General features: G+C 39.7%; 3 protein-coding genes across 3 annotated transcripts; 1 reads left to right on the forward strand and 2 right to left on the reverse strand.

The window, feature by feature from the left end:
- Window positions 1–10,326: 10,326 nt before the first annotated feature.
- LOC138909832 (uncharacterized) lies at window positions 10,327–10,935 on the reverse strand. The gene has a single exon (XM_070201049.1). It carries the CDS (start codon window positions 10,933–10,935, stop codon window positions 10,327–10,329), a length of 609 nt encoding a protein of 202 aa, XP_070057150.1.
- Window positions 10,936–27,358: 16,423 nt separating this feature from the next.
- Window positions 27,359–27,826, reverse strand: LOC138909833 (uncharacterized). The gene has a single exon (XM_070201050.1). It carries the CDS (start codon window positions 27,824–27,826, stop codon window positions 27,359–27,361), a length of 468 nt encoding a protein of 155 aa, XP_070057151.1.
- Window positions 27,827–29,602: 1,776 nt separating this feature from the next.
- LOC104106511 (transcription factor SRM1) lies at window positions 29,603–42,436 on the forward strand. Its single transcript, XM_009615073.4, has 2 exons — window positions 29,603–30,648; window positions 41,590–42,436. The coding sequence occupies exons 1-2, from the start codon at window positions 30,275–30,277 to the stop codon at window positions 42,086–42,088; spliced, it is 873 nt and encodes a 290-aa protein (XP_009613368.1). The 5' UTR covers window positions 29,603–30,274; the 3' UTR covers window positions 42,089–42,436.
- The last annotated feature ends 29,653 nt before the right edge of the window (window positions 42,437–72,089 follow it).

Raw genomic sequence — 72,089 nt, forward strand, 5'->3', positions numbered from 1 at the left:
TCTTTGGGGCATGTATTATTTAAATCCTTATACTCTACACACATCCTAAATTTATTATTCTTTTTAGGCACTAGTACTATGTTAGCTAGCCACTCCAGGTACTTTACCTCTCGAATTGAATCGATATTGAGCAATCGAGTTACCTCTTCCTTAACAAACCTATTTCTGACCTCTGCTATCGGTCATTTCTTCTGCCTTACCGAAGGGAATTTTGGATCCAGACTCAGTTTGTTGACTGCCACATCCAACAGAATACCTATCATATCTGAATACGACCAAGAAAAGTAATCAACATTAGATTTAAGAAAATCTATGAGTTTTAACCTGAGTTCGGGACTCAAATCCATTCCTAAATGGAACTCCCTTTCCAAATATTCTTTAAACAAAGCCACTTATTCGAGTTCTTCTGCAGTGGATTTGTTCGCATCCGTCTCCTCCGGTACCTGGAAAGTTCTCGGTACCTGATATAATTCTGATGACTCCTCATATTTATCATCTTCGATCTGGATGTGTGGAGGCACCGATTCCTGTAAATGTTATTTGCTGGTTTCCTTACCTTTGCTACTGGAAACGGTTACTGCATTAATCTCCCTTGCAGCTGATTGATCTCCTCTGATCTACTTGACCCCTTCCGATGTTGGAAACTTTAACAGTTGATGGTAGGTCGATGGTACGACCTTCATTTCATGTATCCAAGGCTTTCCGAGGATCACGTTATAGCCCATGTCGCCATCTACCACTTCAAATAGGGTGGTCTTTGTTACTTTTCACGACCCAAAATCTAACTAGTCATGATGGAACCTAACCCAACCCGCTAGGTAGGCCAATTAGCAACAATCCGATTCAAATGAGAATAACTGAGAAAAACAAATGATGAAATAACTGAGCTTTTATACGAAATCCCAAGGATTAGTAGTACATCTCATGAGCTTCTAAGACGTAGAGTTTACAAAGCTGGTATGAAATAAATACATCATCTTTTCGAAATATACATAAACAAATTTATACATCTAAAGCTACCAAGAACAAGAGGAAGCTATAACCGGAATGCAAGTACATCTCCAATACCTGATCCCACCATACGCAGCAACATCAGCTCCGAAATCTGCACGCAAGGTGAAGAAGTATAGTATGAGTACAACTGACCCCATATACTCAATAAGTAACAAACCTAACCTTAGGTTGAAAGTAGTGACGAGATAGGACAAACGGTCAGAGTCCAACACCAATAGCCAAGAACAACTCGTAACAATATAATGAAAACAGTACAAGTAATAACTCAAGATATGATGCTTAGCTCGCTCACAGTTACGAAAAAATAGGAATGCTTTTCAGGTATAACAGTAAAACCCCAAATCTTTCATCGAGATCACCAAAATAGGAGTATATCAGAAAACTGTTATTTTTCACACAAATAAAAAATATTCAACAACAAATAAGATATTTCATTATCAGATAGCATGAGGAAAGTACATCTCTATGCCTACATGTCGTTGTGCATGAGAAGTCATGAATGTCACAATACCGTATAGCATGAGAAAATGCATCTCTATGCCTACATGCCAAGATGTATGTCAAATGTAATGCATCACAGTGATAAACTCATGTACTCACACTCTCAAAGTACTCAATCTCACTGTCTCACGCTCAATCACTCGGCACACTCAATCACTCGGTATACTCAATCACTCAGCACACTCAATCACTTGGCAATCGGTCACTCGGCACTCGGTACCAGCACTCACTGATGGTATGTCAGACTCCGGAGGGGTGGATCCTACCCAAGTGCTAATATAAAGCCAATCTGGCTGTTACACCCCATGTTTTTCGTACGTGGAAGTAAGCCATAAGTAAATTGATATAAGCTCGGAAATGAGATGTTACATTCCGCATTTTTGTATGTAAAAGTTTCGTCGTAAGCTAATCGACGTAAATTCGGGAATGAGATTATTTTGGGATTATAAGTATTACGCTATTTCAAAGAAGTGATAAGTAAATTCGTGAAGGTGAGGGGGTAAGCAAATCGAAGAAGATGAGTTTCGTCGAAGTTTGACATTTTGGGATAAAATACAGTCCAAGCTATAATACCCGATATTTATGGACTAGTACCATACAAGGTACCACATGACCATAGGTGTACAAAGTGTGTTCAAAGTAAATAGTATTCTAAGTAATTTGAGATTATTTTTAATTATGTGGATAATTGGACAATTATTTATTAATGAGAAATTAACCAATTAATTAAGGAAATAAGTGGGCAATTATTGGATAAGGATTTAGTCTTTAATGTGGCAGCCCACAAAGTCACAAAAATGTGACTCTTAAAGCTCACCTTTATGTGGAATATTAAGAATAATAGTGGCTTAGTCATACAAAGAGTGGGGCCACTCTCTTTAGTAAAGACTTCTAACATAAACCATTAAAATACATGTTATATTTGCAATTTGAGGAGATTGGCAATTCAAGCCACCAGTATGCTAAAGTTAGTCCTCCTAGGGGCGGCAATATAGATTACTTACATCCTAAAGGTGGGCCAAGAGATACTAGTGATTATGGTCATTCATATGAAAGGACTAGTTTGCTTGAACATGCAGTACTTGACAAAAGGCATGCTCGGGCACCTATTCTTTTGGAACCCCTTAGAGAGAATATTGTTGATGCCGAGTTTCCTCGAAGAGATGTCATTGATAGCAGTTCATGGGATCACCATTCATTCAATAAACAGTCAGTTTGAAAGAACTTTCTTGGTTGAAAGCAAACGGATGAAGCTTCAAATATGTATTTGCAATTCTAAGAGATTTGCAACGAAGATATACTGTGTAATCGTAACGGGATTTTGCGATTCTAAGAAAGCACGGTACAACCTTTCCCAAGAATATCATACAGATTTATTTCTACTCCAGGTATGTTAAGGCTATTCCTTCTTTCTTTTGGCATGATCTATACGACACAAACGAAACGAGCAAATACACAACTTTCATAAATGACTCTATTTATAGAAATACTAGGGGTGTCTATATTCTCGATTTCCCATGTGAATTATTATTATATCTTTTGTTCATGGGTCTCAGAAAAATATGTATTTGATAAAGTCTATCCGACAGGCATATTATTTTTATGACATTCCGAGAAATCTTATTAATGTATTTCATATGCATTTCATTCATTTATATATGTAAAGTGACCCATGACCAGATGGCGTTATATATGCGTATATTATATGTATATGGGATATGGGAAAAGGTTACGTCGTTATATACGCACCACCACTTGATCAGCTGGTATACGTTGATGATTTTGCCCACAATGGCCGAGCTGATATGATGGAATGCCCTCATATCATGTACATGTACCTATGCACGATATGACATTCATACGCATACGCATGACACTATGAGTATTTCATGATTTACAGAGTTATTCAGACTTACATGTCGAGTCTTTTACTCTATGTTTCTCTCATGTCTATTATTTACTGATTTTCATTCCTTACATACTTGGTACATTATTTGTACTGACGTTCCTTTTTTCTGGGGGCGCTATATTTCATGCCCGCAGGTCCCGATAGACAGGTTGAGAGTCCTCCAAGCAGGCTATCAGCTCAGCAAAATATGTTGGTGCGCTCTATTTGCTCCGGAGTTGCTTATTTGGTCAGTACGATTTAGACATGTACTGATTAGTATGTCGGGGCCCTATCTCGGCCTTATAACATTTATGTACTCTTAGAGGCTTGTAGACATATGCCATGTATATGAAAGATTGTATGGCCTTGTCGGCCTATGTTCAGTATACGAGTGATTATTTTGGCATTATAGGCCCGTACGTCATATGTATAAGTCAGTATATCAGGTTGGGTCGTGTTATGTCGAGTGTTCCCTCATGTTTTATTCTTGTTACCTCATATGACCCTTTTGGCCCATTTACCCATGTTGATGTGATGAGAAAGATACGTTGCGTAGGTACTCGGTTGAGTAAGTGTCACGCCCCAACCTCGGGGAGCGCGACCGGCGCTCAACCGAGTGAACTCGGTCGAGCAAGCCTATTAAACCTTTGCTACCCGACTCATTCATAATCCAAAAAGGGAACGCATCACCATTTGTAAAATAGGGGAGAGATCAGTTATATAAATATATAAACGTTGCTAGTTCATTTTTCATTATATACATTATGTCATAGTTAAGTTTCCAAAATACAACTCGATCCAACGACCACCCCAACATATATACATGACCCACATAAATGTCTACGGAGCCTCTAAGGGTACAAAAGAGCAACATGACAATGCCGGCAACAAGACCCAGGTTATACCTCAAAATATAAAAACTTATACAAAAGAAGGACTACATGACCCCAGGAAGAGATGGGGCTCACCAAGACTGTTGTGATGAGTGTGAAAGAGAACACCACTATCTGCGATCAGCACTATCTGCGATGGAACCACCTACATCCATTCAAAGATGTAGCGCCCCTGGCAAAAGGGACGTTAGTACTGTCGAATAGTACTAGTATGTAAGCCAAACACCAATCTAAGTAGAATGAACAGTGAAACAAAGAGAAGGCAGTCACAACAATCAATAAGTACTTCACAGAAATACAAAGAAACACCAAGTAAGGATCACATAATTTCCAATTCATTCTTTTCATCTTTAAGGTTAATAATCTTTAGTGCCAAAGCCACAACTCACAATGCCACTGTATTTTTACACGGAGTCCGGTCTCGGCCCGACCGGCTAAGCCATCTCAAGTGAGACATATCCATATCCACATTGTAAATCAATGATTCCAACACAAATGCCACCATATGTACAGCATGGCATCCGATCTCGGCCCGATCGGCTAAGCCATCTCACTTGAGACATAACCTCTTTCAATTGTTCACTCAATTCACAACTCTTTCCCATCTTTCGTTACATGGCACAAACAACCTCATTTATTAAGTAGTTCTTGGCACTTGGGAATATTTTACAATTCAAGTCTTTCCCTTTGTATTCATTCAAATAACATCATCATTCATGTTGATAAGTACCATCACATAAGGCATTTCACACATAAGGGAAGGAGCTTGGAAAATCATGATTTCGTTCTCAAATAGCATGATGACATGGTAACCATTTAAAACAATTAGGGAACATGAATCTTTCAATCCAACACACTAAGGCAAACAATTCTAGTATGATCAAGTTGGAACTTACACCAATTATTCGGGCACCAGGAGTTCGATTCTAAGAAGAAAAGAGTTAGCCATACATACCTCAATTGCGCTTCTTTAGACTCTACAATTATCTGGAACCCTTAGCAACCTCAATCTATTTTTGCAATATACAAATTGAACCCAAAATTAAGAAAATGTTCATAGTTCTAGTTCACTTTTTATTTTTCCCACACTCTTTATATCATGCATGCAAGATGAACCACTCTCATACCCATGAAGTATTACCCTAGTACCCCATTATAGCTATGTTTTAAATTAAGAGCTGGGGTGATGAAATCTTACCTTTTTGGATGAAGAATTTGGTGCTCTACTTGAGTATTTCCAAGCTTTAAGTGATGGTTGAAGATTAATTGATGAAAATTAGGCCCTCCCTCTAGAACCCTCTCTCTCTCACACTAGAAATATGAGAAATGAGCTTCAAAATGGACTAAAAGGGTGTTTTAATGGAATGGGGGTCGGGTTTTAAATTAAGAAAATGGGTGCCCCGACACAGGTCTGCGGTCGCATATGCGACCGCATAATGGTTATGCGGTCCGCAAAGTGACCGCAGAAATGGCCCTCAGGGGCCTGAACTTACGGCCCAGGTATGAGACCAGTATGTGGTCCGCATACTCGTTCTGCGGTCGCATAATGCACCGCAGAACTCCCTCCGCAAAAACCCAAGAGGGGTTATGCGATCGATATGCGGTTTGCATAGTGGTTATACAGTCGCATAATCGACCGCAAAGCTGACCTCAAATTGGCCAACATACTGCTTCACTCTGCGGCCATTATGCGGTCCGCAGAGTGATTATGCGGCCGCATAATAGGCCGCATAAATGCGTCTTTTGCGAAACATTTTCCTCTAAGTCCGTGGGGTACTGTTCAATCCAAAAAGTCTGAACCGCGGCTCACAAGCTCGCCGTGAAGAATTTCTACTATGCAGGAATCTATATTGGCACCACGAAACCCCGAGTTTTTGGTTTAAATTTTTACGGGTCCTTACATCCTCCCCCACTTAAGATCATTCGTCCTCGAATGAGGATCAAGGTTTGCTTAACACAGTTTCAGTTGTACCACGTAACATCAGCCCCAGATTTGCCTAACTTCCTAACTTTCTAAATATTTTGCCAGAGTTTCCTTTGTATCTAGGCCTATCCACCTGTCAGAGAGCCCCCGAAACACACCTTAGCAACATGTATAGAGTTAAATGACACAACAAAATGTAAAATAACACCAACCGAAGCCTCATGGGGGACATATAACTAGAAAGTAGTGTCTTTATATTAGCCGAACAAGTGATACAAAATTTGTGGGGGGGGGGGGGGGAGGGACAACTTTATAGAGCTATTACATAGCTATTCAAATAAATGAGGGTACTTTTTTTTCATTTCATTCTCGGCTTCCCAAGTAGCTTCTTCGACTTGCTGGTTTTGCCATAATACCTTTGTGGATGCAATTTCTTTGCTCCCTAACTTTCGGACCTGTCTATCAAGAATAGCAACCGGAATCTCTTCAGATGACCGTTCTTCACTAATATCGATGGTCTTAACCGGCACAATAGCGGACGGATCTCCAACTACCTTCTTCAACATGGACACACGGAATACCGGCTGCACTAATGACATTTCAGGTGGTAGATCAAGCTTGTACGCCACCTGACCTATCCTTTGAGTAATTCTATACGGCCCGACATACCTCAGACTTAATTTCCCTTTCTTTCCAAACCGCATGATCCCCTTCATGGGAGATACCTTTAAGAACACCCAATCATCTTCCTTGAACTCTAAGTCTCTGTGACGAACATCCGAATACGATTTTTAATGACTCTGAGCAGTTTTCAACTGCTCTTTTATGATCTTAACCTTTTCGATAGCCTGATGCACAAGGTCTGGTCCTATTAGTTCAGCTTCTCCAACCTCGAACCACCCAATCGGCGATCTACATCTTCTACCATATAAGGCCTCAAACGGCGCCATCTGAATACTGGCATGGAAGCTGTTGTTATAAGCAAATTCTATGAGCGGCAAATGATCATCCTAGCTACCCTTGAAGTCAAGCACACATGCACGCAACATGTCCTCAAGCGTCTGAATAGTCCGCTCAGCTTGCCCGTCAGTCTGTGGATGGAAAGCCGTGCTAAGATTTACCTACGTACCCAAACCTTGCTGAAATTTCTTCTAGAAATTAGCTGTGAACTGGGCCCCTCCATCAGAAATGATGGAAACTGGAGTGCCATGAAGCCTAACTATTTCCTTGATATACAATTGAGCATATTGTTCCGTAGTGTCAGAGGATCTAACTGGTAAGAAGTGTGCTGATTTCGTGAGTCGTTCCACGATCACCCAAATTGAGTCAAATTTACACGGAGTGCGTGGTAACCCTACCACAAAATCCATATTGATCATTTCCCATTCCCACATTGGAATTTCTATACTCTGTGCTAACCCACCGGGCCTTTGATGCTCGGCCTTTACCTGTTGACAGTTTGAACATTTTCCCACAAAGTCCGCCACACTCCTCTTCATGTTATTCCACCAGTAAACTTCCTTGAGGTCATGATACATTTTTGTAGAGCCTGGTTGCATGGAATATCTCGAAGTATGAGCTTCTACCATGATTCTTTCTCGAAGATCATCTACGTTTGGAACACATAGTCGTCCTTGGTACCGTAATGTACCGTTATCCATGTCAAGAGAAAAAGCCGTAGTCTTATGTTTATGAATCCCTTCCTTCAGCTGCACCAATACTGGATCATTGTATTGCTTCTCCTTGACCTCCGTCACAAGCGATGATTCCTCCCTATTCCGCATAATCACTCCCCCTTCATTAGAGTTCGCAAGACGAACTCCCAAACTGGCCAACTGGTGAACCTCCCGGGCCAAGGGCCTTTGACATGCCTCCAAGTGAGCCAAACTACCCATAGATTTTCGACTAAGAGCATCCGCCACCATATTAGCTTTCCTCGGATGATACAAAATGTCGATGTCATAATCTTTGAGAAATTCAAGCCACCTTCTCTACCTTAAGTTCAATTCCTTTTGCCTAAAAATATACTGAAGACTCTTGTGGTCCGTGAATATATCTACATGGACTTCATACAAATAATGACGCCAAATTTTTAATGCAAAAACCACCGCCGCAAGCTCTCAGTCATGAGTTGGATAGTTCTTTTCATGATTCTTAAGTTGCCTTGAAGCATATGCTATAACCTTACCATGTTGCATTAATACACACCCAACACCGATCCTTAAAGCATCACAATACACCACAAACCCCTTGGTACCCTCTGGCAGGGTTAATACCGGCGCCGAAGTCAATCTTGAATTCAATTCCTCGAAGCTCCTTTCACAAGCATCGGACCATTGGAACTTAACCGCTTTCTGCGTCAATTTAGTCAATGGAGAGGCAAGAGTGGAGAACCCCTCCACGAACCTCCTATAATACCCGGCCAAACCCAAGAAACTGCGAATCTCTGTTGGAGTAGTAGGTCTAGGCCAATCCTTCACCACTGCAATCTTTTGAGGTTCAACCTTAATTCCTTCTCCGGAGATGACATGACCCTGGAATGTAACAGATTCAAGCCAAAATTCACATTTCGAGAACTTTGCATACAATTGGTATTGATGAAGAGTTTGCAGAACTGCCCTGAGGTGATCGGTGTGATCCTCTCGACTTCGTGAATACACAAGGATGTCGTCAATGAATACTATCACAAAGGAGTCGAGGAACGGCTTGAAGACTCGATTCATAAGATCCATGAAAGCTACCAGGGCATTTGTTAGCCCGAAAGACATTACCAAAAATTCAAAGTGCCCATATCAGGTTCTAAAAGCTGTTTTCAGAATATCCTGCTCCCTTACCTTCAATTAATGGTACCCGGACTGCAAATCAATTTTGGAGAAGAACTTAGCACCTTGTAATTGATCAAACAAATCATCTATTCTAGGCAATGGGTATTTGTTTTTGATTGTGACTTTGTTGAGTTGCCGGTAATCAATACACATCCGCAGCGATCCATCTTTCTTTCTGACAAAGAGAATCGGTGCGCCCCAAGGTGACACACTCGATCGGATGAAACCTTTCTCTAGCAAATCCCTTAGTTGTTCCTTTAGCTCTTTTAATTCTGCCGGCGCTATTCTATAAGGTGGAATAGATATAGGTTGCGTGCCCGGCATCACATCAATCCCAAAATCAATGTCCCTATCTGGAGGAATTCCAGGGAGCTCATCCGGAAATACATCGAGAAATTCATTCACAATTGGTACAGATTCAAGGGTAGGCACCTCAGCAGTGGTGTCTGTAACTCGGACCAAATGATAAATACACCCCTTCCTGATCATCTTTGTGGCCTTAAGGTAAGAAATAAACCTACCTTTTGGCATAACATTATTCCCCTCCCACTCAACAGCTGGCTCGTTAGGAAACTCAAGCCTCATAATTCTGGCTCGGCAATCGAGTTTGGCAAAATATGAATAAAGCCAATTCATTCCCATTATTACATCAAAATCAATCATCCCTAGTTCAATAAGATCGGCCATGGTATCCCGACCATGCACCGTGACAACATAATCCCTAAAAACCTGCAGCCATAATAGACTCGCCAACCGAAGTAGATACAGAGAACGGCTCATGAAGCTGTTACGGTTCTATCCCGAAGCTCGTAGCAACATAAGGAGTAACATAGGACAAAGAATATCCGGGATCAATAAGGGCATACACATCATGAGATTGAACAGTCAATATACCTGTGACGACATCTGGGGAAGCCTCTGCATTCTATCGACCACTCATAGTATAGAATCGGCTGGGTCCTCCCGAACTCTGTGCACCACCCCTAGCTGCACCACGCCCTGTGGGTGCTGGAGAGCCTCGATCTGGAGGGGGTGTTGAAGATGTAGTAGCTGTAAGACTGGATGACTGAGCTGTGCCCCTACCTGCACCTTGACGGGATGCACAGCACTCCCGCTGAATATGACCTCTCATCCCGCATCCGTAACATACTGGCATGTCCAGGTAGCAGACTCCCGAATGTATCCTCCCACACTTAGGGCATGGGGCCCTCTGCTGCTGCTGGAATCTCCATCCTGATGGTGGGACCCCCTGCTACCCTGACCGGGCCTAAAGCGACTCCCCTACTGCTGACCGTGCCCTGATGGTGGGGCACTAGCTGAAGACTGAGCATAAGACTGGGGCGGCCATGATGATCCTCCCCAAAAAGCTGATCTCCCACCTCCGAATGAATCACCAAGGTTGCTCGCTGATCGGGCCCTACTACTACTTTCCCGTTCCATCCTGAGCTTTAACTTCCGAGCCTCCGTAGCTTGGGTAAATGCCACCATCTTCCCATAGTTCATGTTGGAATTTAGAGTAGTTGTGGCAGCCTCGTTAATAACCAAAGGGCTAAGGCCCTGCACAAATTGACGCACCCTAGTCTCCATAGTCAGCATCATGTGAGCAGCATACTTTAACAGGCGCACGAACTCCATATGATATTCCCACACACTCTTTCTACCCTGTTTAAGGGTCTCAAACTCCACAACACAGGCTGCCTTAGTCTCGGCACTTAAGAAATGGTCTATGAAGGCATCCGCAAACTCACTCCATCCCTCCGGAGGGCTCCCCTGCTCACGGGAATCCTCCCACATCTCAAACCAGGAATATGCCACCCTTTTCAGATGATAGGAGGCCAACTCTACTCCCTCTGTCTCCGTAGCACGCATAACTCGGAGAGTTTTATGCATCTAATCAATGAAATCCTGAGGATCTGCCCCGGGATCAGTACATGTAAACACTGGAGGGTCTAATTGAAGGAACCTGTTTACCCTGGAACCAGAAGAATCTCCTTGCAAGCTAAATGAGGTGGGTGCAACATTTGACCTCTGAGCCTGGGAAGCTACTAACTGAGTCAGCATCTGCATAACTCCTCTTAGATCCCCATCAGAAATACTGGGACCAGGAGCTGGGGCTGGAGGTGGAACAGGTATATCGGCGGGAGGTATTGTGGCACCCTCCGTGGGTGTAGGAACTGGGGTAGTATGTTCTGGAATAGACGAATCAAGCAGTGTGATAGAAGGGGGATTATCCTCACCCACATTATCAAGTAAGGGATCAACAACCACTCCTGGGGTGGTATTGGCTTCTTGGCCAATTCTCGCTCTCTTCTTAGGTGCCATTTACTAAAAGTTAGAACAATGCACGAGTTAGGGGAAAACAACCTCACGTTCCGCTCTATCGCACGATATAGAACAACAATGAAGGGTATCATTCTTAAATGTCCAAGTAGCCCCCTAATTATAGATATGGTCGACAACACACCGATAAGAAGGACTCGACTAGACACGGCTCCGAGATATCCTAGGACACTTTAAAACCTTAGGCTCTTATACCAAGTTTGTCACGCCCCAACCTCGGAGAGCGCGACCGGTGCTCAACCGAGTGAACTCGGTCGAGAAAGCCTATTAAACCTTTCCTACCCGACTCATTCATAATCCAAAAAGGGAACGCATCACCATTTGTAAAACAGGGGAGAGATCAGTTATATAAATATATAAACGTTGCTAGTTTATTTTTTATTATATACATTATGTCATAGTTAAGTTTCCAAAATACAACTCGATCCAACGACCACCCTAACATACATACATGACCCACATAAATGTCTACGGAGCCTCTAAGGGTACAAAAGATCAACATGACAATGCCGGCAATAAGGCCCCGGCTATACCTCAAAATATGAAAACTTATACAAAAGACGGACTACATGACCCCAGGAAGAGATGGGGCTCACCAAGACTGTTGTGATGAGTGTGAGGGAGAACACCACTATCTGCGATCAGCGCTATCTACGATGGAACCACCTATATCCATTCAAAGATGTAGCGCCCCCGGTAAAAGGGATGTTAGTACTGTCAAATAGTATTAGTATGTAAGGCAAACACCAATCTTAGTAGAATGAACAGTGAAACAAAGAGAAGGCAGTCACAACAATCAATAAGTACTTCACATAAATACAAATAAACACCAAGTAAGGTTCACATAATTTCCAATTCAATCTTTCCATCTTTTAGGATAATAATCTTTAGTGCCAAAGCCACAACTCACAATGCCACCTTGGTTTTACACGGAGTCCGGTCTCGGCCCGACCGGCTAAGCCATCTCAAGTAAGACATATCCATATCCACATTGTAAATCAATGATTCCAACACAAATGCCACCATGTGTACAACATGGCGTCCGATCTCGGCCCGATCGGCTAAGCCATCTCACTTGAGACATAACCTCTTTCAATTGTTCACTCAATTCACAACTCTTTCCCATCTTTTGTTACATGGCACAAACAGCCTCATTTATTAAGTAGTTCTTGGCACTTGGGAACATTTTACAATTCAAGTCTTTCCCTTTGTATTCGTTCAAATAACATCATCATTCATGTTGATAAGTACCATCACATAAGGCATTTCACACATAAGGGAAGAAGCTTGGAAAATCATGATTTCGTTCTCAAATAGAATGATGACATGGTAACCATCTAAAACAATTAGGGAACATAAATCTTTTAATCCAACACACTAAGGCAAACAATTCTAGTATGATCAAGTTGGAACTTACACCAATTATTCGGACACCAGGAGTTCGATTCTAAGAAGAAAAGAGTTAGCCATACATACCTCAATTGCGCTTCTTTAGACTTTTCAATTATCCGGAACCCTTAGCAACCTCAATCTATTTTTGCAATATACAAATTGAACCCAAAATTAAGAAAATGTTCATAGTTCTAGTTCACTTTTTATTTTTCCCACACTCTTTATATCATGCATGCAAGATGAACCACTCTCATACCCATGAAGTATTACCCTAGTACCCCATTATAGCTATGTTTTAAATTAAGAGCTGGGGTGATGAAATCTTACCTTTTTGGATGAAGAATTTGGTGCTCTACTTGAGTATTTCCAAGCTTTAAGTGATGGTTGAAGATTAATTGATGAAAATTAGGCCCTCCCTCTAGAACCCTCTCTCTCTCACACTAGAAATATGAGAAATGAGCTTCAAAATGGACTAAAAGCGTGTTTTAACGGAATGGGGGTCGGGTTTTAAATTAAGAAAATTTACGGGTCCTTACAGTAAGGCACCGGGTGCCCATCGTGGCCCATCGGTTTGGGTCATGACAAAAGTGGTCTCAGAGCAGTTATGTCCTAGGGAGTCTACAAGCCGTGTCTAGTAGAGTCTTGTTTATGGGTATGTTGTGCACCACACTTATAAGCAGGAGGCTACAGGGTATTTAGGACTGTCACTCTTTCTTCTTACTCTAGATCGGGTGGTAGAGCTCAGTTGTAAGAACTCAATTTCCTAAACTCTATCTTATTCAAAATATGACGATGCCTACTTCCAGAAAGATGGTAAGAGATATAGTTGTGGAAGAGTTGAGTTAGAGGAACTCGATTTTTTTATCGTGCTTATGATGGATAAATATGAGGTATTCAACAGAATATGTGTACCAAGACGTGTATGCTTCTTGATAAGAAGCCTTAAAAAAATATCTATCCACCGTATGGTGAAAAGCAATGAGAGATTCAGAAGATAGACACAAGCTTCAACAAGTAAAACAAGCAAGGTGAAGAAGGGTACGAGGCGCCCAGTTAATGAAAATTATCAGTATTTACAATTCAGGTCAAGAAATATAAGCATTCTGAGTTACCTTCAACAGTAACAGAGGTATGTACAATCGGCCACACCTATCTCAGTTATGCCCTATGGGAGCTAACATGTATGGTTTAAGAGACGGACGGGATATCAGGATCCGGCTGGGGTTAGAGTAACCCAAAATTGTGGATGGATTGTTAGCATTAACTGACATTTCTGAAGGATATTGCAAATGTGCTAATAGATCTCCTTGTGAGACACCCAGAGGGTGCACTCTAAAATAGTACAGCTAGATATGAATACTACAAAGATAGGCACTGGAAGCCTTGAAGGGATAAATATTACCTTAGTGTAGCTCCCGTCCCTAGTGGAGATAGAATGTTAGGCAACCCAAAGAGCCAGTAGATAGAGCAAGGGGATCTAAAAGCAAAAGAATGTCTTGTTAGAGTTTTCAGAATGAAGTGATAGACATAAATGTTAGCAGGAAATAAGAAGAGAGTTAATGAAGCATTATGAGTAAGATGTGATACATGGATGATAACGGTAGATCAAAAAGATGACAGTATTACAGAGTTTATAGCCAAGTGAAGGAAAGGACGAGAGGTGACAGGCCTTGAGACAACAAAGGAGTATAGGCCATAAGTCATATCCCCATTTCAAGAAATAAGTTCGCGACTCTAACGCGACTACCAGAAGGAAAAGTTAGACCCCAGAGTAATAGAAATCAATATGGATTGGTGAACAAGATAAACCAAACATGAATTAGGGACTGAGTGATTTGATAATAGTCGGTATCACAAGAATATAAGAGGTTATGTTCTGGCGATAATAGAATAATGACAGAAGAATACCCTTTAAAGGTCATTCGGGAAGACGTTTCCCTAAAGCAAGCAATATGAGCAAAGTTAATCTTAAGGGACTGTATGTGCCAGTTATACTAAGTGTCACCCTCGCGAGAAAGGAATTTTTTATCCTTGGTATAGAAGGATTACCGCAAGGCGAGTAAGGGTCATCGATGATGTGAAAAGACGCCAAAGATGAAAAGGTAAAACATCTATAGGTAGATCGTCGTAGCTCCAACTCTTAGTACTCCCCTAAAGGGGGGAATATGAAGTGATGTGGCATTAAGTTAGAATTAAGTGGTTCTAGTAACTATGGAATAGTAAAGGAAGAATGCAAAAAAAAATATGAAAGGAATGAGATTGTACTTATCCTGCAGATATGCTACGATTCCAGAACATTATGCAAGCACGGCGTCAAGGAGATGAAGTAAGGGTTCCTACCCGAGATGTTATTGATAGATAAGGAACCAGTGCGAGACGTAAGTTAAGACAAAGGAAATAACCCAAGAAAGATTACGCGGAATATTAATATCAGAATGGGCCAACGAGTAGTTAGTAGTTGATTCAGGAAGAGCCTAGTTATGGCTAAACAAGAGGACACAAACAAATCAATAGATTGTGCAAGACGAACATAGTGAACCCCAACATGGAAAATTCAGTCTCGCAGATATAACATCGTGATCCTTAAGATATATTCATATAGGAGTTTGGGTAGTTAAAGGTAAATGAAATAGAATGCCACTGGGAAGACAGTCAAAATATTAGTTCAGAAGCAACCCTACAAGCACAAGGGCATGGAAATAAGTAACTACGGATAATTATAGGTGGGGAAGAACATCAAAAAAGAAATTCCGTCAAGTTTACGATGTGATAAGCTTGTAACTTTACAAGAGCCAAAAGGTCTCCCTAAATACTACAACAAAAGACTAGTTGAGAAAATAATGAAGAAGGCTTCAACCTAAGCACAACGACCAAAAAAGGAAATGGTCTTGTAACAACAGTCTCACAACAACATTGTATGCACTCCATAAGGAAGTGGCACCCAGCGTGGTTAATGAGCGGGAAATGAAACCAAAAGTAATATTCGAGACCATATGAATTGCACAAAATTCCGGCATGCATGGGAACTAAGATAACCCTAAGAATGCACGCAACAAGGGGCAGAAAGACTAGGAAAAGTAATTGCTTACGTTGGAAGAAAGCTGGGATGGAAAGAAAGGAATTATTTGGTCAATGTGCCAGGGCTAGTTACGTTATGAACGCACTTAAGATTTCAGAGTATTATCCATGCAGCATATATGTTGACAGTCATACAGCCATATTCTATAACGGCCTTACAAGAAAACCAGTTAGAAAAGTACCAACATTATAAAAAGTCAGTATGGAGCTACCACCAGATTGTGTATGCACCAGAGGTGCAAGTATTATAAGAAAGCTTCAAGTTGTGAATGTGAATTATACCTATGTGGAAGGAGGATTATGAAGGAGATAGAAGATATGATGTGAAACTTTAAGATAAGTAAGGTAAAGGTGGACAACGTACGAGATACTCAAATGCAGAAGGTTGTGAATAGTCCTTACTTCGGATAGAAGGCTAGAAGTGTGGAGATTCAATATCCAGGGATGATAGTGGCGTCGTCAGTGGCATACCTTCCCGACTATGGTTACTAGGTATCAAGAGGCCTAGTCAAGAGAGTAAAGAAGAGTTAGAGACGATGTGATCTCTCGCTTAATGTTCCATAATAACATAAGAAAATCTATGGGGCAAGCAAGTTGAAGGAAGGTTGCAAGTAGTATAAATAGATATGTGTAAGTCACAAAGTATGAGGTGAGATTAGGCCATCATTCTTAAGATAAACAGTAATGAGGAAGCATTAAAGGACATAGATTTATACATATGGGATGAGCAATGAACGTAAGCTGGAGTTTGGTAGTAGACCTTAGTAACGATAAATTGAGGTGAGAATATGGTATATTATGACCTACTTAGATGCAATAAAGTCATGCGGATAGATAACCGGGTCTATGAAATAAGATATAGCAATATTCGTAAGTTTGACAAAGTACCGAGCGAAGAACTTCAGTATACCTATAGATGCCCAGAGGGACATCTTGTCAAACTCGGTATATGTTTACAAAGTGAGGCCTAGAGATTGGCTAAAAGATGGAGGGAAGAGTCACATAGGCACACCTACAAGGAAAAAAAAAGTCATACAAGCTGCATGACAGAAGGTAGCAAGAGTTACGAGATTGGAAGAATTTCGACCACAGGCCATGGTGTGAGAAAGAGACCTACATGTGGGAATACCCTAGACTTTGGATTATTCACAGAATAGTTGCCTAGATGGCAAGAAGAGTACTAAAGTATTCGGAAGACATAAGTTACGAAAATGATAAGTACATCAGTCAACATTCGAGGACGAATATTCCAAAAGGGGGAATAATGTTACACCCCATGTTTTCATACGTGGAAGTACGCCATAAGTAAATTGATATAAGCTCAGAAATGAGATATTACATTCCGCATTTTCGTACGTAAAAGTTTCGTCGTAAGCTAATCGACGTAAATTCGAGAATGAGATTATTTTGGGATTATAAGTATTATGCTATTTCAAAGAAGTGATAAGTAAATTCATGAAGGTGAGAGGGTAAGCAAATCGAAGAAGATGAGTTTCGTCGAAGTTTGACATTTTAGGATAAAATACGGTCCAAGCTATAATACCCGGTATTTATGGACTAATACCATACAAGATACCACATGACCATAGGTGTACAAAGTGTGTTCAAAGTAAATAGTATTCTAAGTAATTTGAGATTATTTCTAATTATGTGGATAATTGAATAATTATTTATTAATGAGAAATTAACTAATTAATTAAGGAAATAAGTGGGCAATTATTGGATAAGGATTTAGTCTTTAACATGGCAGCCCACAAAGTCACAAAAATGTGACTCTTAAAGCTCACCTATATGTGGAATATTAAGAATAATAGTGGCTTAGTCATAGAAAGAGTGGGGCCACTCTCTTTAGTAAAGACTTCTAACATAAACCATTAAAATACATGTTATATTTGTAATTTGAGGAGATTGGCAATTCAAGCTACCAGTATGCTAAAATTAGTCCTCCTAGGGGCGGCAATATGGATTATTTACATCCTAAAGGTGGGCCAAGAGAAACTAGTGATTATGGCCATTCATATGAAAGGACTAGTTTGCTTGAACATGCAGTACTTGACAAAAGGCATGCTCGAGCACCTATTTTTTTGGAACCCCTTAGAGAGTATATTGTTGATGCCGAGTTTCCTCGAAGAGATGTCATTAACAGCAGTTCATAGGATCACCATTCATTCAATAAACAGTCAGTTTGAAAGAAATTTCTTGGTTGAAAGCAAACGGATGAAGCTTCAAATATGTATTTGCAATTCTAAGAGATTTGCAACGAAGATATATTGTGTAATCGTAACGGGATTTTGCGATTCTAAGAGAGCACGGTACAACCTTTCCCAAGAATATCGTACGGATTTTTCCCTACTCCAGGTATGTTAAGGCTATTCCTTCTTTCTTTTGGCGTGATCTATATAACACAAACGAAACGAGTAAATACGCAACTTTCATAAATGACTCTATTCATAGAAATACTATGGGTGTCTATATTCTCGATTCCCCTTGTGAATTATTATTATATCTTCTGTTCATGGGTCTCAGAAAAATACGTATTTGATAAAGTCTATCCGACAGGCATATTATTTTTATGACATTCCGAGAAATCTTATTAATGTATTTCAAATGCATTTCATTCATTTATACATGTACATTGACCCATGACCAAATGGCATTATATACGCGTATATTATATGTATATGGGATATGGGAAAAGGTTACGACGTTATATACGCACTGCCACCTAATCAGCTGGTATACGTTGATGATTTTGCCCACAGTGGCCGAGATGATATAATGGGATACCCTCAGAGGCTTGATAATGTTATGAACACATGTACCTATGCACGACATGACATTCATACGCATACGCATGACACTATGAGTATTTAATGATTTATAGAATTATTCAAACTTACATGTCGAGTCTTTTACTTCATGTTTCTCTCATGTCTATTATTTACTGATTTTCATTCATTACATACTCGGTATATTATTTATACTGACATCCCTTTTTCCTGGGGATGCTGCATTTCATGCCCGCAGGTCCCGATAGACAGGTCGAGGGTCCTCCAAATAGGATATCAGCTCAGCGGAAGATGTTGGTGCGCTCCATTTGCTCCGGAGTTTCTTATTTGGTTAGTACGATTTAGACATGTATTGATTGGTATGTCGGGGCCCTATCTCGGCCTTATAACGTTTATATACTCTTAGAGGCTTGTGGACATATGTCATGTATATGAAATATTGTATGGCCTTGTCGGCCTATGTTCAGTATACGAGTGATTATTTTGGCCTTATAGGCTGTATAAGTCAGTATATCAGGTTGGGTCGTGTTATGTCGAGTGTTCCCTCATGTTTTATTCTTGTTAACTCATATGACCCTTCTGGCCCATTTACCCATGTTGATGTGATAATAAAAATACGTTACGTTGGTACTCGATTGAGTAAGGCACCGGGTGCCCATCGCGTCCCATCGGTTTGGGTCGTGACACTGGCCTACTGTGGCGTGCAGCCCAATCCGATAATAATAAAGCCTATAAGGCCTGCTACGGCGTACAACCCGATTAATATAATAATAATAATAATATATAAGAGGCCAATATGGCCAGCTATGGTGTGCAGACCGATTCACAATATCACTCAGAACACGGCTCTCAGACCCCAACTCAGTCATCAATCTCTCTAGTCTCTCGGGCTCACAAATCTCATACCAATCAACCCAAACAATGATAACATGATGTAACAACAGATGATAACAGAGACTGAGATATGATATGCAAATGAATGAATATAACTGGGTATATAATTATAATTTAAGCAAATAACCCAACAGCAGAGATGACCTTCGTAGGTCCCAACAGAAGAAGCATATTGCCTAAACATGATTTCTAACATGATTCATAGCTCATATAATCTAACAAATAGGGAGAACATGGAGGTAATAAGATATAACAGCAAAACAAGTCCAGTTATAATCTAATAGTCAACTAGAATCATGATTTTCTCGGTGCACGCCCACACGTTCGTCACCTAGCATGTGCGCCACCTCAATACATCTTTTTTAACACAGCTCCTAGGGTTACAATACCCTCAAATCCAAGTTTATATATGTTACTTACCTCGAACAAGCCAAATCCAATATCGAGCAAACCAACCCATACTCTATGAATTCCATCCCGTGCGTACCGACCTCCGAACGGCTTGAAACTAGCCAAAAGCAACTGAAGAACATCAAATAATGCCAAAGGAAACAAACCCAATCGATAAAGGTGGAATCTTTAATCAAAAGCCCAAAGTCAACTAAAAAGTCAAACCCAGGCTCGCATCTCGGAACCCGACAAAACTCACAAAATCCGATAACCCATTCAATTATGAGTCCAATCATACTAGTTTTACTCAAATCTGACTCTGAATCGATGTTTAAAACTCAAAAAGTCTCTTTATGAAAGTTTAGACAAAAACTCCAATTTCTCTTTCAAAATCATAAATCAAATACCAAAATCGAAGATGGATTCATGAAATATAATCAAAATAGAATAGAAAACACTTACCCTGATTCTTGTGGCGAAAATAGCCTAAAACATCGCCTCAATCCGAGCTCCACAGCTCAAAATATGCTAAGATGTCCGAAACCTTCGAAATAGAGTACTTTATACACTGTTCCAGAGGTACCCTTCATGATTGCGGTCACAAACCTCGCGATCGCGACTATAAAATTTTCCAGGATAATTTTTACCCTATGCGATCGTGGCCATTACCCCGCGATCGCGATGAACAAACTTCCATTAACCCTTTCCAAACTCTTCTCAGATAGCTTGTAGTTTATCAGCTATAACTTTTTGTATATAACTCCAAATGACAAACAGTTTACTTTTCTGCCAACTAGACACAAAGAGCTACAACTTTTATTTTTGGATCATCTCCAATTTCCTTATAGATTGCATGATATAAGCTTCTAAATTCGAGTTAGCGACAACAGGATTTTCCTCCACGCGATCGCAAAAAGGCTTCCGTGATCGCGATTCACAGTGCCCCAACAACAAATTTGCTCTTCGCGAACGCGACCCAAAGTCCGCGATCGTGCTGCACAACTGTGTGGCCAAAAACCAGCAACTGAAAATGGCCTAGAAATGATCCAAAACCACCTCGAAACTCACCCGAGCCCCTCGGGACCTCGTTCGAACATACCAACAAGTCCCAAAACATAACACGGACCTATTCGAGGCCTCAAATCATACATAACAACATCAAAACCACGAATCGTCGATCAAGATCAATCTCTTAAGTTCATAAACTTCGAACTTCTAATCAAGCGTCCAATTCAAGCCTAACCAATCCGGAAATAACCCAAATTTTGCATACAAGTTCCAAATGACATAACGAACCTATTCCAACTTCCATAACAATAACTCGAACCCGATATCATGAAAGTCAACTCTCAATCAAACTTATGAACATTCCAAACCTTCAAATTTCCAACTTTTGCCAATCATTGCCAAAACCTTCTAGAAATATCCAAATGCAAATACGAGCATAAGTCCAAGTCCAAAATCACCGTCCTGACCTAACGGAACCATCAAAACTCCGATCCGAGGTCAAATACTAAAAAGTCAAACTATGTCAACTCTTCCAACTTAAAGCTTCCTAGTTGAGAATCATTCTTCCAAATCAATTCCGAATCACCTGAAAACCAAAATCGACGATTCACACAAGTCATAATACATCATACGAAACTACTCAAGACTTCAAATAGCTGAACGGAATGCAAATACTCCAAACGACCGGTCGGGTCGTTACATTCTCCCCTACTTAAACATACGTTCGTTCTCGAACGTGCCAAGAGTCGTTCCAAGGCCATCAATTCACTGTGTAATCTTACCATGCACATACCTGGGGGTGGTCCCACGTCACACCAATACATATAAGTCTGCCAACTCAACATAACCGAAGATTCTTCCTTCAACCTTAGCCCATAAACCTTGGAACCCAATTTCCAACATCCGAAATTCCTTACAAGACTCGAATCTTGCATTTACACACTGTATAAGTCTGATCAAGTTGTATCAAGCCATAACCATAACCCAAGATGAAATCACATGGTATACCACATAACTATCATACTCGTAGCAATAATTTCCGATCACAGTAACTGCTCAAAACAAACCGGGTACCGGTTATAAACCTCATATCAAATAAACCATTCGTACACTGCCAATGATGAAAGAAACACACAGAAACTCATAACCACTCATCAGATCAACAAGTCATGGAGCTCTCTCTCGTCCGACAAGAACCAAAGCCAAATCCTAAGCCGACTTTCGATATTATTATTCCAAACATCCCTTAGTCAAATCCGATAGTATCTATTCTAGGTCCAATGACCTTATCTCATCAAACACAACTATTATATTGACATGCCACACTAATATAACCTAAAGCCATAAACAGTGCAATATGTGTACCAATAAGCAACAATTCAAGTATACTCAGATATGGAAAAATGACTCAATGAGAGAACTGTCCCATAAGCTCAACAAGTACCATCACAACGCAATGGTATGAACCCATCACACACAATAGAACTAAGACACACGAATCTATCACAAAGGATCATATCTCAACATAACCCAGCTGTAATGTGTGACCCCATCCAAACACTGGTCCATATGAAATACCTCAAGCCACAGTGCTTAAGATCAACAACCACGTGCAATTCGACATCAAGTACACGAAGTGCATGACCATAACCATGGAGAAGCGAATAAAAATATATACCACAGCCTAGAAAGACCATAACCAAGGCGCAATCAGCCATTTTACTCCCCAATAATCATCTCGCTCAAATTCCACTATAAGGCCCAAACAGAACCGCACCATGTGTGCATATAACCAACGAATCACCACCCCTCGTAGCATAGAAGAGTGACATATAGAACATATCAGAACATGAACAATCTCAACTCTAACCGAATGACTCACCCCTCAATACTAACAGTTTTGAGTCAACAAATCTGACCTGGTGTAGAATGCACATCCTCATTGGGCCTACCAATGGGTCCTCAAACCAACTCCGGTCATCCCCAAATGGATAAATGGCCCTCCAAAAGTCCACAATGACCTAACCATAGCACGTATTTCCATCTAGCAAACTTTGGTCACATCTTCACAGTCCGCAACCCCAAAATAATCTGCTTCTGAGAACTCCCAATCTCCAAATTCATAGAACACATGAATCACCATAGCCAATCCCAACTCCACCACTCGAATGACTAACACATCTCTCATACATAATTATCCCTACGAAAAATACTTCAATAATTCCTCCATGCCACATAGAAAAATCTGAACATCAGCAGTCGATCAACCAGGCGAGTACCGCAATACCAATGAAGTATCTGTAAGTCAAAACATAGTATGCCTTCTGAAATGCGTACCCTTCTCAGGCACTACTAAGTAGTAATAGCATTCATCTAGTCCTCTGAAACCGTCCATGTTGTCTAAGAATTCATGACCTTCCCTTCAAAACTGAACTGTGACCTTGCACATGCAAATCTCAATCCCACACAACACACCGCATCTATTATGCCATCATATGAAAAGCACGAGAATCTCATAATCAACTCTGATTCACCAACAAAATACATACCTGATCAGTCAGAAACCTTCTGTTTTATCTCATCTAGGAGAAAATCACAATACGCAACATGCTCCTCACGCCGGTAAGAAATATCTATCTCAAACCGTAGTAGAACCATCGAGAACTCTTCGAAACCCATTTGCACATAACCAAGCCATCAGAACTGAATCTCTCTAACTCCACCAAGCCATCATAACTGAATCTCTCTAACTCCACCAAGCCACGCAGGTCGCCAAACCCAAGAGTATTGCCACAAAACACCTGTAGAGACTCACCATATCATAAGTACCCAAAGAACCGATTATATCCATTACCGTGTTGATCCAACCTACTACCAAACTATCCTATTTCTTCGAGTTCCTTCTGAATTACCCTCAAGTTGACACTTCTCCTTGCCAGAACACCACGATCATTACCCAAACCTCACCACCAGAGATCCCAGCATAAAACCACACCGCCCTAAGGCCCATAAGCCGATGTATTCTCTCTTAAGCACCCCAAAAGTAACACAACCGAGACACCCACTCTGAAGAGTCCTTCTGTGAATCTAAAGTCGTTCCCTTCACCTTCTTGATACTAAAATGTAGAATCCATAATGATATAGAAATATCGCAAGTCCCGACACCATCCGATGCAAATATTAGATTCTAGCCATATACAAGTCCGGAAAATTCTCAATTGCCACATATAAATCTTGAATCCATTAGAACCTTCTCGAGAGTCATCCACTTTGCTCAAATCTCAATTGCACCAACCAAATGGGTCGAACGACCTGTGCCTCATTAGCACGACAATACCCCAAGAAGTAATTCACACCTCTAAGCAACTAAGTGAATCCTTTTCTTGGTACATTACATATATCACGAACAATAACCCTAGACCATTTCCAAGACTCCCATATATCCATAAGGTGTAATACATCATGCATCCAAAAATTCCTTACTCAAGTCATCCTCAAAACCAACCTCTACAAGTCATCGATCTATAAGTATGCCTCAGACCGAAACCAATACAACATGTAACCATGCAATCAAATCGTCGATAGCAGACTCCCCCAATTGGATCAAGCTATAGAATAAAACATACGATAATTCACAATGTCCCTACTCTATTACGGCCATAATCCTGCAATGAGATTCAACTAAATCCTTCACAAGCTCCTGCAACACAACCCATAAAAATACTTCAAACCATCCGCTAATCCCGCATGTATCCTAGTGACAGTCATGTCAACTTTCTCAACCAATCCAAACTTAAATCGCAACACATATAACCCAATGGTAGAAAAGAAACCCTCCACACAACATCATAAGGATCACACATCCGTAGATTACCCCGCAGGAGATAACCCATCTGCTTAACCTCAAATTGGCATCTCTCTATACCCTTCCACAGCCACAACTATTACACAATCACTTAATCTTCTTGAGTCTGAAGTCATCAACAAGACATGAAAATCTACTTCATTCCACAAATGAAAAAACATGAATTAATCTCACAAAAACCTTCATAACTCAAGACTGTATGACACATCCACAGAAATCGAGCATCCAATAGTCCTTTTCACACCTCGAACAAGCCAACCCATACTCTAGGAATGACATCTCGTGCATACCGACCTCTGAACGGCTCAAAACTAGCAAAAAGCAACTCAAGAACATCAAATAATGTCAAAGGAAACAAACTCAATCGATAAAGGTGGAATCTTTAATCAAAGGTCCAAAGTCAACCAAAAAGTCAAACCCGGGCCCGCATCTCGGAGTTACGAGTTTAAAACTTAAAAATTCACTTTATGAAAGTTTACTCAAATCCGACTCCGAATCAATGTTTAAAACTTAAAAATTCACTTTATGAAAGTTTAGACAAAAGCCCCAATTTCTCTTTCAAAATCATCAATCAAATGCCAAAATCGAAGATGGGTTCATGAAATAAAATCAAAACCGAGTAGAAAATACTTATCCCAATCCATGTGGTAAAAACAACCTCAAAAATCGCCTCAATCCGAGCTCCATAGCTCAAAATATGCTAAAATGTCCGAAACAACAAATTTGCTCTTCACGAATGCGACCCAAAGTCCGCGATCGTGCTGCACAACCGTGTGGCCAAAAACCAGCAACTAAAAATGGCCTAGAAATGGTCCAAAACCACCCCAAAACTCACCCGATCCCCTCGGGACCCCGTCCGAACATACCAACAAGTCCCAAAACATAACATCCCAAAACATAACACGACCTATTCGAGGCCTCAAATCATACATAACAACATCAAAATCACGAATCATCGATCAAGATCAATCTCTTAAGTTCATAAACTTCAAACTTCGAATCAAGCGTCCGATTTAAGCCTAACCAATCCGGAATGAACCCAAATTTTGCATACAAGTTCCAAAAGACATAACAAACCTATTCCAACTCCCAGAACAATAATTCGAACCCGATATCATCAAAGTCAACTCTCAATCAAACTTATAAACATTCCAAACCTTTAAATTTCTAACTTTCGCCAATTAGTGCTGAAACCTTCTAATAATATCCAAATGCAAATCCGGGCATACGCCCAAGTCCAAAATCACCATTCGGCCCTAACGGAACCATCAAAACTCCGATCCGAGGTCAAACAATAAAAAGTCAAACAATGCCAACTCTTCCAACTTAAAGCTTTCTAGTTGAGAATCATTCTTCTAAATCAATTTCGAATCACCTGAAAACCAAAATCGACGATTCACATAAGTCATAATACTTCATACGAAGCTACTCAAGACTTCAAATAGCTGAACGAAATGCAAATGCTTAAAACGACTGGTCGGGTCATTACATTACTCCTTCGGCATGTGCGGGCAACAAAATTTCTCCTCGGGTGGTCACATTTATTAAGTTGAAGCCAGCTAGAAGATTTGTCGCCGGAATGATGTTCTCGGTTAACTTCTCTTGCTCCAAAACTAAACATTGTATGATGTTGGCTGAACTTCCTAGATCAACCAAAACACGCTTAATCTTAAAATCTAGAACATTAAGCGAAATTACCAGAGCATCATTGTGTGGTAGAAGGAGTCGATCTGCATCTTCCTCCGTGAACATGATGTCATCTTTTGGGACTTCCTGGATCCTCTTGCCATGAGTCACCGATATCTTCGTCTTCTTTGCTGCCAAAAATGTCACTCTGGACCTCGTCGCCTTCGAAGATCATATTGATTGTGATTTGAGCCGACCCTACCGCCGGCTTCGATGGTTCCGCATTATCTCGATTTCTACCATAGTTGTTCTTGGCGAGGCCGCTAAGAAACTCTCTAAGGTGACCATTATTTAACAATGTTGCCACTTCTTCATGAAAATGTTGGCACTCCCCAGTTCTACGGCCGTGAGTCCCATGGAATTCACACCACATATTAGGATCCCTTTGGCTTAGATCCGATCGGATTGGTTTTGGGAACTGAGCTTCTTTAATATTCCTCATTGCCATCTCTAATTCTACCAGGCTGATATTGAAGTTGTAATCGGATAACCTGGGAGACGCTGAATCTTGAGAACCCGACACCTCTTTTTTCTTGCAACGATCTGCTACTTTGACCACGATCCTTCCTTCTATCGGAAGTGAACCTATCTGACGACTGGAATCTTTTATTACCACGTCCATCGGCTCTCTCGTAAGGTTGAAAACGAACTCTAGAGGGTCTCCGATCCACATCAAAATCACTTTTGAATTTATCCTGATTCCAATCACGATTTTGTCCTTTGGAGGACGCCGAGGAGCCAAGTTGATCATCTTCTATTCTTATCTTCGACTTGTAGCAATTGTGAACATCCGCTTATATGGTCGCCTAAACCTCGAGCAAGCTCTCCTTTAATTTCTGGGAGGCGTCGTAACTCAGTGGATTGAGACCTTTTATAAATGCCTCCACTGCCCACTCGTCCGAAATGCTGGTAACAACATCCTTTCTTTCTGGAACCGGATCACGAATTCTCGCAGCAACTCTGATTCTCCTTGCGAAATTCTAAATATATCCGCCTTTCTAGCCTGGACCTTTCTTGCTCCAACATGAGCTTTGATGAACGAATCTGCAAGCATTTCAAAAGAATCGATTGAATGCTCAGGTAAGAGAGAATACCATGTCAGGGCACCCTTCGTAAGGATTTTGCCAAACTTTTTCAACAAAATCGACTCGATCTCATGCTGAGCCAAGTCATTTCCTTTTACTGTCGTGGTATAGGTCGTGATGTGCTCCTGTGGGTCCGATGTCCCATCATACTTTGGAATATCCGTCATCTTAAACCTCTTTGGGATCAGTTCCGGTGTCGCGCTTGGTTTAAATGACAACTGTGTATACTTCCTCGAATCTGGTCCTTTTAGCATCGACGGCGCACCCGGTATCTAATCCATCCAAGCATGAAACTTATTCGCGTTCTGATCCATTTGTTCATTCATTTCTCTCATGAATCTCATGAGCTCAGTTTTGAAAGGATCATTCAAGTTGTTGTTCCTAGATCCACTACCGGTCTCTCCGGCTTCATCGAAATCGACTTCATCCCTTGGAGTGTTGTTATCGGTTCTTTGAGCCATCTGATTTGCGGGAACGCTGGGAGGAACCTGAGTCCTTCTATTAGCGTTATTGGAAGCACTCGATAACTCCTGCTTCAATTCCGTTATCACACGATCTTGCCTAGAGAGGTGATCCATAATCGCCTTTTGTTGTTCTCTAAAGATTTTGACTGTTTCGACAACGTGCTCATCCTCCGCATCATCAGGAGTCGGGCCCTGCACATGCCGAGTATATTGCCCTTTGCGAACCGGGGTTGCTTCATCCCCTTCGTTGCGGGTTTCGCTAGTTGAATCATCACGCCGGAACGCATCTTCTCGTTCATCATGTGCTCCAACATTGTAAGCGTTGTTGGTATCATTAGCTGTCATATCTGATTTTACTAAGGAAAGGGTCAAAACTTGTTAGTAGTAAATGGATGAATCAAAGCAACTACGCATTTGTCTATGCCCTACGGGGGTGCCAAACTGTTTACCTGTAAAATATTAAAGTGAAATCTATAGCGTGATTTATATACAAACGAATCGATTTGACCCAAAAATAATAAGTCAATGAGAACAAAAGTAAGATTGTCAAATGAAATTAAAGAAGATAACAAGCCTGACTGAGAGCTTAGCCTTTCGATGACAAAAGTGAATGCAATATTCAAGTATCAGAATTGAGCGCAATATGACAATAGATTATAGCTTTTGTGTAGAGATTTCTCGTGTCTACAATGGATGTTAATCCTTCTATTTATAGCCCCATTCAGGGAGACAAGATCCTCAAATTAAGTTCCTCTTGAATGAGAACAAAAACGTCATCGATGGGTGCAAACGGTTGCCCGTTGAATGTTACCCGATGACAATGCTTTGAATCTTTGGTACTGGCTGCTTTGTCTTCGGAACTTGTTCAACACTGATTGCACGCTTGCATCCGGTGCCAGTTATTTACTGACTCACATCCCACATGTCTTTAGTTCCACGTATCACTCTGTCATTCGTCTAGCTGTCATTAACCAATTTTATCCCGTACAGGTATGAGGAGGGGTAGAGGTAGGCCAAAGAAGTCTTGGTAGGAGGTGATTAAGCGGGACATAACGCAACTGGAGCTTATTGAGGACATGACCCTTGATAGGAGGGTGTGCCGGTCGAGAATTAGAGTAGTAGGTTAGTAGATAGTCGAGCGTTCTACCTATGTCTTCTCGGTCCGATAACATTAGTGTTAGTATGATATCTCTTTATTCTTAGATTGTTATTAACACTTGGTGTTTACTTACTTTCTTGGCTTCGATCTTCTTATTCTATCTTGTTGTTGTTACTACTTATTGCCGTTACTTCTTTTCGTTCTTTTTTTAGCCGAGAGTCTATCAACAACGTCTCTGCCCTTCTATTATATGAGTAAATATGTAAAAAGGTAAAGTTTTCATAATAAATGGTGGATTGCTCAGTCAATTTACTCGCTTTCAAAGTGTTTCTCTAAGCAGGGTGCTGGAAAAACCATGTTGGCAGGGAACTGAATTTTGTGATTTCATCTTACTTACTGCTTTGCATTAATTGGTTAAAAGGGACTTATTTTTTTAACTTTTCCGTAATTTTACTATCTGTGGCTCTGTTGAAGAGAACAAATGAAAAAGGAAGCCGCAGTGTTTAACTGTAAAAGTTGGGTCTCTACTCGAAGTGCTTTTACTTGTGGACCAGTGCTGTCAAAATTGTTGTTATCAAGAAGGGAATTTTGGCCGTTGGGTCATCGCAGGGATTAATAAGTGGCAATTGGAATACTGTTGCTATCCAAATTTGGTCTTCTGGGTCTTTCTTGGATTCATCATGGTAGTCACTTTCATGGTATATTAGTCGTAATTACCATGGAATTGGAATCACCGTCAGTAATTAAAGTTGTCTATTTTTGCTTTTATGACTTTCAGATATTTCTCATGTTCTAACTAAACTAGGGTCCCTCTTTTCTTCATCACTATGGTCAGCAATCCACAAGTGTACAATTCTTGATTTGGCGAAGGAAACCACCATTTGCATCCATCAGCATCTCTCTGCTTTTCAGTTTGTTTGGCTATTTTTGGACTCCCTTTGTTTCTGTTCTCATTGGGCTCATTGGCCTGCTATATCTGGCTTCTGATACTCAAATTGGTGTATTGTATATCTTGCTGAGGCAATAATTCAGATCCCAATTTCCGCAAAGCTCTAATTGTTCAAGCTTTTTTGGGGAACTGTTGAGAACTTGTTCAGATTCAGTTGTATAAGCTCAATATCAAAAACTAACAAGGGTAGATGACAATAGATGAGTCAAGTAGCTCCATATGGAGTAGAGAGCAGGATAAAGCATTTGAGAATGCCTTGGCAACTTATCCTGAGGATTCTCCGGATAGGTGGGAGAAAATTGCGTCTGATGTTCCTGGGAAAACCTTAAAAGAGGTTAAGCATCACTACAACCTCTTACTAGATGATGTTAGCAGGATCGAGTCTGGCTGTGTTCCTTTACCTTGTTATAACTCTTCTTCGGACAGTTCTACAAGCCATGGTGCTGATGAAGGAATAGGAAAGAAGAGTGGGAATTCAAATGGTGAATCAAATCATGGAGGTAAGTCTACGAGGGCGGATCAGGAGCGTCGCAAAGGCATTGCATGGACAGAGGATGAACATAGGTGTGTAGCCATTTCTTTATATGTACAAGTCTTTTCTACTCTCTGCATAAAATATTCAAGCTTACATATCTTCAAAGTTTACATAGCCATATATGTTATCCACTATTACATATTATCATTGTGTCACCTTATGTTTATTCAAGTATATCCATATAAATGATTACAAGATGCTTCCACTTCTGTGATTAACGCTACAGTGGAACTCTTTCACTTTAATCCTGACCTCAAGGTTGATCAATTTGCACTGGAAATATTCAGTGTATATCTTTCTATGCAAATGCTTCTGACATCTTCTTTGGCAAGCTTGAGCAAAGGTCCTCACTGTTTCTGTTTTGGCATCTGAACATGGTTGCTGACCATAAGTAACTGTATTGCACCAAACAGATCTGTTGCTTTTCTCTTAAGCTTACTGTACAAAATATCTCCATGAATTTGTTGCTGAAATTCTAAATGGAGTTAATTCACAACCTCTACAACAGTTGGAAGAATTGATGGTAGTAGTTATATATGAATTTCTTTTTTATTTGAACCAATATAATATCATCCGAATTATCATGGCAATTGAAGCTTATTTTCCTTGGTAAGGCGGAATGTTTTGATTCCTTTTTCACTAAACTTTCTCTAGCTGGGTTGAGTTGCTTCCCCTCGTACATAGAATATGAAAAAATGAACACCTTTTGGCTTGAGCGTATGCTTTGTTGATTTTTAGGAGTAATTTACTGCTAGACAATTGTAGATGACAGAATGTTTATCAGATACGGTGTAAAATATCAAATAATGCGTGGTCTTAAGGGTTAGCCCCAGATGGATTTCTAGGTCATCAAATATAAAATATCAAATATTGGAAGAGTATATTAATGATAACAGAAAAAAAGCCTATTCTAAGTAGGTCTCTGGTTCTTGTGTCAGGTAAGATCAAAGCACAGAGAGTATATTGACTTTCATTTCTCACTTGCTTTGGTAATATTTTCTAATTTGTTTTGTTTGTGAAGCTACGTTGTCCATAAGAAGCATGAAATAATGTTGAATGCAGGTGTCCCATTTAGCATGTTTATTTATGCTAAAGAGAAATGTGGATGCCACTTGGTTGACTTTAAATAAGAGAGTAGGGTAGCACTGACAAATTTTGTGAGATAAGTTCATGTGGAGTGTACAGTTAGTGGCCTACAGCAAAGTTTATCTGAAGCCAGTGTAATCATATAAAATATTTACCGGTTAAATGAGTGAATTAAGATATGAATAGTTGGGTATCTATGAGTAAAACTATATTCAAGGTGAAATTGTCTTAAAAGGGCCTATTTATTGTGACTCTCATCGTTTAGCCAGGAAGACAGATGTGCTTGAGTGCTTCCTCAGTGATTTTTCTACTTTGTATGCAAAATGATTTTATCAAAATCTGGTCAGCCTAATGATCCTATTATTGACGAACAGTAAGCTGATCATGAGCGGATGAAATACTCCTAATCTTTGCAGAATTCTAGGAAAAACCAGAAAAATAGCCCCTTTATTTCTTCGTCAATTCATACTAATGGAGGATTCATAGCTCAAACTAGTTCTACTAGGATATGTAGTCTCAAGATATTAATAGTAACCTTCCACACTCCCACAACTTTGAGTTCAAAGGGTTCGAGTAACCAATAAAGCAAAGCGGTAGAGGGCCTATTGACTCCTCGGAAGGGGTGTTTGCCATATCAAAAAGAAAAGGATACAACCTTGTGATCCATCCTTCTATCTGTGCCTTTGCTTCTAAACCTCCCAAATGAGTGACACTAATGTAATTGCATTGGCTAACATGTGCCATTGAAGTGAGCTTGTACGGGAATTACTTATCCTCTTAAGAGCATGTAGGAAAGAGATTGGTGGCGTTTGCTTCAGATATTTGAAAAAGAATTTCAACAAAAATCGTTCAATGTTTGCAATAACTGTTGTTCAACCAAAACATCAAGAAAGAAAAGTTCTTCAGCTTTTCCAGAAACAGGAAAGTTTTTATTTCTTGGCATTTGGTTGAAAAGAAGCTTTTGCAAAAGTTGATATTTTTTTCGCAAACCAAGTGTTTTAAATTTTTGACGCAAACACCACCTTACTCTTTTCTTGCTCTCCAGTTCTAATTGGTTTAAGTTATTCCTAATTTAATTAATCTGTGTGTCTCACTTGAGTGTTCTCAGTTGCTGCTTTTTGTCATAAATAGTACTATTTCAAAAATATGATGCTGAGGTCATGGATGTATCTCCTGGGTCCTATTTCCTTATCAATGTCCAATCACTACCCTATAAGCATCCTTGCTTTTATTAATTGTCTCTAACTTACAGGTCAATTAATCCTGTATCTGGAATTGGCATTTAACCATCTTTAAAGCATTTATTGTACTTGGCCATGTTTTATAGCGTATCCCATGTATCAGAAGTATTGCTCTATCTCTTGCCTAAGTCCTGCAGAACTCCGCATTTTGTGTCTACCCCCCCCCCCCCCCAACACACCAACCTCTGCATTTCAGTCCTGCATTATAATGTTTTTTCCTCGTGCACTTCTTGTGCGATAATAGCTAAATACTTTTTATTGCCAGTTAGTGTGCGTCTTACCTTACCCTTATTTCTGAAGTCAACAATTCGCGTTAGTGTCATTCTGCATCACTGTGGTTGCAGTTTAACCATTGCGATACTGAGCCACTTTTCCTAGCAGCGAATAATCTCGTCATAGTACCTTCTAATTTCTTTCTTGATGAATACAAATAAAAATTTGAACCTTTTAAAAATTCTCATCCTTTATCAAGAGAGATGAAATATAAACTCTGACTTCTCTTTAAACCCCTGTTTAGACAGAACTTCGGCCAATTTCTGGTGACAAGTACAGTGAGTTTCAAATTAATTGTTCAATGACTTAAGCCTAGTATATGGCGACATGAAACGTGATTGAATAGAACCTGTACACTTTGAAGATGAAGGAAAAGAGAACATCTTTTGTTGCTGGAAACTCATACAAACTGATTGAGATATTTAGGCAAGAGGTATTTCGACAAGGCTCGCTGATACAAATGTATGAGAGAAACAAGAACTCCATTGGGAAGTTATGACTTTGTCCACACATGCTACAGCAGGTATGTCAGAACTTTCACCTGGCTTAAAGAGGGCTGTGGAGAGATATGTTGGAGATGGAAAAAGTCATACTAGATGGATTAATATTTTGTGCTCCAGACTTTAGCAATTGGGAAAATAAATCTAACAATGGGAGTTTCATCACTTACTTTCCTTTATTTAGTAGGCGCTATTTCTCTTCATTTGACAGCATCGCATCAAGATGGATCCAGTAATCCAATTGTTGTACATTCGAAGATGGATAAAAATGCTTTTTACCTTTATTTGATGTGAAGGAAGAGGAAAAATGGGATCATCATCCATGAGGTGGTTTACAATATGGGATGGGTGGATTTGGTGTAGAAAATTAAAAATTTACATAAAAGGCACCTCCTGGTAACATCCACTGAATAATCCATCTTTCAATAATTGTGTTGATGCTACAACATTACAAGGATGGGCAAACTCGAAGGTGAAGGTGAAAGAGGAATTGCTGCAAAATAGAGATGTTTACTGATAGAACTTTATGGGGTAAAAAAAGATGTTTATTGATAGAGGAGGAGTCCTTGAATAGAAGAAAGAATTTTCTTAGTAATTCCTTGGGTGGCTTCTTTTGAGCCGAGGCAACAAAATTCCAGCATGCTCGGAAATCAAGAAGTGGGCCAAACAACCCTTTTTCTTTGATGCTTATGGAATGTAAGAAATATAAGATTGTCTCAAAATAGTGAGAATGATGTAGAAAGTACTGTAGATCTTTTTCGTGTATTTATATTTTTGGTATAAAGATAGAATACCGTGGTGTATTGTAGTTACATACACAACTTGTACATACCTTTGACACTTGACTTGTGTTCAGTAATAAAAATTTTGACTTAAAAAAAGAAGGGCAGACGCATGAAAAAATTTGACACATCCAAATTTCTAACACGAATGACACATGTCTGGATTTGGAAACTGAGGATTGGTAGGAAAGTGATATTTTAGACGGGGAATACTCTTTCTACATTGGTGGTTATCGGTCATTGGATGCCCCAGAGAAGATGTGAAACCTGAGTACACTTGGATTAGGCTTCTAGGGCTACCATTACATCTTTGGTCGAAAAAGGTTTATCGAGCAATTGATGATTTTTGCAGTGATTTTATTGAATTACGCAATGCACCAAATACTGGCATTTCAAGTAGGATTGAATTTGTGTGAAATATCTCAGGTTGGATCAAATTTGTGTGAAATGGAGGGACAACCACATTTATGCTTGTCCGAGATTGGAAATCGGGATGCTATATAGGTAGAATCTACTCCCTATGTGAGCTTGGGTTGCAGAAGATGTCAAGGTGATTGGAAAATTAGAGAGGTTGGGTCTGCCGGGGCAGATACCTACGCAAGAATAACCATGAGGAATTTGATAGTATGAAATGAGAGCTCTTTTGTTATGTGGGTTAGGAGACACTTGTTCGATCTTTACATGGTTCAAAATTTAAATTGCTCGACAAGTTTTCAAAGGATGACGTGGAGGATTCAACGGGTGCAATGTATCCGGTAAAAGAGGACGGGACCCAAATCCAATTGCTCACCGCCTGACCGTCTTTGTCTAGTCCAGTTCAGAACTCGTTGAATGGAAAAAAACATTTGGTGAGCAAAGTGCATATAGTGGGGGTAACTCGATATGCTTTCTAATGAAACTACAGCCCACTTTGGCTATTCTTTTGTTCCTAAATCTAGTAGGTGTAGACATTGAGGCCTTTGAAAAAATGGTTAAGAAGGTCGATTTCTCGAAGTTGCAAGTAGTTTATAACGTAGTCCTTTTAAAGAGGTCCGCCCAAAGGATTTGACGAAGGAGAAAGAACTGGAGTTGGTTCCGACCAACATTTTAGAGATTGCAGCCATACAAGAGGTGACTGTTTTGGAATGAGGTGATGGTTCCTTAGAATACATTCCTGAAGCATACCCCTTGCCTTCGATGGAGGAAGAATGGTATAATGCAAACAACAATAACAAACCCAGTGTAATCCCACATGTGGGGTCTGGGGAGGGTAGTGTGTCCGCAGACCTTACCCCTATCTTTAAGAAACCAGAGAAGCCGTTTTCCTGTAGACCCTCGGCTCAGAAAAGATAAAAAGAAACAGCAACACAAGCAAACCAATTAGAAAACCGAAGCTAAAATATAAGACTAACACCAAGTAGTGCAATCAAAAAACCGAAGCGAAAGAAACAAGTGATAACAGAAATCTAAGAATAGGAAAATGCAAAGGAATAGTGTAATGCATCTTCACCAAATGTAAAGCAAAGGTATCATATTATTAAATGAAGAAAACGTAATGATGCTAAGCAAACGTCTAGTGGCTCAATTCCCATGTTTCGAGGTGAAGCTCTGCTACTATTCCAATAAATTGTAAGAACAAAAGGGAGAAAGCTAGTAATAATATCATTGAAAGCTCATGTAACAACAAGAAGCGGATGAGAGAATTAGAAACATTTGAATTTCATATTAACCACAGAGATGGGAAAAGATGGAAGGGTAAAAACAATCACCAAGGATAACAATCACCAAAGATAAATGGAAGTTAAAAAGAATTAGTTGCAATATAGGGGGGTCGAATCTAAGTGTTGGTCCATGAAGGGAGAGCAGACTTTTTTTATTTCCGGAGAAACAACATTGGAGTATGGACATATGGCTTGGTATGGCTTATATGGGCAAATAGGTGAGTTGATTAAGCTGTCATCAACTCAAGAGGAGGTAGTGGTGGCATTGTTATCCTTTGGGTTATTGTAGTCATCTAGAAAAGTAGTTTATAGAGAGAACCTTTGTGAATAAGGGATCTAACATGTTTCTTCAATCACCAACAGAAAAAAGTTCAAACATAATCCTGCAACTAATTATTTCGCATGTCTGACTGATGATCATTTTAACATAGAAATTGTTCAAAGAACCTTGTAAAATGTATGTCTAGCTTGTAAGAAACATTTGTGGTGTTCCACTATATAAAGTGCTTAATTATCTGTTTATCTCTTTAATGGATATAGATTTTCATCTAAGACAGAAATAGATAACACACTCTTGACTTTGCACTCCATAAATATTTCCAATTCAAGCCATCTGCACTATGCCCGAAGAATGGAGATATAGTACGATGATCCCGTTGTATAAGAACAAGGATGATATCCCAAGTTGCAACAACTACCGGGGAATCAAGTTACTAAGCCATACTATGAAAGTTTAGGAGAGGGTGGTAGAGCTGAGGTTGAGGAGGTTTGTGACTATTTCTGAAAACCAGTTCGGATTTATGCCGGGATGTTTGACTACGAAAGTTATTCATCTTGTTAGGAGATTGATGGAGCAGTATAGGAAGAGAAAGAGAGATTTACATATGGTGTTCATCGACTAATAGAAGGCTTACGATAAAGTGCCAAGAGAGGTTCTGTGGAGATGTTTGGAGGCTAGAGGTATTCATGTTGCATACATTAGGGCTATTAAGGACATGTATGATGGAGCTAAGACTCGAGTAAGGACAGTGGGAGGGGACTCGGAACACTTCCCAGTTATGATGGAGTTGCACCAAGGGTCAGCCCTCAGCCCATTTCAATTTGCCTTGGCAATCGACGCACTGACGCGCCACATTCAAGGGGAGGTGCCGTGGTGCATATTATTTGCATATGACATTGTACTAATTGACAAGACGCGGTGCGGTATTAACGAGAGGTTAGAGGTTTGGAGGCAGACCCCGAAGTCTAAAGGTTTCATGTTGAGCAGGACCAAGACAGAGTACTTGGAGTGCAAGTTCAGTGGTGCGACTCAGGCAGTGGACGAAGACGTGAGACTTGATTCTCAAGTCATCCCTAGGAGAGAAAGTTTTAAATACCTTGGGTCAGTTATACAAGGGGATGGAGAGATCGACGAGGATGCTACACATCGTATTGGGGCGGGGTGGATGAAATGAAGGCTCGCTTTCGGTGTTTTGTGTGATAAGAATGTGTCACCAAAACTTAAAAGTAAGTTCTATAGAGCAGTGGTCAGACCGACTATGTTGTATGGGGCAGAGTGTTAGCCAGTCAAGAATTCCCATGTCCAAAAGATGAAGGTGGCTGAAATGAGGATGTTGAGATGGATGTGCGGGCATACCAGATTAGATAGAATTAGAAATGAAGTTATTTGGGACAAGGTTGGTGTGGCCTCTGTGGAGGACAAGATGCGGGAGGTGAGACTTAGATGTTCGGGCATGTGAAGAGGAGAGGCTTGTGCACCGGTGATGAGGTGTGAGAGGTTGGCCCCAGAGGGCCTAAGGAGAGGTAGAAGCAGGCCGAAGAAGTATTGGGGAGAGGTGATTAGGCAAGATATGAGTTTGCTCCAGCTTACTAAGGACATGACCATGGATAGGAAGGTATGGAGGTTGAGAATAAAGGTAAAGGGTTAGGTAGCCGAGCGTGTCCGTGTCAGTAACAATTGCTTTAGTACTTGACTTAGTGTCATTTGTGTATTCTCGTATTCCTTGACTTCTGTTATTATTTGTTGCTTTCGTTTCGGCTTTTTGATTGCAGTACCTAGTGTTTGTTTTGTATCTTTGCTTCGGTTTTCTGATTGGTGTGCTTGTTGTTGCCCTTCCTTTTACCTTTCCGCCGAGGGTCTACCGGAAACAACCTCTCTACCTTCTTGAATATAGGGGTAAGGTCTGCGTACACACTACCCTCCCCAGACCTCACTTGTGGGATTGCAGTGGGTTTATTGTTGTTGTTCAAGCCATGCAAGAGAGTAAGTATTTTTTATGATCAAATTACCACTAGTTAATTATATAATGTATAGACTTGGTTCTTAAAGACGAGAGATGATTTTGCCTACATAAGTAGATTAACGAGAGATGATTTTGCCTACTTAAGTAGATTAACGAGAGATGATTTTGCCTACTTAAGTAGATTATCTGTTATTTTGATGTTCCTGTTGGTAATGTGATACATAAGTGGCGTTTGCTTTCTCAGTGGTCTCAGCTTATATTGTATTATGTAGTTGCAATCCACGAAATCGTTCCTATTTCAAAAGATATTATAGTGTACGATTGTATCTCCTCTGGGAGATAGTTCCAGTTTATCAAGCCAATACTTTGTCAGGGCTCTTTTTAGTCCGGTTCCTGACCTGAAACTTGATCTTGTTTGTGCAATCCGAAAATTCAGAATCGTTGGTTGCAAGGATCAAGTGCGATGTGATCATTAGGTTTAGCCTCTTTTGTCTCAACTAACCTGACTTATTTGATCCAGATTATTAGGTTAGGGTTGCTTTAAGAAGATAATTGAACTGAATTGACAGGAGCCAAACCGGTTTGAAAATGAAATATATTCTAATCAACCAATTGCTTAGTTTGGTGCAGTTGTTCCAGCTCGGCCAGGGTTAGTTTATTACTCTCGCAACTGAACTCCAATCTATAAGTATGTTGACCTATTAATCTAACTTTATATTTTTTAGGAAAAAGGTCCAAAATTGCCCCTCTACTATGGTATATTGTTTACTTCTGCCACCCGTTATACTTTTCGTCCAAATTTATCCCTACCGTTAACAAAGTTTGCATAATTGCCCCGGATCTACACGTGGCAGCTGACCTCCTTAATTTTCTCCATGTCAGCTGCCAAGTCAGCAGGTCCCACCCAACCCCTCTAATATTCTGCATTTGAATTAAGGGTCAAAAGTAATCTGCAACATAACAAAGCTATTTTCAAGCAGGTCAACTTACACAAACGAGATCACACAAATCAAATCCAGATCCATCAAAATAAAAAGCAAATATCTCTGGTTTTTTTCCAAATATAAACGCTATACATTCAACATACTTGTATTACGCTACGAACCGACCCGCCAGAATTGCGTGTTGCCGCCGTGTGAGGATTTGGAAGCAGAAGGTGGCGATGGAGGTAAAAAATGTTTCCGGTTCGTCGACTCATCTGCGATCGGTCCAAATCGGGGTCGGTTCATAGCGCCGCCGCCGTATTAGGCAGTGAAGTAGAAGATAGGTTGAAGAAGGAGGTAGAGGAAGATTAAGCAAGTGCTTGACGCTGCTAAGAACACCAATCCGTACAGAGTTCGAACCGCCATAGAAGAAGATTTTGGATTTTGATTGGAAAGAGATTTGAGATTTAGATCTGGAAAGTAGTGGTGGGGAAGTTCGATTTTAATAGTTTAATGTATTAATTTCAAACTAATTGGATCCGTCTTAAGAGTTATATGGAGTCCAAAACTGGCAGTGTGTGGGACCTACTGAAATCACCATTGAAGGAGCTGTAAGAGAGCTCGAAAACATAAGATGGGTATTCTGATTTGCCGAAGTTTGAGCTAAGTGTTTTGGAGTTTGTTGGGAATATTCATGTGGAGAAGTTGTGGACGATTCTGTTTGGTTAAAAATTTTGTTTGGATCGAAATATTTGAAGCAAAGATGAAGAAGCACTGAGGAAGAAGAAGAAGCAACCTTTTTGGGGATTTTTTTTAATTTGCTGATTTAGTAAATAAGTGTAATAAATAAAATATATTTTTAAATAGTGACATGGACTCTGACTTGGCAGCTGGCATGGAGAAAATTGAGGGGGTCAGCTGCCACGTGTAGATCCGTTAGGGTTAGGAGCAATTATGCAAACTTTGTTAACGGTACAGATAGATTTGGACGAAAAGTATAACGGGTGGCAGAAGTAAACAATATACCATAGTAGAGGGGCAATTTTGGACCTTTTCCCTATTTTTTAACTTGATCGCTGTCTTCATCTTCCTTTGTTTTTGCCTTGTTATCTGCAATAACATGAAAAAATTGTACTGGATAAAACTATGCAATAAAAGGACGAGAAGTGTATTTGATAGAACTAATCGAAAAGAATTCTGGAAAACAAACAAACAAAACAAAACCCAGTGAAATCCCACATCTAGGGTGTGGGAAGGGTAATGTGTACGCAGTCCTTACCCCTACCTTGAGAAAGTAGAAATGTTATTTCCGGTAAACCCTCCGCTTAGAAAAGATACAAAAGTAAAACGGATAAAAGACTCAGGAAAGGTAAAAGCAGGAAATAACAATAAGCAGCAATACCAGCAAGGCAATCAGAAAACCAAAGTGCAAGAATCAACAGGTAATAACAGGAATATGAGAACAAGAAATACAAGACTAGCACTAAATAGTGCACTAGAACTACTGGTACGAAGAAGATGCTCGGCTACCTAACCTTCTACCCTAATTCTCGACCTGCACATCTTCCTATCAAGGGTCATGTTCTCGGTGAGCTGGAGCATCGACATGTCTTGCCTAATCACCTCTCCCAAATACTTCTTCGGTCTACCCCTACCTCTCCTTAGGCCCTCCACGACCAACCTCTCACACTTTTTTACTGGGGCATCGACACCTCTCCTCTTCACATGTCCGAATCATTTAAGTCTCGCTTCCCTCATCTTGTGTCCACTGGAGCCACTCTCACCTTGTCCCGAATAACTTGATTCCTAATTTTATTCAGCCTGGTGTGCCCGCACATCCATCTCAGCATCCTCATTTCCGTCACTTTCTATCTTCTGGACATGGGAGTTCTTGACTCGAAGTGAAAATATATATTCTCAATGACATTTTTGCTTTTTGAGGACCGCTGAACAAAATTTCAATTTTTATGTCGTCAATCTATATCCTTTCCTGGTTTACCTGAAAAATATGTTCTTTCATGCGATGCTTGGTGAGCTTTCTTGTGTGCAATGCGCTCTATGACAAAGTTGAAAAGTGCTGCATTAATCTGAAAGACTATTGTTCTCTTTCTTGTCTTTTTTTACTGCTGTGCTATTTGTTTCTGTTGAAGCTAACTCTTGTCTTTGAAGCAGAAGTAGCAATTGATCTCATAAATGCCTTTTTCTTCTTGGTTCTGAAACAGATTGTTCCTTCTTGGTTTGGACAAATACGGGAAAGGTGATTGGCGAAGTATTTCACGAAATTTTGTTGTGACGCGTACTCCTACACAAGTGGCCAGTCATGCTCAAAAATACTTCATACGTTTAAATTCTATGAATAGGGACAGGAGACGGTCAAGCATACATGACATTACCAGTGTTAACACTGGAGAAGTTTCAGTGCCTCAAGGTCCGATTACTGGCCAATCAAATGGTTCAGCTACAGGAAGTTCTAGCAAACAGAGCAAACAACCAACACCTGCATTAGCTGCTCCTCCTGGCGTTGGTATATATGGAGCAACTAGCATTGGACAACCAATAGGAGGACCCTTTGTTTCTGCAGTTGGCACGCCAGTGAATCTTCCACCATCAACACATATGGCATATGGTGTCCGGCCTCCACTTCCTGGGGCAGTTGTTCCTGGTGCTCCAATGAACATGGGTCCAATGACGTATCCAATGCCACATACAATGCATAGGTAATACAAGTGTTTAGTTATGAAATTGTACAAAGTAAGACGGTAGAGGCTTGTGCTTTCTCAGGCTTAATGCAATCTTCTCACTTAGCAGTAATAATATTTTGTTATGTCACAGAAATTTGACTTTCATTGTCAATTTATCTTATAGAAGAACAATAAAGCATTAGGCAAGACTCCATGCATCTATGTCTGTGATTTAGGCTACCTAGATATAGGTTAGTGATCTTTTTTCTTTTAGTTATGTAGGCATCTTCTCATGAAGAGGTAACTGAAAGTAAGGTTGAGCTCTTTTATGGGGAAACTTTTAGTGAACTGTTGATATGTCATTGTTGGGAAGTCCCATTTCATGTTATACTTTGCCATACGTTTCAATACTCTTTATCGTACGAGAGAACTCGTTTTCAGCATGCTTCTATCCATGAGCATGAAGTCAGCGGCCTACGCTGGTTGTCTGCCATTCAATCACGTGTTTTAAGATGCACTATATATTTACGAGTTGACGTTAGTACTCAAATTGTGGGTTTGCACACAAGTCAAAATCGTCTGTCATGGGATTGGATAGTCCTATGACGACCACAGTCTAATCAAAAACGTTTCACACAAGTTAAAAGCAGTAACTCTAAGCTACTTTTGTTTCTATTTATAAGTTTCTTTTCCTTCTATTTACAAGTTGAGATTAGTTTTGAAACGCTGACATCGAAATCATGCTAAGCCCAAAGCAGACGGAATTGCTTTGACTTTAACTATGGTACTGAAGTTTTAGTTTTTTCATTGTGCTCTATGAATGAGGTGATTCACCCAAGTTTAGGAATTTTGACATGATAGGAAAATCAAAAAGAGGTTCCATATATACGACTCTTGGTTTATTGTATAAATATCACCTTAAAGGATTTCTTTGGATACTTTTCTAATAGAAAGTACAAGGGCATCACGCGTGCTAAAATTCACTGGTCGTTATTTGGTTGGGGATGGACGGCTGATTTTTTTTTTAAAGAAAATCCACTAGGCAAAGTGCCTAGGGCAAGTTTTTATATATATATTTAATATCAAAACAAAATACAAAATAATGTGATGCCTTACAAAATGTAAGGAGATAATCAATGAAAATTACATAAAGCCTAATACCAAATTTGAGTAAGAGATACTCAATATTGATAATACATTTTGATCTAATAGTAGCATGGCATTGGTCTACTAAGATAGCAATAAAACTGCATAAAAACTAGCCCTGTGGAGTAATCAAATATGTATGCATTTGTCCTCCAAAATTGAAAATTCATCATTTTCAAACGTATCCTCTTGTATGTCCAGATTCTGGGCAGAATTGTTCGCCAGTAGTTTGGTTCCAGATCCTCTTGTGACTGTGAGTGTAAGTAGCAGCATTTTGGTTGATCATATTGTCCTCCATGTTGAGAAGATAGCTTACAAACACTTATCATTAAGACTGGACAAAGTACTTTCTGCATAATTGGTGTATTTTGCACTGCCGGTCCTTGTGCATTCCTGTTGCCCAAGCAAGTTGACATCCAGTTGTCGTGCATGATCCTTGTTTGGTCCCATAAAATCCAACCATAAGATCTATTCTCTAATATCTTAGGTAATAGATGTACATGGTATTTCTTGTAATGATGATCTAAGGCTCCCGCAATACTGCCCAACAGGCCACTGGGCATTGTTTGCTTCAAACGGTCACCTCTATCCCATATGATCTTATATCCTATGTTGGTATATGTATCTTCTAGCCAAAACAAACCAATATTGCATTGGAGACTCCACATTTTTGTCCAATAATTATAGTCATCGAGATTGACCAAAAGAAATCTGGCCAGTGTTGGTTTGAACTGTCCAGCTGCCTCTTGTCTTGTTGTCTCCATGCTTGTGCTTACCATCAACATTTGTTCAAGGGAATGAGCACAAAGTGCTAATACCACCCATTGAATTCGTGTTAAATGGTAAGGCATGGATACAGTAGCATCTCCTGCAAAAAAGAACACAAAGTTAGAAAAAAGAAAGCTCGCCCTGCTCTCCTCCATAAGGATTTGAACATGATGAACCGAGTCAATGAATCTTGCCTTCTCCATGTCCTTACTATTCCTCCCCTCCAGATGGATTTGAGATCGATTGCCCATAGTTTCCTCCACCTTTTTTTCCCTTTTGTATCTCCTCACCTCCTATCTCCATATCACTCAACGCGTGGCAATATTTATCCGTAAGTATGGGCATTGTGATTTATCACTATTAACGATTCTTCTACCTTGTGCATCTAATTGATCAAAGGTGTTCACCTCAATAAAGCCATTATCGAGGGCATGATTTGCTAAGTAATCTGCCAACTTGTTACCCTCCCGCATGATATGTGAGACATTGCATCTTTCCATGATGACCTTGATCTCTTCAATGTATGCAGCCACTACCAAGGTGTGCACCACGTACCTTCCACCACATTCTTCAATAGCATGGAGTCAGTTTGCAATAAGATTTGTGTATATCCATGTTGTACGCAGTGTCTTAGTTCTTGTAGAATTGCAAGTGCTTCAGCCTCAGTATTCGTAACCTCCTGAATTTCCTTTCCTAGTGTAAAAACGACATCTCCTTCTTCATCCCTTACTACAAAGCCAATTGCGCTCCTGCTTGGATTGGCCTTTGATGCCCCATCAGTATTGACTTTCATCCACCCTTCATCAGGAAATCCCAAACCACCTTCGTGACCTTCAAGCATGGAGTGTATCCTTCCAGTAGTTGTAATGTATCTGGCCATTTGTGAGGTACATTCTGTAAACTTGGCTTTTGTTACACCCCATATTTTCGTATGTGAGAGTGTGTCGTAAGTCAATTGATGTAAGATCAGAAATGAGATCATCTTTGAAAGTACATAAAGTAAGTTAATCATATTAACTTGGAGGTTATAAATATTTAAGATCATGAACTGCAAGTACCAAGAGGATTGGAAGACTTAGAAACTAAACGAATTGAAGAAAATAAGTTTCGTCGAAAGTCGACAAGTTGGGAATGTTATAACATGTACTTTTGGGGTGAGACTAGGGTGCTCAAAATGATAAGGAGGTTATGTTATGAGCTATTTTAGTCTTATGATAGTCGTGTATTATGTTTTGAAGTCAAGCGAGTTGTGGAACAAAAGTTGGCAAAGATCATCACAAGTTATATTCATAAATATGCTGAAAATTAGGTCAAATGTAGCTGATCATTTATCCCAATGTACTTGGAAATATGAGATGCTATACCTACCAAATTGAATAACTACGAGTCTAGTTTTCAATGGATTAAACTGTTCAATGATACAACATTGGAGTAGAGAGATATTCATATTTTCGCGAGACTGCACAGACTGGTAGGTGACAAGTAGGTGCATCACCTACTTGCCAAAAAGGAGCGGCCTAAATTAAAAGCTCCTAAAGTCGGCCAAGAGGGGACTTTTAAGGAATTATTAACTCATTTCTTTCACTCACTTCTCAGACCAACAAAATCATATTGAACCCCTGCTACTCCTCCCCAAAAATCCTGCACAAACCCTAGGTAATTTCGGGTGATACGATGTGATTCTTGTGGCGAAAATCCTGGACAACTTGCTAGTTTCTCTTTCTCCTTCTTGTAGCTGCGTTAGGGGACTGATTTTTGGATGCATAAGGACTAGGTTTCGTGGGCTCTACTCAGTCCAAGGTAAATTTATGCTTCTCCTTCCATTATCTATGCTTGTATGAGTTGTAACTCGATCACAAAGACTAGACCTAGCGAGTTTCGAAAGAGTGGTATGTTGTTTGTTGTTGCATCATTGTTAGCTTGTTGTGAACTTATTTTTAAGTTTAATTCATGGCTGGTTTATAGGATAAGAGTCTTAATTATGTACTGTTGGTTGTGTTGCTCAATTCGAAAGAAAAGACAAGTCGAAACGTGTTTTAGTAAACTGAAAAATCAGTTTTGAGTTGCTGAACTTGTGGGACTGTTTTGTGAGCTGTTTCGTGTTACTGTTAGGTTGTCTCTTTATCTACTATTTTTATGGAGTTTGGGAGTATAAAGGGTGTGTAGAAATACCACATAATGGCAAGGTGGTTGGCTGGTCATTCGTCATTATATTTTCGGGTTGTTTGACACTACTAAGGTTGTCTTTTTCTGTATGAACTGATTGGGGTGTGTGGGCTGTTTTGTGGTATTTTGTGATGGATATAAGGTTGAAAAATGATGTATACATGTTGTTATTGTTGTGTTCTTGTTGTTGTTGATGTTATGCCGAATTGGGAGGAAGTAAAGATTATAGGGGAGATGTTGCATGTTTTATTATAAAATAAGTTTGTCGTTCGTTATGCGATAGATGTACCTTCTATAACTTGATGATAGTATTGTTATCATTGTTATAGATTAAGGTGCAACGAAATGAGTTTAACGTAGTTATAGGACATATTGTGATAAGGTATGTTAAGGCTAAACCTTTCCTTTATTTTGGCATAATCTCGTAGCTACATGTGTTTGATAACGAGACATAAAGGGAAGTTCATATTTGTCACGCCCCAAACTCGGGGAGCGTGACCGGCGCTCAACCGAGAGAACCCGACCGAGCAAGCCTATTAGATTTTCTTCTACCCAAACTCATCCATTAATAAAGAGGAGATGTACTCCATTAATCATTCACTGAAAAGATTTTATTAACAACTTCCTTTTCATTCCCATTAGTAGCTTCATTCATAATTTCCAAAACATTACGAGTTTATAGAATTAATGAAAAATATAATTTCCAAGTACCAACATTTCTAGTTCAATTCCCAACATCAACCATAACCCACAACCTGTCTATGGAGCCTCTAAATACAATAGAAGAGTAATATGGAAATGCCGGCAACAAGGCCCCGGCTATACCTCAAAATACAGTACATGAGAAACAAAAGATACATGACCCCGAAATGAAGTGGGGCTCACCAAATCAACTGAAAAGAGTGCACTGCTATCACTGATCAATGCCGTTTGCTGTAGAACCACATGCATCCATTAAAGATGCAGCGCCCCCGGCAAAAGGGACGTTAGTACTGTCGAATAGCACTAGTATGTATAGCTAAAAATCCTCTTTCAAAATAGAATGCCCATATAAGAAAAGGCAACACATAGAAACAGCAAGTCACAATCAACAATATCCAAATGTCCAGTTAAAACATAATAATTTTCAAAATACGAACTTCATATATAATTTTTTTGGTTGGGAGATCATTAGCACCGATATACCACCGTCTTTGTTAGCACGGAGTCCGATCATGCCCGATCAGCTAGGCCATCTCCCCACGAACAATGTGGTTTGACATGTGATGCGAAAGAAAGTTGTTACCAAGAGTAATACCACCATATGCGCAATATGGCGTCTGATCTCCACCCGATCAGCTAGGTCGCCTTCCCACATATGCCGTGCGGGTTGACTTTTCCAATCCACAAAGGTTCCAGTTTCATCCCAATTAAGGGGAATAATCACAATCCACCCCTACACCGGTACGTGTAGTTTCAGGTGTGGGCCTTATGACCCACCCTTCCTCGGTTTTGCTAATGATGCTCCCAAAAATATATTTTTTTATTTGATTTACAAACAGAAATATCATAAATACAATTATACTCACCTCAACATCTTTTCACATTATATAAATTCTCATTAGTATTCCCAGTCATTCACAACGACAATATTTCCTTGGCTCATTAGGCCATTCACAAGATCCTTTATTCCTGGAACGATGGCCGTATTTCATATTCCACACTTTCACCTCTTTCAATTTCAAAGATCACCATCAAGTGTCAACATATAGGATATTTCAGAAATCATATACTTCAAATCCATTTGAAATGGAAACTTCAAACACAAATGGTTTCTTCCCAAAGAATGAGGCATACCATCCAACAATATAAACACACATGAAAATCATAAACAATCAATACACCATTTATTCTTACAATGCTCTTCCCTAGCAATGACAATGTACCAGTTCAACACATGAGTATATAGAACTGGAATCACACCATATATATTTATAAAGCAAAGCATTAGTTAAAGCAACCACTAATGGGCATGAATTGAGTACAAAAGCTTTTATGTAATTCTATCTTCTAAGTCATTTTTAAACAATTGAGTTGAGGCTCATTTCATATTCTTTATCACATCTTCTAAAATCATTTGCACTACTAGACACAATCATAACTTAAATTCTTGTTACGTTGGCCACACTCTATATCCCCAATTAACTTATTTCACTTCCAACCATCTTTATAGATTATCAACAATAAGACATTTCCAAATCAAGACTTTAGGTACACATATGAGCAATTAAGAGTCTTAAGAATATTGAGATTTTCTCACACAATTTGGCATACTATCTTTCATTGAAACACGACTCAAATCCATAACCTTTTAATACGCAACCCATACTTTGAAACTTACGGAAACATTATGGAATTCAATTCCAAGAGAGAATGTTTAGCCAACATACCTCAATCAAGCTTCCTTAACTCTAAAATGATTCGGAATTCTTAGCAATCCAGATCTATTTTGAGACATAACAAAAGTGAACCATAATTAGGAAGACATTCATGGTCTCAGCTCATTTGAGCATTTTATCAGACACTAGATGTGCAAATTTAACCACAAGGTTCTTCTACAAGATTTCCTTCACTCCACAACCCAATCTTTACTTATTTCAGCTCAACAATCTTCTCACAATTCTTATTGGTACATGCATGTATAAATAATAATCTCATACCCATGAATCATACTCCTAATCAACCATCTTCTACCCAAATTCGAAATTGAAAACTAGGGTATGGAACCTTACCTCTTAGATGAAGAACTTGTGGGTTTTCCTTGTTAATCTTCCAAGATTTGAGCAAGACTTGATGAATAATTGGCCTAGGGTTTCCTCTCTCTCTATAAAATACTCTCCCTTCTCTCTAAAACATCAGAATGTTTGCTCAAAAATGACCCTTTGCGTGTATTTAACGAAGTAGGGTCGGGTTTTAAAAATTAAAAAATAGAGCTCCGGAACAGGTTCTGCGGTCGCATATGCGACCGCATATCGGTCGCATAATTACAGACCAAAACGATCAAAAATCTATCCGTGTATGCGGTCACTATGCGGTCCGCATAACTGTTATGCGATCGCATAATGCATCGCATAACATTTATGCGGTCGCATAGTCGATTGCATAATTGCCCCCAGACTGGCCCTTCTCCTGCTCACTTCTGCGGCCATTATGCGGCCCGCAGAGTGATTATGCGGTCACATAATGGACCGCATAAACGCGTTTTTCCGCCAAAAATTTTCCTTTACTTTACGTAAGCCTACTCCGGCACCACGAAACCTTGAATTCACTTGCGAAATTTACGGGGCTTTACACTAAAATACTTCAAAATTTTTCGGGGTGTTACAATATTCCTGAATTTATGTACATTATCCTAGTCTCGTAAGTCATACCCTTATCGGGACTTTATATTCAGTTAAGTATTGTCTTTTCCCAATCAAGAGAGTAGAGGGTATATATATATATATATATATATATATATATATATATATAGTATTGCAATATTTTTACCACCATCAAGCTATAATCGGTGGGTAGGCCCCTATTGGGCAGTATTACAGTATTTTCACCACCATTGAGCTATAATCGGTGGATAGGCCCCTAGTGGGCAACCTCTAATCAGATGGTAAGTTATATACCGAGCCTACTGTGGCCGAGCGCCTATGAGCGAGCCCAGAATGGCCGAGATACAAAGCCTAGTATGGCCGAGCGCCTATGAGCGAGCCCAGAATGGCCGAGATACAAAGCCTAATATGGCCGAGCGCCTATGAGCGAGCCTACTACGGCAAAGCAGTTAAAAGTACCGATCCTTATAGGGCCGAACATATATTTTACTTACTATATTGAGATAGTTGAGTCACTATCAGCAGGTAAGAATATATTCAAATTATGTTGGACTCCTAGGTACTTTTAATTATTATATTATCAGTTTAGTTTCAGCTTTCAGTTATTATGTTGCCTTACATACTCGGTACATTATTTTGTACTGACGTCCCTTTTGCTGGGGATGCTGCATTTCATGCCTGCAGGTCCTGATAGACAGCTGGATAGACCTTCCTAGCAAACAGAGTCAAACTTCAGCTTGGTTGGTAAGCTCCACTCCCTCGGAGTTACCAGGTCTAGACCTTGGAGTCCATTTTTTTATATAGGTTTGATAGGTAGGTCGAGGCACTGTCCCGACCATGATACGGTTATCTCTAGAGGCTTGTAGATGAGTCATTTGTATTTTTTATATCAGTATTGTGGCCTTGCCAGCCCTGTGTACATGTTCAGTTAGAGCTAGTCTCCATTTAGTTTTATATTTTATTTCACAAATTGTCCTGTAATGTGGCCCTATGGCCAAACTATCACATAGTATGTTCAAAGTCCCTCAGTCTCACATTGGTACGCTCGGTCAAGTGAGGCACTGGGTGCTGGTCTCGCCTTCCCAGGTTTGGGGCGTGACTAACTTGGTATCAGAGCAGTTCTATCCTAGGGAATCTACAAGCCGTGTCTAGTAGAGCATTGTTTATAGATATGTTATGCACCACATTATATAAAAAGGAAGCTACAAGGCATTTAGGAGTCTGTTACCCTTTTACCCTTCTTTCAAATCCAAATCGTTCTATAGAGCTGAGTCATAAGAGTTCGAGCCAAGACTTATGTTTTCTAATGATATAGAGATGTTTTCAATTAGAAAAATTACAGCTAGCCAGAGGGCTAATACAGCAGCAGGTAAGGGCATTAGTAGAGAGAGAGAGAATTCTTGATGACGTGGTCTGTTTGAGGCCCTATTAGATCGTGCATACCAGATGGTGCACTCTAGAATAGTACAGTTAGATATGAATAATAGAATGTTCAAAAATATCTGAAGACATGTAATGGAATCCTAGAAGAGATAATATTTACCTTAGTATGACTCCCACCCCTAGTAAAAAGAGAATGTTAGGCGACCCGAAGAGCTAGTGAGATAGAGCAAGGGGAGATAAAAGTGAAGGAATATTTTGTTGAAGTTTTCAAAATAAGGTAATAGACAGAGATATTAGCAAGAGAATAAGAAGAGAGTAAATGAAGCATTACGAGTAAGATATGATAAAAGGGTGATAACGGTAAATTAAAATATGACAGGATGATAGAGTCTATAGTAAAATAAAGGAAAAGACATGAGGTGATGGACCTTGAGGCAATAAAACTGTAGAAGCCATATAGTCATACCCTCACTTCGAGAAATGAGTTGGTGACTACAACGTGATTACTAGAATGCTAAGTTGCCCCCCTGGAGTAATAAAGATCAGCATGGGCTAGTAAACAAGATAATAACGAACCTGAATTAGGGACTAGAGGATTTGATATTAGTCGACATCATGGGAATTTTAGAGACCGCGTTCCGGCAATAATAGAATAGACGATAGAAGAATTACCTTTAAAAGTCATTCAGGAAGACGCTTCCCTAAAGCAAGCACTGTGAGCGGAGTTAAGCTTAAGGGACTAAGTGTGCTAGTTACACTACGCCTCACCCTCACGCGTAAGAAACTCAGTTATCCCTGGTACAAGAAGGGTTATTGCAAGGCGAGTGAGGGTCATCCAAAAAAAAATATGGAAAGACGCCGAAGATGAAGAGGTAAAACATCTGCATGTAAAACTTCAGAGCATTAAATGCTAGTACTCCCCTAAAGGGGGGAAGATCGTATATTATGGTATTAAGTCGGAGTTAAGTGGTTCAGGTAACTATGGAATTGTAAAGGAAGAATGCGACAAAAATGTGAAAGGGATGAAACGAGGCTTATTCAAATCCTACATATATGTTAGGACCCTAAAATATTATGCAAGCACGATGCCGGGAGAGGCAGTAAGGGTTTGTAAGGCCCCGTAAAATTTTGCCTAAAAATTCGGGGTTTCGTGGTGCTAAAGTAGGCTTATGTGTTGACAAAAGAAAATTTTTTGGCAGAAAAAGACATTTCTATGGCCCACTATGTGGCCGCAGAATCACTCTGTGGGCCGCAGAATAGCCGCAGAGTGAAGCAGAAAACTGGGCAAGTTTGGATGGTATTGTGCGATCAACTATGCGATTGCAAAACCGTTTCGCAGGCCACACAATGACCGCAGAACCAGCATGGGATTTTCCGGAAGGAACTTGTGTGGTGCATTATGCGACCGCAGAATAGGTAAGCGGACCGCAGAATGGTCGCAGAGTGGGGCAGCCTTGCCCAGTTCCGGAGGGCCAATTGTGCGGCCGATGTGCGGACCGCATATCTATTTTGCAGTCACTCTGCGACCGCAGATTGTGTTTCAGAGTTTCATTTTTCTAGTTTTATAAACCTGACCCCATTCTTATAAAACCAATGTTAAGGGTCATTTTAGAAGGTTCAAACTTACATTTTAGAGAGAGATAGAGGAAGGTGGTCTAGAGTGTGAAGAGGAGCTCTAAGTCATTTATTCATTATCTTTGTTCAAACCTTGAAGATTTCTCTAGGGTAACTCACAAGGTTTTCAACCAAAAGGTAAGATTCTACACCCTAACCCTTAATTTCATAATTTAACTAAAAGTGGGTAATTAGTAAAGCAATTCTTGGGTGTGGGATTTGTTTATTTTACATGCATGTACCATCTAGGGTAGTGGGGAGATTGTTTAGCTCTTTTGGGTGAACTTTGGGTAGTGGGGTGAAAGAATCCACCATAGGAGGACCTTGAAACCTTAATGCACACCTAGTGTTTGATAAAATGCTCAAGTGAGCTGGAACTATGAACTTCTTCCTAATTTGTGTTCAATTTTACTATATCTCTAAATAGATCGAGATGGCTAGGATTTTCGGAATATTGTAGTAAACTAAAAAGCTCGATGCAAGGTATGTTGGCTAAACTCCTCTCTTAGAATTGAATTCCCACGATGATCTTGTAAGTCCCGAGTTGTCCATTATGAATTGACTTTTCTGAATAAGTTTGGCGTCGGATGATGTATATATATGAATATGTTCAAAATGTGTTCCGAAATATTCTTATCATATTGTGCTATTCTTCGGGAGAGTGTTTGAAATATGAGTATGTATTTAAATGTTGTGACTTCAAGTCAAGTCCAAATGAAAGTGATCACATCAAATTGTATAAGAAATCATATGTGCCTAAGACCCTAATTTGCTCAGTATGTGTTTAAAGTCTTAATTTGAAAGGCCTTGTTGTTGATTATCCATGATAATGATTGAAAGTGAAATAGCGAGCATGAATTAAGAAATACAACCAACGTGCCAAGAATGATATTGCGTTATGGCCAATGATGCCAATAAAATGAATGACATGTGAAAGAATACGAATTGAGTGGTAAGTACTGTTAATAATAAATGCCTTTGGAGTATCGTTTATCCACCGAGGAAGGGTAGGTTGGAACAACCTAACCTCGAAGCTACACGTGTCGGTGTAGGAGTGATTATGGGGCAAGTCCCTGTGTTAATGTGATGAGACTGTTTCCCCTTAAATGGGATGAGATTATTGCTAGCGAGATGTGATGTGATGTCGACCCACACGGCATTGTGGTGAGATGGCTTAGACGATCGAGCTGAGATCAGACGCCATGCCGCACACATGGTGGTATTGTGAGTGTACGTCTCGGGGTGAAACGGCTTAGCCGGTCGGGCTGAGATCAGACTTCGTGCTAAAACATGGTGGTGTATCGGTGCTAAAGATCTCCCAACTTATATTACCGAATCCTATTTGAAATTTACCTTTCCCTTGACTTGACACCTTGATATTGTTTGAGTCTCTTATTAATTTCATGTTTTATTCTCCGTTTACTGTTACTCGTTCTATTTAGAGGGTGTTTAGTTTTACATACTAGTACTATTCCATATGTACTAATGTCCCTTTTGCCGGGGGCATTGCATCTTTAATGGATGCAGGTGGTTCCATAGCAGGTGGTATCAATCAGTGATAGCAGCCCACCCTCTCCTCAACTGATTTGGTGGGCTTCATTTCGGGGTCTTGTACCTTTTATCCTTTGTACATAGCGTTTTGAGGTATAGCCGGGGCCTTGTTGCTAGCACTTTCATAACACTCCTTTGTTTTTGTTAGAGGCTCCGTAGACATAGTGTGGGTTGTATCTGTTTTTGGGAAGGTTAAACTAAAATGTTGTAATCGTATCACTTGTTCCACTCTAGCTATGATTGTACAATGTACTGTTTTGAAGACTTGTTAATGACGTGACTAATGGTAATGAATTGGTATTGTACACATGACCTCTTTATGGTGTAATTAACGAAAATACGTATTATCTTTGTTCATAAGTGAGTTTGGGAAGAAAGTATCTAACAGGCTTGTTTGATCGGGTTCACTCGGTTGAGCGTCGGTCACGCCCGACACTACCCGAGTTCGGGGCGTGACAGGGTTCCCGGCTAGGATGTTATTGATAAATAAGTGTGCATAGATGCATAACGAGTTAGTGCGAGTGGTAAGTTCAGACAAATGACATAACTTAAGAGAGAGTACACGGGATATAGATGTGATAATGGACCAACGAGTAGTTAGCAGTTGATTTAGGAAGAACCTAATTATGGCTAAACAAGAGGTCTCAGATAAATCAGTAGATCATGAAAGATAAACGTAGTGAAACCCAGCATAGGAAATTCAGTCTCACAGATACGACATCATAATCCTTGAGAAATATTCAGATAGGAGTTGGGGTAGTTAAAGGTACCGTATAAGGGTTACGGAAATAAGAGAGAGTGCCACTAGGGAGACAATCAAAATTTCAATTCAGAAGCAACCCTACAAGCACAAGGGCACGGAGGTAAGTAACTAAGGATAATTATAGGTGAGTAATAACATCAGATATTCTGTGCGGTATACAATGTAATAAGCTCACAGCTTTACAAGAGTTAGAGGATCTTCCCTAAGTACTGCAACACAAGACTAGATGAGAAAATAAGGAAGAAGGCTTCAACATAAGCATAGTGACCTAAAGAAGAAATGATCTTGTAACAACAGTCTCACTATAATATTTTATGCACTCCATAAGAAAGTGGCACCTATCGTGACTAAGAAACGGGAAGTAAATCCCCGCACTCTTTTTTCCTATTTTCTTTATTCTTTCATGTCGAGCTTTTGAATCCAAAGTAATATTCGTGATCATATGAGTTACACGAAATTCCAGTGTTCGTGGGCACTAAGATAAGCCAAGTATTCATGCAGCAAGTGGCAGAATGACTAGGAAAAGTAATTGATTGTATTTAAAGACAACTGAGTAGGCACGAAAGGAATTATTCGATCTATGACCCGAAGTTAGTTATGTTATGACCGCACTTAAGATTTCAGAGTATTATCCATACAACATATATATTGACATTCATATAGTTATGGGAGACTTCGGTATAGGTTAAAAGAAAGAATTGAGTCTACTTTACATACAAAGGCTTGAATTGTTAGAAGGTTATATCATGGATGTTCCATAGTCTCTACGAAAGGCTAAAGTAATAACTAATATCCTGAGCCACAGATCGGAAGATAGATTACGCCTACTTAAAGGCTGAGAGAGAAGAGGGAACTAAAGAGTTACATCACCTACTGTGGCCGAGCGCCTATGAGCGAGCCCAGAATGGCCGAGATACAAAGCCTAGTATGGCCGAGCGCCTATGAGCGAGCCTACTACGGTAGAGCAGTTATACGTAACGAGCCTTATAGGGCCAGACATATATTTTACTTACTATATTGAGAGAGTTGAGTCAGTATCAGCAGGTAAACATATATTCAGATTATCTTTGACTCTTAGTTACTTTTAGTTATTATATTATCAGTTCAATTTCAGCTTTCAGTTATTTTATTGCCTTATATACTCGGTACATTATTTCGTACTGACATCTTTTTTGCTAGGGACGCTGCATTTCATGCTTGCAGGTCCTGATAGACAGCTAGATAGACCTTCCTAGCAGACAGAGTCAAACATCAGCTTGGTTGGTAAGCTCCACTCCATCTAAGTTACTCGGTCTAGAACTTGGAGTCTATTATTTTTATACAGGTTTGATGGGTAGGTCGAGGCCCTGTCCTGACCATGATACAATCATCTCTAGAGGCTTGTAGACGAGTCCTGTGTATTTTGTATATATCAGTATTGTGGCCTTGCCAGCCCTGTGTACATGTTCAGTTGTAGTAGTCTCCATTCAGTTTTATATTTTATTTCACAAATTGTCCTGCAATGTGGCCCTATGGCCAAACTATCACATTGTATGTTCAAAGTCCCTCAGTCTCAGGTTGGTATGCTCGGTCAAGTGAGGTGCCGGGTGCGGGTCTCGTTTCCCCAGGTTTGGGGCGTGACAACTTTCTTACTCTAACCAGTGCTTGCAATGTAGAAGATACCTGATATATCACTCTGCTAATTGATACAGCTTCACCATGTTTATAACAATTCCTTCTCTTCTAAAGTTCCCACACAATTATTGAAGGTAGATCTTGAAAGATAGGTTTAAGTCTTGGTAGAACCTGGGCAGTCCAACATTTGGTTATTGCTTGCTGTAATGATAAGTCCTCCATTGATATCCCTGCATTCGACAGAAAGTAGTACCATACAGTATGGGCTGCGTATGATTTGTAGAAGACGTGAATCAATGTTTCCTTATCTGGATTCCTGCAACACCTACACCTCGATGGCATAAAATACCCCAATATCCTGTAGTGATCATCAAGAGGTAACTTGGTTGTCACGCCCCGACCACGGGGAACGCGATCGGTGCTCAACCGGGATAACCCTGCCGAGCAAGCCTGCTAGATTTCCTTCTACCCAAACTCACTCATGAATAACGAGAAGATATATTTTCATTAATTAGACAATAAAGAGATCATGTATATAACACCAATTCATTACTATTAGTTACTTCATTTTAAAGTTTCAAAATACATGCACTTTCATAGTTGAAGTGAAACAAGTGATTCAAATACAACAAAACTAGTTTGACTTTTCCAACATCAATATACAATCCACACTATGTCTACTGAGCCTCTAACGGGTACAAAAGAGTATTAGGATAGTGCTAGTAATAAAGCCCCGGCTATACCTCAAAAACACAATACATGATAAACAAAAGATACATGACCCCGGTATGAAGTGGGGCTCACCAAGTCATCTGAAAGGAGGATGTACTGCTATCATTGATCGATGTCGCCTGCTATAGAACCACCTGCATCCATTAAAAGATGTAGCACCCCGGCAAAAGGGACGTGAGTACATGTGGAATAGTACTCGTATGTAAGGCAGACATAACAACATATGGAAATACGGTAACTCAAATAAGAGGCAAATAAATTACGTCAAAAAACTACGAAATGAACCATAGCATCACCTGTCAAGTCTTATTATACTTACATCATTCTGAACTTCTTTTGGGATCAAGCGTGCCCTATGAAGTATGCGTGGGATACAAAATATAATGTAAAAGTACCAACATGTACAAACAAGGGCAATGGATGCGTCTCACCAGACCGTCTGTAACCCCATCTTACTATGCACTTATGTGTTTCATAGACCATCCATAGTGTTCACATATTATATTCTACACCTATGTGTTTCATAGACCGTCTATAGGGTTCACATATTATATTATACACCTATGTGTTTCATAGACCATCCATAGGGTTCACATATTATATTATTTACCTATGCGTTTCATAGATCGTCCATAGGATTCACATATTATATTATACACCTATGCGTTTCATAGACCGTCCATAGGGATTCATTCATATTATACACCTATGTGTTTCATAGACGATCTGTAGGGTTCACATATTATACCATCATGCACACGACCATATATACACTCACCTATGTGTTTCATAGACGATCTGTAGGGTTCACATATTATACCATCATGCACACGACCATATATACACTCAAGTGACATGATTAACATTACCATTAAGGTCGTAAGTTCCAAGTTCCCAGATCATTGGAATACTTCATGTTCATGCTCATCATGGAGAAACACAACTTATTACATTAAAACATGCATGGCAAATAAATAAGTAGATTTCAATGGTGTATGGACCCAATTCCTTTTTTGAGGTTCATCATTTTTCCACCTAAATATATACCTCCTTGTCATCTTCAGGTCACTAGCTAAGTTCATGTTTCTTGGTGACTTAACATCGAAGTGATTTACATTTATTATTTTAGAAGCATACAAACTATAACTGAAACCACTAGAACATACAATGCCTCATGATTTTCATTTTGGCAAGCGGCCACAATTCATGTTCATACTATCACGTACTTGTACTTGCCATGGGTGATCATAGGACATTAATAACATTATTATATAAAGGAGTCAAAACGCATTTCATAATCTTTCACACATTCTTTCATTTTTGGCACTATTGGCCACAAATGTAATTCTCATTCTTGGCACGATGGCCACATTTCTATATCTCATACTCGCTTCTTTCACTTTCAAGCAGCATCATAGGTTATCGATAATAAGAGCATTGAGTTTCCTTTCCAATTTTAAGCATAATAACATGAATTGAAGTCATAACATTTTGATACATAAACCGCACTTGAACACATTTACGAGGGAGAACATAATGTGATAAGAGGAATTGAATCACATTTTGAGCATATAATTTCCAACACAATGCTTATTTAGAATAACTGAATATTTTAGGAATGACCCAAATCATGAGAAAATAAGAACTTGGGCCAACTACGCTTGAAACATACGAGGACATCATGAAATTTGATTCAACTGAGGGAGTTTAGCCAACATACCTCGAAAGAGCTTTCCGTGGTGTAACAATAATGTCCCGACACTCCTAACGATGTCAATCTATAGAAGGGGAGAGAATTACAAGTACGATTAGAAGAATTGGTATGGCAAGAGCTGCTACAATGATGGCCCAACCTTTCCCTCAACCAATTCAACAATAAAACTGTAAGGCCCCGTAAAGTTTTGCAAAAGAAAAATAATGTTTCGTGGTGCCGAATTGGTTTTACGTGTTGAGTATTAGAAAAGGGTTTTATCCGGCTGAGTGTGTCGCCTTGGGGCGCACCGGTTTTTTTTTGTAAGAAAGAAAGATGGATCATTGAGAATGTGTATTGACTATCGGCAGCTTAATAAGGCCACAATCAAGAATAAGTACCCACTGCCAAGGATAGATGACTTGTTTGATCAATTGCAAGGTGCGAGGTACTTCTCCAAGATTGATTTAAGATCCGGGTATCACCAATTGAAGATCAAGGAACGGGAGAAAACAGCTTTCAGAACCTGATATTGGCACTTTGAATTTTTGGTGATGTCTTTTGGGTTAACAAATGCCCCAGCAACTTTCATGGATCTTATGAATCGAGTTTTTAAGCCATTCCTCAACTCTTTTGTGATAGTTTTTATTGACGATATTCTTGTATATTCACGAAGTCAAGAATACCATGCTGATCATCTTAGGTTATTTATGCAAATCCTACATCAGCACCAGATATATGCAAAGTTTTCAAAGTGTGAATTTTGGCTTGAATCGGTCATATTCTTGGGTTATGTAGTCTCTAGTGAGGGAATTAAGGTTGATCCTCAGAAAATTTCAGCTGTGAAGAATTGGCCGAGGCCTATAACTCCAACAGAGATTCGCAGTTTCTTAGGCTTAGCTGGATATTATAGGAAGTTTGTAGAGAGGTTTTCTTCTCTTTCCTCCCCATTGACTAAATTGACGCAGAAGGCGATTAAGTTCCAATGGTCAGATGCTTGTGAAAAGAGTTTCCAGGAGTTGAAAGCAAGATTAACTACGGCACCGGTGTTGACTCTACCAGAGGGTATAGATGGATTTGTGGTATATTGTGATGCTTTAATAATCGGGCTTGGATGTGTATTAATGCAACATGGCAAGGTTATAGCTTATGCTTCTAGAAAACTCAAGAATCATGAAAACAACTATCCAACACATGATTTAGAACTTGCGGCAGTGGTATTTGCATTGAAAATTTGGCATCATTATTTATATGGGGTTCATGTTGATATATTCACGGACCATAAGAGCCTTCAATATATTTTCAAGCATAAGGAATTGAATCTGAGGCAGAGAAGATGGATTGAGTTACTCAAGGACTACGACATTGATATTCTATATCATCCAGGAAAGGCCAATGTTGTGGCAAATGCTCTTAGCCGGAAATCTATGGGTAGTTTAGCTCACTCGGGGGCATATCAAAGGCTATTGGCCAAGGAAGTTCACCGATTGGCTAGTTTGGGAGTTCTTCTTGCGGACTCTAGTGAAGGAGAGGTAATTGTGCAAAATAAGGGTGAATCATTGCTTGTTGTGGAAGTCAAAGAGAAGCAATACAACAATCCATTGTTGGTACAATTGAAAGAGGGAATTCATAAATATAAGACCATGGAATTTTCGCTTGGCATAGATGATGGTACACTAAGGTACCAAGGGCGACTATGTGTTCCAAACGTGGATGGTCTCCGTGAAAGAATTATGACTGAAGCTCACACTTTTAGGTATTCCGTGCACCCGGGTTCTACGAAAATGTATCATGATCTGAAGGAAGTCTATTGGTGGAACGATATGAAGAGGAATGTAGCGGAGTTTGTGGCGAAGTGTCCAAATTGTCAGCAAGTGAAGGCCGAACACCAACGGCCCTGTGGGTCGGCACAGAACATAGAAATTCCAATGTGGAAGTGGGAAATGATTAATATGGACTTTGTGGTAGGATTACCTCATACTCCTCATAAGTTTGACTCGATTTGGGTGATTGTGGATCGACTCACGAAATCAACACACTTCTTGCCGGTTAAGGCTACCGATACAGCGGAACAATACGCTCAGTTGTATATCAAAGAAATAGTCGGTTGCATGGCACCCCAGTTTCCATCATTTCTGGTCGGGGAGCACAATTCACTGCTAATTTTTGGAAGAAATTTTAGCAAGGTTTGGGTACTCAGGTGAATCGTAGTACAGCCTTTCACCCGCAGACTGACGGGCAGGCAGAGCGGACTATTCAAATGCTTGAGGATATGTTGCGCGCTTGTGTTCTAGACTTCAAAGGTAGTTGGGATGATCATTTACCACTCATAGAATTTGCATACAATAATAACTACCATGCTAGCATTCAGATGGCACCGTTCGAGGCTTTATATGGTAGGAGATGTAGATCTCACATTGGGTGGTTTGAAATTAGGGATGCAGAGTTGATAGCCAGACCTCGTGCATCAGGCTATGGAAAAAGTTAAAATTATTAAGGAGCGGTTGAAGACTGCTCAGAGTCGTCAGAAATCCTATTCGGATATTCGTCGTAGGGATTTGGAGTTCAAAGAAGGTGATTGGGTATTTGTGAAAGTTTCCACCAAGAAAGGCGTAATGCGATTCGGTAAGAAAGGGAAATTGAGTGTGAGGTATGTCGGACCGTACAAAATCATTCATAGGATCATTAAGGTGGCGTACAATCTTGAGCTACCACCTGAGATGTAATTAGTACACCCGGTGTTTCATGTGTCTATGTTGAAGAAAGTAGTTGGAGATTCGACACTCATTGTTCCAGTTGAGACTATTGAAGTTAATGAAGAATTGACTTATGAAGAGATTCCAGTTTCTATTATTGATCGGCAAGTCCGAGAGTTGAAAAACAAAGAAATTGTATCCGTGAAAGTACTATGGCGAAACCAACAGGTTGAAGAGGCTACTTGAGAGGCCGAGGAAGAAATGAAGAAAAAGTATCCTTATTTGTTTGAATAGACATGTATTTATAAAGTTGTGATCTATGAAAATTCTAAGAGTTGCTTTCTATGAATTAAGTATCATTTGTACATTTAATGTTAAGGGTGTTCCATTCTGGTAATATAATTGCTTGTGAGGCCACAGTTGGTGTTGTTTTGTGTTATGTTACATCGTTGGATTATGTATATGTTGTTAGAATGTGTTTCTGGGGCTCTCTGACAGGTGGATAGGCCTAGTTACAAGGGAAACTCTGGCGAAATTTTTGAAAATTTAGGGAGTTAGTCAAATTTGGGACTGCTGGTGTGTGATATGAAAACTGAGTTGCATAAGATGCTAATAAGAGATTTTTACCCTCATTCAAGGACGAATGATCCTAAGTAGGGAAGAATGTAAGGCCCCGTAAATTTTTGCAAAAGAAAAATAATATTTCGTGGTGCCGGATTGGTTTTACGTGTTGAGTAAAGGAATTTTGGGTTGAACAATGCACCGGAAAGTAAAGAAAAATTTTTGGCAGAAAAACACGTTTCTGCGGTCCATTATGCGACCACAGAATCACTATGCGGGCCGCATAATGGCCGCAGAAGTGAGGCAGGAGAGGGTCAGTCTGGAAGCAATTATGCGGTCGACTATGCGACCGCATAACTATTCTGCGGTGCATTATGTGACCGATATGCGGTCCGCATATTGATTATGCGATCGCAGAACCTGTTCCAGAGCTTCATTTTTGGGTTTTTAAAACTCGACCCTATTTCGTTAAATACACTCTTTGGGCCATTTTTGAGCTATAATCTGACATTTTAGAGTGAGAGAGAGTGCCCTAGAGTGAAAAGGTGTTCTTCAATAATTGTTCTTCAATTCTTGCTCAGGTTTTGGAAGATTTAGAAGGGAAACTCACTAGGTCTTCATCCTAGAGGTAAGATTCTACACCCTAACCCCTAATTTCAAAATTTTTTGAAAATGGGTAATTAGCAAGATAACTTTTGGGCATGAGAGTTGTTTATTTTACATGCATGTGATATCAAGGGGTGTAGGACAATTGTTGAACTAAGCATGGTAAAGATTGGGTTGTGGGGTGATGGAATCTTCCATAAAAGGATCTTGAAACCTTGTGCACACCTAGTGTTTGATAAAATGCTCAAATGAGCTAGAACCATGATCATCTTTCTAATTTTGGTTCAATTTATTATATTTCTAAAATAGATTGAAGTTGCTAAGAATTTCGGAACATTTAGAGTGTAAGGAAGCTCAAGTGAGGTATGTTGGCTAAACTCTTCTTTGAGAATTGGAATTTCTATTATCCTTGTAAGTGCCGAGATTTTGATTACAAATCGACTCTTCCAATAAGTTTTGTGATGAGGATATATGTTCAATTCTAGTTTCAAATGCTCTTATCATATTGTATTATAAATTGAGGATGTGTTCTAAACTATGGATTGTGTATCAACATATTATAATTTCAAGTCGTGATTTATGTGAAAGTTATTATGCCAAGTTGTGTAGAGATTTTGATTGTGATACACCTCCACCCGCATATTTTAGGATGAGGCGGCATGACCGCTTTGTGTAGGGATTATGGTAATGTGGTACTGCACCTCCACCCGTATATTTTGGAGTGAGGCGGCATGCCCGCTTTGTGTAGGGATTATGGTAATGTGGGACTGCACCTCCACCTGCATACATTGGGGTGAGGCGGCATAACCGCTTTGTGTTGGTGTTGGTATTGGTATCGTTGATTCACCTCTACCTGCATACATTGGAGTGAGGCGGCATAGCCTCTTTGTGTTGGTATTGGTATCATTGATTTACCTCCACCAGCATACATTGGGGTGAGGCGGCATAGCCGCTTTGTATTGGTATTGGTATCGTTGATGCATTTCCACCCGCATATAATGGGGTGAGGCGGCATAGCCGCTTTGTGTAGGTTCTTGATACTGTGGTTATACATCCACCCGCATATATTGGGGTGAGGCGGCTGGGCCGCTTGAGTAGAGTTGTGGTATTGTACTTACACCTCCACCTACATATATCGGGTAAGGCGGCGGGGCTGCTTTGTGTGAAGATGGTTACAGAGGATCTCATCTTAAATCCTATAAATGTTATTGATAGCCTTTAATAAGCTTGCTCTGGTTTAAACGGTTATCTATATTATTCTATTGCCGCCCTGATCCATCATATTCACATTGTATTTCTAAATGCTTAAATTGGTGTTTGGTTTTCATACTAGTACTATTCGACGGTACTAACGTCCCTTTTGCCGGGGGCACTGCATCTTTAAATGGATGCAGATGGTTCCACAGTAGGAGATATTGATCAGTGATAACAGTACACCTTCTTCCCAGCTGACTTGGTGAGCCCCACTTCATCCCAGGGTCATGTATCTTTGTTCTTTGTGTATTCTGTTTGAGGTATAGCCGGGGCCTTGTTGCCAGCATTATCGCTGTACTCTTCTTTATCTATAAAGGCTCCGTAGACATAGAGTGGGTTGTGTATTGATGCTGGGAAAGACAAACTATGTTATGTTGTGGTTGTATTACTTGTCCCATTTGAGACTTTAAAAATGATGAAAACTATTGGTAATGAATTGGTATTGTAGACATGATCACGTTTTTGTCTAATTAAGGAAAATATGCATTATCTTCATTCGTGGATGAGTTTGGGTAGAAGAAAATCTAACAGGCTTTCTCGGTCGGGTTCACTCGGTTGAGCGCCGGTCGCGCTCCTCGGTTTTGGGGTGTGACAAAAACTACCCAAGATTGCCCAACAACCTACCCACAATCCCTATTAGCTCATGCATGTCATAAATCTACTATCCTCGCCCATAATCAACCCAAATCCAAAATTGGATAATTGGGGGAAGAAATTCTTACCTCTTAGAAACCCTAGAAAGTTCCATTTGGTGAAATTCCAAGACTTGAGCAAGATCTTGATGAACAAAGAACTTGGGGCTTCCTTCTCTCTCTAGAATAGCTTTCCCTTCTCTCTAAAATATGAGATAATCCCTCAAAAATGGCCCTTATGGCTAGATAAAATGAAATGGGGTCGGGTTATAAAATTAGAAAAATAAATCCCCGATGCAGATTTGCGGTCGCATAGGCGACCGCATAACACTTATGCGGTCCGCAAAATGGACCGCATAATGGCCTTTCGGAATTGGGCACTTCTGTGTAGGTCTGCGACAGGTCTGCGATCGCATAATGGACCGCAGAACCTCCTTCCAAAATTTCTTATGCTGGTTTTGAGACGGATGTGCAGCCTGCAAAACGCTTATGCAATCGCATAACTGATTGCAAATTTATACAATCTCCAAAATTAGCTCATTTCTTTGCTTCACTCTGCGGCGGATCTGCGGCCCACATAATGGTTCTGCGGTCGCATAATTGACGGCAGAAATGCCATGTTCTACAACATCATTTCTTCAACTCCCAAACATACTGTACACCCCAAAAAGTTTGCACCACTTGAATCCCTTGGAAAAGTTTTACGGGGCCTTACACTAGCTTTCCACATCTTCCACATGAAAAATGCTATTTTAAAAGGCAAACCTTCCACCCACATATTCTTATATGCAACTCTAGCTTCTCTTCTCCTCCTAATGTATTCCCATGCTGATTTAACAGTGAAAATACCTCTATCCTCTAACATCCAGAATGGTCTATCAAGCTCATTAGTCATTACTGGAGGTTTGACATTCTCGATGATATGTAATGCTAGATCATGAGGAAGAATGTCCATCAATTTATCTTCATCCCAAGTTCCTTCTTCTATTACATCATACACATTATGGACAGTTTCATCACAATAAAATTCCTGTGGAGTAACAAAATACAAAGCTCCTAAACCTGTCTAATTGTCAAACCAAAACAGTGAAGATCCCATTCTTGGTTGCCATACATTTTGATGCTCAATGTGATATCTACATTCCAACATTTTCCTCTAATCATGGGGTCCATTTATCCATGGCACCACTATAGCATTTAATTTTTTGCAGTATTTTGACTCATAAAAGAACTCCATAGAGTAGGTTTAGTTCTGAAGTTCCACCAAAGCTTACAAAATAAAGCTTTAGAGACATCATGTAAAGATATAAATCCCAGCCCTCCTTCTTCACATGGTAGACTTAAAGTATCCTAAAAAGCCCAGTGTCTACCCTTACCTCCAACTGAGTTACTCCAGAAAAACTGTGCAAATATCTTATGCAATTTGTTGATGACACAGGAGTGAGGGTTCACAGCTAATAAAAAATGGATAGGTACACTTTGAAGGACATGAGATATCAACACAGCTCGGCCACCAATAGATAGTAATTTGCCTTTCCACGATTGAAGTTTATCCAGTATCTTCTTGATGAGTCCCTAAAAATAATCTATTTTCCTCCTTGCATAAAAGATGGGACAACCTAGATATGTGAAAGGAAAGTCTTGCCTGCATGTTCCTTTAATCCTCTGCACCTTATTCACTACTTCATTTCTTGTAGAATGATACATGTAGATTGCTGATTTGGCCTTATTAATGAGCTGTCCATAAGCTACTTCGTAAGCACCAGAACCTCCATGTTCAACTGTAATGAAGTTGCATCTGATGATGAGAATATAATGGTATCATCAGCATAAGCTAGATGATTAATATTTGGATTCCATTTTGGCAAACCAAATCCACAAAAGTATAGGTTAAATTGAAGAGCATTCAAACCCCTAGACATAGCTTTAGCAACTAGTATGAATAGTGTAGGTGACAAGGCATCACCTTGCTTGACTCCTCTAGTTGATTTAAAAAACCATATGGATGCCCATTGATCAACACAGAGTACCAATTGTTTGACACTATACCATAGACTATCCCAATAAACCTTTCACAAAAGCCCATCTTTCTCAGCACCTTGGTCATAAAAAGCCATGAAAGTCTGTCGTATGCTTTGGTCATGTCTAATTTCATCACAACATTAGGTCCTGCCTTTGTTCTCAGCCTGATGTCAGTAATTATTTCTTGTGTCAGCAGCATATTTTCAACAATACTTCTCCCCTTAATAAAACCAACTTGTTCATCAGATATGAGATCAGACAGAAGGTGGACTAGCCTTTCATATATAACTCTTGAGAACACCTTGTTGAGGAAATTGCTAAGGCTTATAGGTCTCATATCAGAGAAAGTATTCACTTCTTTATTCTTAGGCAGCAGCACCAGGTTTGTGTGAGTTACAAACTTAGGTAACTCCTGACCATTGAAAAAATCCCTCACCATAGAAAATACATCATCACATATGATCTCCCAGCAGCAATGAAAGAATTTACCTTTAAAGCCATCAGGTCCGCCAGCAGTATCACCATTTAAACCAAAAACAACTTGCTTGACCTCTTCTATTGTAGGTTGCTTCACAAGATCCTGATTTTGTTCCAAAGTAACCATAATAGGGACATGATCAATGATCCCAAATAAAATAGGAATAACAGATTCACGAAACTAATCTTAGAAGAACCTACTTGCCTCATCAACCATTTATTCATTGCCTTCTATCCAGTTGCCCTCATTATTTTGGATCCTTTTTAATTGTAGCCTTCTTCTCCTGCCATTTACTTGAACATGAAAGAATTTGGTATTTCGATTTCCATCTTTGAACCATGCCATACCTGATTTCTGCCTCCAAAATTCTTCCTCAATAGCCAAGTATCTAATTAGTTCAGCCTGAACCTTATGTAATCTTTCTCTGTTGAGTAGAGTAGGTTGCAGTTCGAACTGTGCTTCATGTATCAATACAAGCTCCTCTAGTCTAGCAATCTTTTGAAAAATATCACCATAAGTAGCTTTATTCCACACTGAAAGTGCTCTCTTTAGTTTTTTCAGTTTGTGATTGAAGAGAATAAACGGATTAGTAGCGAAGTCCACACACCAATTCTCTTTCACCACATCTTGAAAAGAAGCATGTTCTGTCCAAAAATTAAGAAACCGAACTGTTTCTTAATAAGTTTACAATTTGGATCACATCTGATTAGTAAGGAGCAGTGATCAGATCCAATTTTGAACAGATGAGTAATCTCCATGTTTGGGAATTCTTACTGGAACTCCATATTTGCAAAGACTCTATCTAGCCTCTTAAGGATGCAATCTTCATCAGTGCGACCATTCCACCATGTATAAATGCTTCCCTTAAAACCAAGGTCATGTAAATTACACGTATTGATACAATGCCTAAAATCATCCACTTCATTTAATGAGACTGGAAGACCTCCAAATTTTTCTTCTTCATCTCATATTACATTGAAATATCCACCTACAATCCATGGAGTAGTCATATCACTAGCCAACGCATACAATGTATCCCACAATTCTATTCTCTCGATATGATCACATTTGGCATACACTAAGGTGAGAATGAGTTCCTTATGTGAATTAGTATCAATCAGCTTTAAAGTAAGTTGTTGTGGCATGTCAAACAGAATAGTAACCTCATATTCATCATCTATAAAGGCCCAGATTTTATTAGAAATATTCACAAAAGCTTGGGCAAATTCAATCCTCCTTATATATCTTTCCAGCTTTCTTGACTGTTGCATTGGTTCCATCAATCCCACAAATCTAAAATGATGTTGTCTATACATTGTAACAAGCCTTTCAAAGGCTTTCTTTGTGTTCACAGATCTAATGTTCCAAATGATAGCATTCATATCTAAACATTGGATTTAGAAAGTGTCCTTCTCGTTTGTACTCCAGTGCCAGTGACACTAGTATTTTATCTTTGTTGTTTCTTCTTGCCTCTCCCAAATGAATTTACTTTGTCAATCTGTCTAGGGGAGAGATCACATTGTCTTGCTATATTCGTGAAGTTCTGAGTTGTAGTCTCCTCATCCATATCTTTTCCAATCCTTTCTCCATTGTTTTCTTCCTCAACCATCTGGTGTTGCCTTGAAAGCTGGTTTTTGATTGGTTTAGGAACCACAATATAGTTTTCTTTGGGTGCTCTTTGATTGACTGGGGCTGCAGATAATACTGGACCATCATTCCCAGCCGAGGCATCTGTTAATGTTGTTTCAAGTAGAGTAAGGTTAGGGTTAGTGTTAGGGCTGATATCTGGTATTAGTGGCTTAGGGTTAGAAGGTTTATCTGGAGGTTTTGGGCTAGGTTCAGAGATCTTCTTAGCATTGGAATTTCCAGGTTCCACACCTGTATTGTCCTTGCCCACAGCAGGCTGCTCATCTTTAGATAATAAATCTTCTGCATGTTCTTCTTCATTTACAAACTGGACCACATCATCAATATTCTACTCCACATGATTAGGTATCATCTTCTGCACCAATTTGCTCATCTTTCGAATGAAATTTGCCTTCTTTCTCTGATTCTCTTTCCATATGATCACTCCATAATCTCCCTAGCTTTACATTGTCAGTAGCTAGTGTTTGTGATGGAACCTCTTGGTAAGACTGATTGGTAGTAACAAGTTGAGGCAAATAGGCTCTTTTTTGCTCTTTGTTTACGCTAGTATCATTACCTTATTTGCCTTGGTTTCTCCCAAAAGTCCTTTGCACCCATTGTGTTGTAGTTTCTTTGTTGATATGCTCAACATTCCTGTGTTCAGTTGTAGTAGGAAGTTGACCTCCCTTCAATGAATCAATTCCAGTTGTATTAGGCTTCTCAATCCCAGTTGTAGTAGATTTGAAAACTGACACAGATGGGTTTAGTTTCCCAGTTGCCTTAGAGTTGGGATTAGGACTTCGTTGTACATTGGCATTATCAATCAAATCTAATTGATTGTTAGCTTCCTTCTCACCTTCATCAACCTCTAGGGCTACAAATTTGTTTGCAACCTATATGTGCTGACCTGTACTTTGTTCGACCGGGATAATTTCCTTTCCAGTTGTAGCTTCAACTGAATTTGACTTATTCTTCACACGATTATCTCGCACCTTTTTTTCATTGTTCACCAACATTATAAACAACTTTACCACTAGTTAATATCTTGATTTGGTTATCAACATTGTTCTTCTTTCTTCTACCTTGTTCAGTAGCCTTCTTCTTCCCTCCATCTTGCCCAACACCTCCATCACCTTGTTCTTCTATCACTGGTATTAATTTTGGGTGAAGTCTTCGACATTCATCTTCATTATGTCCTTGCAACCTACACTACTTACAATACTTAGGAATGTAATCGTATTGTATTTTTACCCACTCAGTTCTCACTGCCCTAGTTACTTCATCTTCAATATCCATCCTCACCTTCTTTGGCAACACGGCTAGCAAATCAACCTGCTCCTTAAATCTTGCACAGCTTGGCCTCGTTTTGTTAATTGTTTCCATATCCAAGTGCAGTGGTGTTCCAACAGCAGAAGCTAATGAAAATAGACATTCCTTCACAAAAAAGGTTGGCAATAAATTTGGGAAGGAGATCCAAGCTAAAGCCAGTGGTGTTTCTTCACTAGCCTTAAACTTTGCATCATATATCAATGGTCGCATTTGATACTGATACCCATCCTTTACCTTCACATAGTATGCACTCTTAGAAGTTAAGTTTATAAAATCCTCAAATAGTGTCAACCGTATCAAAACATGTCTATCACGAAGAAAACCAACATTGCATTCTCCTTTAATTCCACATTGTGATGGAATAATTCTACGTAGCTCAAGTAAATCAGGCCGACCATAGAAAAACTTACCTACGACAGCATATTAAAGTCCTTCAATGATATTCATACGCTTAACTTCATATTCAGTCCTCTTTATTAGTGGTTCACCGTGCAAAAACTAGACAGTTTTGATTGGAATAGGTGCGACTGTCGTCTAGACAGCAGTTACATGCATGGGGCTATTTAACAAACTAGGTTTTATTATTTTGGGGTAATCTAGGGTAGATTTAGTGGTTGTAGTGTTGTTTAAAGGCTGGAAATTGGATTGAGGAGGCAAACCAATCCCCAAAGAAGGTTAATCGCCGGCCAGTGTGGCCATAGCAGCGAGATCTCCGGTGATTGCCTATCAGCCGCTAGGGTTTAGGGTTTTTCTAGAGAGCGTTCGTTTGATGGACGGGTGATGAAATGAACATAATGGGAATTTTGTTTTACCTTAACTTTGGAAGAGGAGTAAACCATGTCTAGAATCCCACTTCATATTTCATAACCTTTTTTTTTGGGAAATTAATAAATATATACCACTATAAATAACTAGTAGCAACTTTTTAGGTTAAAGAGTATGTTTAGCAATTGTAGCCCAAATAAATTGGCAAGCTATAGTCAAATTTGCCAACACCACAATTTACACACTGTTATTTGAATTGTTACTAACACTAATTTTAAGAATGGTTATTCGAGAATTCAGTAGCTACACAGGAGTTCTACATAGGATACTCAAGTTTATCAGCTCAAAGATGGAAGAGAAGAAGATTGGAAGAAGAAGAAATAGAATAGGAAACTTGTAATACTTTTTCTCATTACCTTTGTAAGAAATCAATACAATGATTTATACTACTCGATTGAGAATTGAAATGCATTCTAACTTCTGTTATTTGAGCTAACTAACTCTTACCGACTGACACTATGCTAATTGTTTTTTATCTAATTGTAACTACTTCTGCTGATGTGGGTCAATCGACTAAATTATGGCTCAGTCGATCGAATTCTGTTTATCAATACTCCCATCCGCAAAAGATCCTTGACCAGAAGGATCAAAATTAGGATACCTTGTTTTCAGAACATTGAAGAACTCCCAAGTAGCATGATATGCTGATAAACCATTCTACTTAACTAGTATTTGTGAACAGCTTTATTTTCCTTCTTCACCATTCTTCTTTGCAATATAAATTCACGATTAGGACAATGTGGTCTAGCAATGTCAGTAGTAGGTGGGTAGTTAATTTGATCAGGCACTTCACAGCACTTCTTTAAGAGGGATACATGGACTGTAGGATGGATTTTCACCAAGGGAGGAAAAGTAAGGTATAAACAATTGGTCCAACTCTTTTAACCACCTAAAATCGATCATAGTATTTGGCAGTTGATTTGCAGAATGGTTGTGAAGACAAGGTAGATTGTTTGTTGCGCTATACCTTGAGATATACCCAATACCCAACTGAAAAATTTCTATCACTTCAGTGAGAGTCAGCTTGTTGTTTCATCCTCAATTGAGCCCTATGCAAGTGGTGCTTGAGCAGCTGTAGCTTCAGTTCCCTATGTATCAAAGTGTTGTCTACCTCAGTAGAAGCAGACTCACCAGGTAAGTAGAGTAGGTGCAAGGGTGGATGTAGAACATATAGAGCCTCATATGGAGTGGTTTGAATGGATGAATTGTATGAGGTATTGTAT

This window comes from Nicotiana tomentosiformis, chromosome 4, assembly GCF_000390325.3.
Source record: "Nicotiana tomentosiformis chromosome 4, ASM39032v3, whole genome shotgun sequence".
In the NCBI taxonomy this organism is placed as follows: Eukaryota; Viridiplantae; Streptophyta; class Magnoliopsida; order Solanales; family Solanaceae; genus Nicotiana; species Nicotiana tomentosiformis.

Bases quoted from the DNA above. Each gene is read 5' to 3' on its own strand.
- LOC138909833 (XM_070201050.1), bottom strand. From the start codon at position 27,826: ATGCTAAAAGGACCAGATTCGAGGAAGTATACACAGTTGTCATTTAAA.
- LOC104106511 (XM_009615073.4), top strand. From the start codon at position 30,275: ATGACAATAGATGAGTCAAGTAGCTCCATATGGAGTAGAGAGCAGGAT. The intron at 30,649-41,589 runs GTGTGTAGCCAT...GTTCTGAAACAG, and splicing joins TGGACAGAGGATGAACATAG to ATTGTTCCTTCTTGGTTTGG.
- LOC138909832 (XM_070201049.1), bottom strand. From the start codon at position 10,935: ATGCATAAAACTCTCCGAGTTATGCGTGCTACGGAGACAGAGGGAGTA.